At 53.1% G+C, this 62,097-nt stretch overlaps 6 protein-coding genes across 8 annotated transcripts; 3 read left to right on the plus strand and 3 right to left on the minus strand.

Moving 5' to 3' along the window:
- The first annotated feature begins 2,618 nt into the window (after positions 1-2,618).
- Positions 2,619-17,949, plus strand: ACOT11 (acyl-CoA thioesterase 11). 3 transcript variants are annotated; one of them, XM_054212938.1, is made up of 18 exons: positions 2,619-2,742; positions 6,725-6,800; positions 8,336-8,534; positions 9,405-9,474; positions 11,381-11,431; positions 12,638-12,698; positions 12,929-13,030; positions 13,575-13,710; positions 13,986-14,142; positions 14,492-14,611; positions 14,703-14,847; positions 15,784-15,839; positions 15,971-16,037; positions 16,118-16,201; positions 16,313-16,446; positions 16,758-16,889; positions 16,972-17,098; positions 17,203-17,949. In XM_054212938.1, exons 1-18 carry the CDS (start codon positions 2,720-2,722, stop codon positions 17,356-17,358), a joined length of 1,896 nt encoding a protein of 631 aa, XP_054068913.1. In that variant the 5' UTR covers positions 2,619-2,719; the 3' UTR covers positions 17,359-17,949. The 3 variants fall into 3 exon arrangements, with proteins under 3 accessions (XP_054068913.1, XP_054068914.1, XP_054068915.1); XM_054212939.1 differs by lacking the exon at positions 11,381-11,431 and having other exon boundaries at positions 17,203-17,948; XM_054212940.1 differs by lacking the exon at positions 6,725-6,800 and having other exon boundaries at positions 17,203-17,948.
- A 2,962-nt stretch (positions 17,950-20,911) lies between these two features.
- On the plus strand, positions 20,912-22,096 carry TMEM205 (transmembrane protein 205). The gene is made up of 3 exons (XM_054213051.1): positions 20,912-21,041; positions 21,142-21,305; positions 21,549-22,096. The coding sequence occupies exons 1-3, from the start codon at positions 20,912-20,914 to the stop codon at positions 21,846-21,848; spliced, it is 594 nt and encodes a 197-aa protein (XP_054069026.1). The 3' UTR covers positions 21,849-22,096.
- Positions 21,780-29,816, minus strand: TTC4 (tetratricopeptide repeat domain 4). Its single transcript, XM_054213050.1, has 10 exons — positions 29,727-29,816; positions 29,517-29,634; positions 29,220-29,381; positions 28,905-28,982; positions 27,978-28,102; positions 27,599-27,685; positions 26,519-26,733; positions 25,170-25,251; positions 23,994-24,076; positions 21,780-23,006 (listed from the first exon to the last, which is right to left on the minus strand). Exons 1-10 carry the CDS (start codon positions 29,796-29,798, stop codon positions 22,907-22,909), a joined length of 1,122 nt encoding a protein of 373 aa, XP_054069025.1. The 5' UTR covers positions 29,799-29,816; the 3' UTR covers positions 21,780-22,906.
- A 1,582-nt stretch (positions 29,817-31,398) lies between these two features.
- Positions 31,399-32,953, minus strand: PARS2 (prolyl-tRNA synthetase 2, mitochondrial). The gene has a single exon (XM_054212814.1). The coding sequence runs from the start codon at positions 32,819-32,821 to the stop codon at positions 31,400-31,402; it is 1,422 nt and encodes a 473-aa protein (XP_054068789.1). The 5' UTR covers positions 32,822-32,953; the 3' UTR covers position 31,399.
- Positions 32,954-37,345: 4,392 nt separating this feature from the next.
- LEXM (lymphocyte expansion molecule) lies at positions 37,346-42,050 on the plus strand. The gene is made up of 10 exons (XM_054211979.1): positions 37,346-37,384; positions 37,750-37,845; positions 37,952-38,068; positions 38,257-38,394; positions 38,479-38,619; positions 38,901-39,068; positions 39,257-39,385; positions 40,053-40,123; positions 40,625-40,849; positions 41,948-42,050. Exons 1-10 carry the CDS (start codon positions 37,346-37,348, stop codon positions 42,048-42,050), a joined length of 1,227 nt encoding a protein of 408 aa, XP_054067954.1.
- Positions 42,051-43,846: 1,796 nt separating this feature from the next.
- DHCR24 (24-dehydrocholesterol reductase) lies at positions 43,847-54,800 on the minus strand. The gene is made up of 9 exons (XM_054212813.1): positions 54,494-54,800; positions 53,143-53,298; positions 52,598-52,703; positions 52,201-52,319; positions 51,847-52,110; positions 50,486-50,629; positions 49,361-49,558; positions 48,430-48,608; positions 43,847-46,120 (listed from the first exon to the last, which is right to left on the minus strand). The coding sequence occupies exons 1-9, from the start codon at positions 54,722-54,724 to the stop codon at positions 45,967-45,969; spliced, it is 1,551 nt and encodes a 516-aa protein (XP_054068788.1). The 5' UTR covers positions 54,725-54,800; the 3' UTR covers positions 43,847-45,966.
- Between the last annotated feature and the right edge of the window lie 7,297 nt (positions 54,801-62,097).

Genomic DNA, 62,097 nt, shown 5'->3' on the forward strand with positions numbered 1-62,097 from the left:
GGGCGCCATGAGCGTGCCCTGCGCACGGCCCTCGTTATTCACTCCTAACGATTTTACAGTGCTTTAACGCCGATCCCCGAGAAATTTTAGCCGTCCCAAGGAGAATAGCTGCTTGTAACCGGCTGCTAATTGCGAGTAGGAATGTCAATTAATTCATTTAGCTAATTATCCACTCTCTGAGCATCACGCACCAAAGAACTGTAAAAGACGGGCATATGGCGATGGATCGGAGGGAAGAAGCCGGCGCCTGCGTGCGCTCGCTGGGTGGCCGGCACCGGGCGAAGGCATGCAGTTTGCGCGAGAGCTGGAGCGATACGGCTGCCATGAGCCGTAATTACAGCATTATGTTAATTGGGCCCGAAAAACATCACCCCTTCTCCTCGCAACTTTTGTTTGGAGGCTTGAGCGCGGGGTCAAGCAGCTAAAGTGTTTCTAATTGCGCTGCTCCCTCTGACGCAGAGCCGGGGAAGGAATCGTTTCCCCTGTGTGGAGAACAAACCTCTTGATCCTCATCGCTGCCGCCTGCAGAAACAAACAGTCCTAAGGAGGCAGGGAGAGATCCCTGACAAGATTCCCGGCTAAAGGTGGGGAGGACAGAGGATTCTTGTTGCCATCTGGCCACCCATGAGCCTTCCAGGGCACCTGGGCTGCTGTGAGCATGGAGAAAACCATTGTGGTGAAAATTAATCTCCTTTGATGCCCCCTCAAAAGGAAAATGTTCTGAAGGAAATGTTCTTTTCCAAAACGATCAGAGTTGGTCGCATCTGGGTGTGCGAAGTTACCGGTAAGGTGTGGAAGAGGTTGTGTGGGGCAGAGCGGACGCCCCCCCCGAGTCTCAGAATCACAGAATGGTCAGGGTTGGAAGGGACCTCTGGAGATCATCTAGTCCAACCCCCTGCCAGAGCAGGGTCACCCAGGGCAGGTGGCACAGGAACGCGTCCAGGCGGGTTCTGAATGTCTCCAGAGACGGAGACTCCACCACCTCTCTGGGCAGCCTGTGCCAGGGCTCTGCCACCCTCACAGGAAAGAAGTTCCTCCTCATGTTCAGGTGGAACTTCCTATGCTCAAGTTTGTGCCCGTTACCTCTTGTCCTGTCCCTGGGCACCACTGGAAAGAGCCTGGCCCCATCCTCCTGACACCCACCCTTTAAGTATTTATAAGCGTTGATAAGGTCCCCCCTCAGCCGTCTTTTTTCCAGACTGGAGACCCAAATCCCTCAGCCTTTCTTCATGAGAGGTGTTCCAGTCTCCTCATCATCTTGGTAGCCCTTTGCTGCACCGTCTCCAGCAGTTCCCCATCTTTCTTGAGCCAGGGAGCCCAGAACTGGACAAGAACTGGACAGAAAGCCGATGAAGAACTGCAGATTTTATTCCAGCAGCTGAGCAGTGAATGCAGGGTTGAAGTCCTTGGTCAAAGTCCTTCTTCCAGAGGGAATCTCCATCATGGTGCTGGGATCAATCACCCGGTGCCACGCTGCCTCCTCCATCCCCTGAAGGCTCCTAACCCTCGGTGGGCAAGCATCGCTCTGGACTGGGCCACCAGCTCCATCCCTGCCCGGCCCAGCCTTGGCAGAGGGACCACCAAGGGGTCCCTCCTGCACCCGGCTCGAGGGTTTGGATGAGCTTTTCCCACATCCAGCCAAAAATTAGGGTCGCTGAGGCCCCAGCGCTGCAAGGGGCAGCAGGTACTGCTGCTCCGTGCCCACCATAAGCATTTACTGGGTTCCAGTGCTTGGTTATGCTTATTTACCAAAAAACACAAGGCCTTATTTCCTGTTAAATTTGTTTAATTGTTTCACCGCTGGCTTTCCAACGGCAGCGCTTGTGCTGCCCGTGCTGGCGAGCAGCTTTGATCAAACGCGTGTACGTCGATTACCAAGGTTCACTTCCAAAAGCACGCAAATAAAATGCAAATAGAGCAACATCTCCCCCCCAGACCCAACAGGCTGCATCGTTAACGCGGTGACACGGCAATTTGCATTTTATTTCCTTGCTATAAAAAAAAAAAAAAAAAAAAAAAGAAAGGGTTTTATCACAAGCCCTGTTAGAGGGGCTTCAAAGGCAGCAGGGGCCAGGGGGTGGCCGTGGCGATTGGAATGGCTCCGGAGAAGTTTGCGGAGGCTTTCCCAGCCGGCAAGCCTGGCATCGGTGCCTGCAGCTCTGGGGGAAAAAACACATATTTTTAGGCAGGTTTAAGCGTGGGGGGGTGAGACCGTGGTGCTGACGCGGTGCCGTCGGTACCGAGGGGGCTGGGGGACCCGCTGGGCACCCCCCTGTCCCTCGCTGGGGTGACGGGAGGGAAGAAGGGGTGATGCTTGGGGCTGGGAAGGGGACCCAGGACGCTGTCGCCAGGGAGAAATGAACGGAAAACCACCGGATCCTGCCCCGTGGAGCCGTTGGCGGCGTGTCGGTGCCTCCCGCCGCCATCCCCGGCTCTGCTGCCGTCCCCGCACCTTGGCTCCTGCGGCGTAGCATCGGCCAAGGTGCAAACCTCCGGAGCGCCGGCCATTTTCCAGGCGAAGAGCAGATTTGCCAAGCGCTACCTTAAGAAAAAGTTGTGCGTGGCTATATTTAAGGAAGCGGGGGGGTGTGCGTTGGCCCCGTCCCAGGGCCCTGCGCCAGCCTCTGGCCTTGACGCCCGCGCTTGGTGCCGGCCGCGCGCGCGCAGGTGTCCGGACGTTTCTCCATCGAGCCAGCCGTCCCTTCGCTGCTGCCTGCAAATGCTCAGCTTCTTCTGGCTGAGGTGAGGGCCGGGGGGAGAGGCTGGGGACCATGGGGACAAGGCGGGGACACCCGGGGGCTGGGTGAGCCGGAGCCGGCATCCGGAGACTTCCATGCCCGGCAGTGGAGTGGTGGCTTGTCCTGGCTTGCATCGGCACCGTCAACACCAACCACCCCCCAGGTCTTTTTGGGTGTGCTGGGAGGGATGTTGGGGGGGGTTTGGCTTGAATCAGCCTTTTTTCACTTAAAGGGGGGGGCAGATATTTGGGAAGTGTGGGCACAGAGCTGCCGGGAATGCTAGTGTCGTGGGGAGGGCAGAAGGATGCGCCGGGGTTGGCTGGGGCAGCATGGGTGGCCGGATAGGGTGGGTGGCATGATGCTGTGGTCGTCTCCACTCTGGTGGTCTCCGCCCTGGTGGTCTCAACTGAGGTGGTCTCGGCCATGGTGACCACCACAGTTGAGACCACCAGGGTGGAGACCAGTGCACCACCATGGTGTGCACCCTGGTGGTCTTCACCCTGGTGGTCTCAGCTGTGGTGGTCACCATAATTGAGACCACCAGGGTGAAGACCACCAGTGTTTAGACCACTGCACCACCATGGTGTCCGCCCTGGTGGTCTTCACCCTGGTGGTCTCAACTGTGGTGGTCACCATGATTGAGACCACCAGGGTGGAGACCACTGTGATGTTCACCATGGTGGTCTTCACTGTGGTGGTCTCTGCTATGGTGGTCTCCAACTTGGTGGGCTTGACGATGGTGATCTCAACCATGGTGGTCTTAATGCTATGGCAGTCTCTTCCTGGGGGAAGCTGTGGGCGGCAGGGCGAAGGTGCTCGGGCTGGGCGATGCTGTTGTCCCCACGCTCCTGAAATTTGGCCCCAGCGGTGTTTGCAGCTGTTATGCGGTGACACTTGGCTTTGCTTTCCCCCTGGGCTGGAGGCAGCAGTGCCAGGGGACCTTTGTCTTCTGAAACACTCCCTGGGGAGACTTTGCCCCTGTGCCGGCAAACCGGCACCAGCCTTCCGGGAGCTGCGGGAAGCGGCTGGGCAGGGGCATGGATGGGGCTGGGGACTGCGGGCACGGCCAGAGCTGGGGATGCTTCACCCAGTGTTGAACCAAGTGTCAGAAAGGGACACGAGGGGGCTGGAAGGGACCCCACTGTGCTCACCCCGAGCAAAGGTTTCCCATGGGTGGTGGATGTAAAACCAGAAGCCCCTCGTGAAGGGGACTGTCCTCACAGCCCCCCGCTGTCTTTGGCCCTCGGTTTGCACTTTCCTGGCCCCATGCCTTGCTTTGCTCCATGAAATCCTAGAGAAAGTGTGACGTGTGGTCCCAAAAATACCACTCACAGGGCGCCCTGGCCTTTCTTCTCGGCTCCTCCTGGGTTCCCACTGAGACCCGTCGCAGGGAGCTGCCGCACGTCCTCGCCATCTCATGACCCGGCGATTCGGTCCCTCTCATCCCACGGGGCCACCATCCTGATGGCTCTCAAAGGAGCTGGCACCTTGCACCCGAGCGAGTGGCAGGGGTCTCGTCCCGGGGATGGAGCTGAGCCTGGCCGGGCACGTCCACCACTGCTCGCCGGTGGGGTCCCACCGGAGGGGACATCTGCCCTTATACCAAACCTGCACGTCCCATCCCCAGGAGCACTGGGGCTTTGCCGGTGCCGGCAGTGGGACTGGTGGGCCAGGTCTCGGGGGAAGGAGAGCCCTCGCTGCCCCGTCGAGATGGCGGAATTTCCCAAAGTAGGTCAGGTTAATTTTTTAACGCGTGCAGATTTGCTTGTTACCATGGATATTGCTCAATTATACACCAATAATCCCCCATGAGAACTTCATTCTCGCCGCTTTCCTCCCCCCGCCCCCCCCCACCATCTCCCCCTTTTTTCTTTAAATATTCCCAGGGAGGGATAAGGATGCCCCGAGGGGCTGGGATGGGGTTAGGAGACCAGAGCCAGGTGAGGGAGAACGGGGATTGGGGTTTTGGGGCTGGCTCGAGGCGTGAGGGTGCCCTGCTCGGCCCAGAGCCCCCCACGGCCCAGCACCCGGGACCCCCACCCTGGCTTCACCCTCATCCCTCCCTCCCATCCGCCGCTTGGGGGTGGCTAAAGCAAACATCCCACTTCCAGGGGGGAGCAACCGCTCTCCTGCATCCCTTCCCAGCAGCATCCCGGGGGCTGCGGGACCCCGGGGGGTTTTGCCACGGAGGCCGCCCGCGGGCTGATGGTTCCCTGGTGATTTTCCAAGAGGCCAGCACCCAGTTGGGCAGCAGAGACCATCCCCGGAGCTTCGGTGCTGTGGGACACCCCCCTGCCAGGGTATAGGACAGCAGTGGGGTGCCACAGAGTCCCTCTCCCCCATGTTTTTGGAGCCATCGGGGTGTCTCCCCCCTCTGTGCCGCTCCCCCGGTTTGCTCTGCAGGCTTCTTACGCCTTCAGCAGTGCAGGAAGCGAGCGTGGCAAGAAAAATATTCTGCTGGAAGGTTTTGGTTTTTTTTTTTTCTAATGCAAACTTTTTTTTTTTTTTTTTGGGGTAGAAGTGGGTCACTCGAGGGGTGACAGAGTAAGAGCATCATCGCCTGGGTACTGCATCCCGTTGCCATGGTGACCCGAGGGCTGCATCAGTCAACAGCTTTAAAAATGTGACAGTTGAGTGAGGCTGAAGACTTTAATGAGGACAGACACTTGCTCGCTTAGTTTCGATAACCGAATACTCTATAAATACCCACCGGCTGAATGGTTCCGGGTCTCTGGAGCATGTTTGCCATGTGTGGCCGGGGTTCTCCCCTTCCTGGGGCAGAGCCCTGCGCTCCGGGCAGGGAGCGTGGGCTGGGACCACCTTGGAAATAAGGGAGGGAAATGGATACAAACCAGGCAGCTCTTCTTTTTTTCCCCTCCTCCTGCTAACCCAAGCCAGGGGACAAGATGACACGATTGCAGAGCCAGGAGCAGGTTTGGGTTTCCGTGGCCCGAGCCGCGTGCCCTCAAGTGTTGGCAGCTGTGGCCATGGGGTGTGACGGGGCCACCGCCACCGCCTTGTGCCTGCGATATAGCAAACCTGGGGAGCAAGCCCAGCTTGCTAAAGAGGAGATTAACTCTTGTGTTGGGCCAAAATTGGTCAGTCCCACGCCTCAGGGAAGGAGCTGCCGCCTCCGGCAACCTGGCAGGGATCCGTGTGGGAGAGGGATGTTTGCCGGGACAGCTGAGGGCACGTCAAGGGCCCGTCGATGTTGTGTTTAAAAGCAAACTGTAAATATAAAGCCTTTTACACTTGTTTCTGCTGCAGCTCCCACGCTGCCTTTGCTTGCGATGCCACCACCGTGTCCGGCCGGGACCCGGCCGCAGTGCATGTGGCCAGGGAGCCCGCGGGGACCCAAGGGCACAGGACGCCCTTGGGGGATGCCAGGGCTTGGTGGCAGAGGGGCCGGTGCAGGGCACGGCGGTGTTGCCGGCGACGGGCGCTTCCCATTTGCTGCCCCCGGTACCACCCGCAGCCTGAGTCCTGCCCGCTGCCAAAAATATGCTCCCGGCTGTCTTGTGACCGCGGCGGGGTCACCGTGCCAGCCGGGGCAGCTTCAAGACACAGCCCGCTGTCACATGTAGCGACACGGAAAGTATTGACGGGGCGTCACCGGCCGAGGGATGGGCTGTGGCACCGCATCCTGGGCTCGCTCACGCACTCCAAAATAGCTGGGAGTTTTTCCATCACAGCAGGCGAGCACTGGACCTGACCCCCGAGGAATGGCAGGCGTGAGCCTCGCGTTCACCCTTCTCCGTTTCGGCTCCGGCAGCCACCCCGATAGGTGCTGGCGAGGGTCCAGTGGCGTGGGGAGGGACGTCAGCATGAGGTGTGAGGACAAGGTGTGACAACCCCCTTGTCAGACGGTGGCTCTGCGTCATCCGTCACACACGCTGCCTTGTCCCGGCGGGGGGACAGCCACGGGCATCCTCCACCCCCGGCTCTGCCCGTCCTGCTGTAACCGCAGCCACTCTTCTCCTTTCCAGGTGTCTCTTAAAAATGGTCAAGGAGAATATTGTAGTCCCTGAAGAGATCTTGAGCTTCTGTTGCAATGGCCTCCAGGTACCCCTCCCTGTGCCATACAACTAACCCTGGGGCTCCCCGTTGTGCCAGTGGCTACTAACCAGGGCTGTGCCGGGCAGAAGCCACCCCGTGCGGGGACCTGCTCCAGCTGCATCCACTCCCCACGCATTCCCCATCACCATCCCTGGCCTCTTGCCGGCTACTGAAGGGTCAGGGCTGTTCCCACAGGGTGCCAGCTTTTTCCCTAAAATTGAGAAACGGCGAGCATCGGGAAAACACCCGTCGGGAGCTCCGGCCGGGTTGGCTGCTCCCTTTGCAGCAGGCAGCTTTGGAAGCTCTTTGCATTTCTGGCTTGTGCCCCAGAGCCTGCCGGCTTCCCGAAATAGCTCCGTGGTACTCGTGTAGGCACCTCGGCACGCTGGGAAACGGCCCGGGAGGTTCGCAAAGGGGTTGGGAGCCCACCGGAGGGGCTCTGGTGGCTGGGGATCCATCTCGCCGTAGGAAGAGGGGGGGCCTTTGCCATAGGTTTGGTTTGCCACATTCACCGCCGTCTCTGCTAAGCCGACGTTTGTGCCGTTCCGGGGATGTCGTGTACCAGTAGCTATGGAAACAGAGGTTAGACCTGCTAGAGAAAAATGCTATTCTGAGAGGCGGTGAGCTCAGGGTAGTCGGGAAAGCTTCATTTTCGGCATAAACCCATCTTTAAAAGAAGCCGGGCAAACCAAAGGGCGAAGAAGCTGCTGCAGCCGGGCTCTCGCAACAAGTGCTGTGACCGGGAGCCGCGGTGGGAGCAGAAAGCGGAAGGAAGGGCTGTAACGAAGCCCAGACGGCTCCTCGTGTCTCCTCAATTACTCACCGGGCTAACCGAGTTCACCCCTTGTGTAACACGGCTCACTTGACGTCTAATCAGCTATTTTTCTTGCCGGCACAGCCGCAATACCAACCTCCCCCCCCTGCAGCCCATCTCCCTGCGGGGCAGGGAGCAGGCAGGAGCGGCTCTGTGCCCGGCAAACTGCGAATAAGGAACATATTTGACTGCGCAAACAACCCCAAACCGAGGATGCTTCACACACATCCCCCCCCCTCTGCTTATAACAGCCAGGAAAAACTGCTTTTAGTGTTTCCTTTGGCAAAGGGGGGTGCTGGTGGAAGGTGCGGAGCATCGCTGCCTGCCCAGCCCCGGGAGCAAGCCCCGGGAGCACAAAACCACCCTTGGCTCCTGCACCCTAAAAACGAAGCTGTCGGCAGACCAAAATTCCTTCCCAGAGAACTGATTGACTTTGGGAGGGGTTTTTGCACGGTTTTCGGGAGGAAGCAGCGGGGCTGGGTGATAAATGGCCTGGAAACCTGCGGTGATCACCCACGGAGCTCCTTTTACAGGGATTTTTATTTTTTTTCCTTCTGGCTGCGGGCATCACATCTTTGGGAAGGGCTGGGTGGGTTTTGGTGGCGGCTGGGGCTGTGAAGGGCTGGGGGGTCCTGCTGGGTCTGTGTGGGGAGGGGGCTGTGTGGGTCACCGTTTTCTTGGGGGTTTTTCCTCCCGTTTGGGTAAAATGGAGCTCTCATCCCCACAGGGCTCGACCTCTCCGCCACGTGCCCGGGATCCAGGGGAGCGGGAGGAGGCACCGGGGGCCATGGCGAGCCCTTCGCCTCCCCGCAACCCCACGGAGGTGCAGATGAGCCAGCTGGTGCTGCCCTGCCACACCAACCACCGCGGCGAGCTCAGCACCGGCCAGCTGCTCAAGTGGATCGACACTGCCGCCTGCCTCTCCGGTAAGCCGTCCTCTCCCACCGGAGCCATCATCCCGCTGCCCCGGGAGGGAAGCGACATGGTGGTGTCCCCATGAGCCGGCTCATCGGCGGCGTGCCCGGCCGTCCAGCGCCGTCCCTGGGAGCTGATGCCAGCTGGGGACCCGCGTCATGCCATTTTGCTGAGTAATTAGAGAGCAGGAGGAGAAGGGGAGGAGACGTGCGCGGCAGCATGCACGCTTGCTCGGGCACAGATCAAAATCAACGCCTGCTTCTTCCCAAACGCTGGCCTTTTCCATGCCTGCTGCGCTGGTCACCAGGTTGGTGATGTCCCCGGCATCCCGGCAGTGTCCGGAGAGATCTGCCGGACGGATGGGGCTGAGCTCCCTCCGCTCAGCAAGGAGCGATGGAGCTCGCTGAGCACGGGGAGTTTATGGCAGGAAAATGGGTACAATTTTCCAGTTTGAGGAGGTTCCCAGTGCAATTGTGCAGTCTGAGGTTCCCAGAGTCCCAAGGGAAAGCCGGAATGGCAAGACGGCTTTACAATATTTGCTGTGTACGGGGAGCCGGTATCAGCTGCCTCTGCATCCCCGCCGTGGCTGGAAGCGTGGAGGGAAGGCGAACAGCAGGGCAGCGTCCCCCCCAGCTACAACACACCCTCCAAACCCCTAAACGTCTGCAAACCCACACCGATACGGGGTGGAGAAACCCCAAACTCTGCTCTCGGCCCCTGCCAACGCGGCGGGCGGGCACGGGCAGGGAAAGGGACACCAGCCGGGGTGTCACCGTCATGGCCAGCCCGGGGGACAGGGGAGGGCGGAGGAGCGTGCGTGCCCCTGGCACGCTCGGCGGGTTGCCGCAGGTAGCTGATGCAGTTTGTTTCTCCTTTTCCAGCCGAGAGACATGCTGGCTGCCCGTGCGTCACGGCTTCCATGGATGATATCTATTTTGAGCACACCATTAGGTAAATACTCGGCTCTCCAGCGGGGCATGCGTGGGGATGGATGGGTTTTTCCCATCTGCCGGGTGCAACGTGGATGGTGGGGCTGGAGCCGGGACAGGGAGCAGCGTGTTTGGGAGGGGAGGAGATGCAGTGGCGATGCCAGGGATTGAGACTCCGGCTCCGTCGCGGGGCTGCGGACCAACTGTCTGCTCTGATTTATGCGCTGTCTGGTCGCCTGGGGAGCTCCTGCTGGGTTGGCTTCCCGGTATTTTCCCCGACCTCAGCTCCTCCCTGGCTTTGTTCAAGAAACAGCTCTGACTTTGTGCTCTGGAAAACTTAAATCTTGCAAATCCGTGCCTCTGTGGAGGCCATGTGGGTGGCTGGCGTGCGGTGGGGCTCACCCACCCACCCACCGGGTGCTGGGGACAGTGGGACCTCCTTGCACATCCCTTTGTGAGATGCACCAGGCTAAGCTTTCCCCGGCCAAAATCCCCTCCCCAGCTGGCCCTGGCCACCCCTGGGTGCTGCCCCCATGGAGGTGCCCAACCCCATGGACGCAGCCCCTGGGGACAAGGTTTCTTCTGACCTGGGGGACACCCACCCTCCCAGGGGTCCGTCCTCGTCCACCGCAGCTCCCGGTATTGAGACCATTCCCACCAGGCACAGGCCTTATGTGCCTATGGTGGTTCTCCTGCCCTGCCACCCCCGGTGAGCCCAGCTGCTGCCACCCGCTTTTACTCAGCTCTCGGAGACCCCCCCCGTGCAGGGGGACACCCATCTGCTCACCCACTGGGTACCATCTCAGGGGGCTTGGCGGCTGTTTGGCACAGGGTTTTGGTGCCCGTGTGCCAGCAGAGGGGTTTTTGGCGCCCCCCGTCCCCTGGGGACCTGCTGGCAGAAGGCTGGCCCTGCCCAACAAGCCGTGCCATATGGGATTCCTGTTGCCTGGCAGCCCACCACCGCGGAGGGGACACGTCTGCCCCAGGGACACATGTCTGCCGGCTGAGGACAGAGACCAGTGCGGGCACCCAGGCTGATGTGTTTGGTGCCAGGAAGCCCAACTTGCTCTTGGGTTTCACCATAGAATCATAGAATCCCCTAGGTTGGAAGGGACCTTTCCGATCATCTAGTCCAACCATCAACCTAACTCTGACAAAAACCGCCACTAATCTAAACTATAGTGATCGTCCGTCATCCCCAGGAAACGCTAAACTCCCACTTTCTCCCTCTCACATCGATGTCATGGTGCTGGCGGGACGGCAAGCCACCGGCAGAGGCTGGGGTCCCCATTGGGCGGCACCACCGGCATGGATGCCCTGCACCAAGCCGGCTCTGTGGGTGCTGTGCCTGGCGCCACGCGGCTCCAGCTCCCGGGAGAGCTTTGCCTTGGAAGCTTTTCCTCGTGGGTTTCAGGAGTGGGAGGATGGACCCGAGCCATGTTCCAGAGCTTTAAATCAAGCCCTGCAAAGCATTTGCCCCTCCTTGGGGGTGAGCTGGGCACCGCTCCAAGGGGTCAGGGAATTTGTGCTGCTCCCGGCTCAGCTCCCGCTTGCTGTGGTCCGGCTGAATGCTCTGTGCATGGGGCCTGGCGGGGTTTTTCCTCGGAGCTGTGGGAAGAGCTTAGGGTGGTGACTGCATGGGATGCTCGCCATCCCTCAGCCCTGCCGCGTGGAAGTGCAGCCTCCTGGGAGGGTTGCACGTGGGTTCATGTGGCTTTTATGGCACCGGCTTGTGCCGTTTGGTACGGAGAGAGAGGATAAAGCATTTTTTGGGATGTAATATAGACAGCCAGGGCTGCCAATGTGCCTGCCCTTGCACGCCCCTCGCTGCAAACCCACCTGGAGCATCCGTGCTCCAGCCTCGCCATCCTACCGCTTCCTTCATCTCTAACCCTCTCCCCCCATCTTGCTTTTTCTTTTCGCACCAGCCAGCCGTATATAAACCCTCCTGGGCAGCGGGACGGGAAGAGCGGTGTCTGGTACGGACGTTTGCAGCCCTAGAGCAGCCGGCCTAACGCAGCGCTGCCGTGAGTTGGGAGCATTAACCCCACTGACGCGGCACGGCCCGGGGGGTGCACGCTGGCTGCCCACGTAACCCCGCTAACGTTTCGGCATGCCGTGGTGGCACAGGATCTGTGCCAGAGGATGGCTGGAGGCACCGTCCCAGCCTCGCACCCTCCCTGCTCCAGCCAGAGCCAAGGTGCAGAGCGTGCGGAGTAGCCGAGATGATGATGGTTGTTTGAAGCCAGAAGTCGTGGGGGGGGCGAGGGGGGAGTTACGGTGCCGAAGCACACGCTGACTCTTCCTCGCTTCTGGTTTTGAGCCCTCTACGGTGCAAACCTGCAGTAGCAGTCCTGGGGTTTATTTTTCCACTGAGTTTCCTAGCATTGGTTTCCTTTAGGGGATGAGGAACATTCCTGATTTAATAATGCATTTGGTAAAGACTCTGTTTGCTGTCAGTGTCGCCAATAAGCTGCATTTGCTCATTTGGTCGGTACCAGTCTGGATCAGGTCAGGCTGCAGAGCTGAAGCTGTCTGCGTGTTTACTCTGAAGCCTACTGAAGGCGCAGAGGAGAGCTCCTGGACGCTGCGAGCAGCGGTTTGCTGCCAGCAGATGTTTCATGTGAGAGATGGTGCGAAATGCCACTGGCCGGATCCTGCCTCCTGCCGTCTCCCAGTATCCCAAGGCGTCTGTTGCTGGGAGGCACTGGAGAGGAAGAGGGATGGGAGCAGTCAAGATGCCTGAAGCTTTGGAGCTGCTGCCACCGCTGATGGAGGGCCCAGGGGGAGACCCCATGGGTGCCCCCGTTGTGCAGGACATCTCATGCGAGGCTGGAGGAACTGTTTGCTCTGGCAGGAGCGTGCATGCCTGCATGGCGGGGGGTGCAAAGCAAACATCGGGCACCTGCACCACCTCCCCCGCCCCGACCTGGGACCTGTTTGCATGCAGCTGCTCGGGGGTGACATCTCACCACCGGGCTGGACACCCGCGGGCTCCCACAAGTCGGGGGTATCTGTCCCCATGTCCTGCCGGCTGTCTTGGCATGTCCCCTCTGTCCCACCACCGCCGTGGGCGATGAGCCACCTGCGTGGGGAGATGCTCAGTGCCGGCACGCGTGCGGGATAACCACGGGCCGTTGTCCCCTGCTGATCCCGGTGCGCTTTCTCCTCTTTCTGTTTTTCAGTGTGGGGCAAGTTGTCAACATCAAAGCCAAAGTGAACCGAGCCTTTAACTCCAGCATGGAGGTTGGTCTGCCACCACCCCACCACCTTCACCCCAGCCCCTGTCCCCCTTGGCGCGTGCCCGTCCCCACCAGCCACGCGTGCCCGTTCACCGCCACCAAATGCAAAACACCCAAATCCCCCGGCAATTCCCAGCTTTGATCCCGTGTGTCGGCCCCCTCCTGCTGTCCTTGGAGGGACGCGGGTCCCCGGGGAGCGGAGCCGGCTCTCAGGGGTGCTCTGCCCTCTCCCAGGTGGGCATCCAGGTGAGCTACGAGGACCTGTGCAGCGGGAAGCACTGCAGCATCTGCAAGGCGTACGCCACCTTCGTGGCGCAGGGACCCTTCGGCAGCAAGGTGAGCGGCGGCCAGCGGCTGCGGGGGCTCAGTCGGCCCCCGCGCAGAGGCAGCCAGGGAATGTCCTCTCTGGGGAGAGCTGGGCTGGGATTTCCATCACGGCATGCGCCGTCGCTTCGTGGCTACCTGCACACGATGGGGTCTGTGCTCCCTTATCCCACGTGTGTGGGGTGCACGGTGGGATGCCGGGGCTTTCGGCTTGCTCTGGGCCCAGAGGGCAACCACCCGCTGCTGCTGCCGTCCCCTCCTCTGTGCCCGGGGAGGGCAGGGATGTCCCTCCCTGCCAGCACTGCAGGATCGCTCCTTTGCATCAGTGCCCATCCCTGCTCTGTGGCACCTCCCAGGGGATCCCTATCCAGCTGAAGGAGTCATTTGCCCTCTGGCCCCTCCGTGAGCAGCTGTAACACAACCCAGGGGGAGCGCGGCTGGCTCCGACACACGTATGGTGGGACACACGGTGCTATAGGAGCGCATGTCGGCGGCCGAAGGAGCCCTGCCTTCCCTGGCAGCAGGACTTCACCCTGCCCGTGTCCCCCCTTTGCAGGTGAAGCTGAAGCCGCTGACCCCGCAGACAGAGGAGGAGAAGATAGAGTACAGCATCGCCGCCGAGCGCCGCCGCATGCGGCTGGTCCACAAGGACACCCTCAAGGACCTCCTCACGCGCAGCCCCCGTGAGACTGGTACCGTGTCCCACAGCCGGGGCTTCCAGCCCCAAAATAGCCCCGACACCCACCGGTGACACCATCCTTCCTCAGCGGGATGCGTGGCGGGGGTTTAAGGGTAGTTTGGGGATGCCCTGGCCGTGGAGGGGGGGTGTCAGCCCCACCATCCAGCACCCCCAAACTGGGAAGGGGGGTTGATGCAGTGGGAGGGTGGACGTGAGGACAGGAGGTAAGGGGTCTGTGGGTCCCACTGGCCACCTGGCATGCTGAATCCCATGCTCCCCCCATGCCAGAGCTGGAGACGCGGGACGGCAGCGTGGCGGTGCCGGCAGAGAAGACACGGGTGGAGAGCGTGGAGCTGGTGCTGCCCCCACACGCCAACCATCAGGGCAACACCTTCGGTGGGCAGATCATGGCCTGGATGGAGAATGTGGCCACCATCGCAGCCAGGTGACCCGATGGGGATTTGGCAGGGGGAGATGGCGTGCCTGGAGGGGACACACAGCCAGGGCAGTGTCCAGCTGGGTTGGGTTGTAGGGACCCTCCAAAGGGACGGTCCCCAGCACATCACCCTTGGGTGATGCCGTACAGCGAGTCCCATGGGTGGATGGCGCTGGAGGACCCAAGGAAGGGTTCATACTCACCACACTCTACTTATTGTCCCTCTCATGGCTGGTTTTGGCAGTTGAAATCCAGGGGTGACATTTTTTGGGGTATCCTCGGCTCTGTCTGGGACAGGGAGGGTGTGTGGGGCTGCCAGGGTGCCGTGGCCAGGGGGGGTGACACCTGTCCCCCGCAGCCGACTGTGCCATGCCCACCCTACGCTGCGGGCCATCGAGATGTTCCACTTTCGGGGACCATCGCAAGTTGGGGACCGCCTGGTGCTCAAAGCCATCGTCAACAACGCCTTCAAAAACAGGTGGGTGCCAGTGGCCAGGGGTCCCCATCCTGCCCTTCCTGGTGGCTCTCCGCACCCTCACCCCTTCTTCTCTGCTCCCCGCCCCCGCCAGCATGGAGGTGGGGGTCTGCGCCGAGGCGTACGGCCAGGAGATGTCCATCAGCCGAAGGCACATCAACAGCGCCTTCATGACCTTCGTGGTGCTGGACCAGGAGGGCCGGCCCCGCACCCTGCCCATGGTGGCACCCGAGCCGGGGGTAAGCACGGGCAGGGCTGGCTTCTCCCCACCGCGGTGGCCCCCGGGAGTCCCCACTGAGCCCTGAAAGGCTCTCGGCTTCGTGGCAAAACAAATGCAGTTTGATGACGATGGAAATCAAATTGCTCGGTAGCAAGCGTGAACGAAATTGATTGCGCGGTATAGCTAACAATAAAATAAACCACTTGCCCGGGCAGAAGTGGAGACGCATTAGCCATGCAAGGCTTAACAGAATGTTGCCTGCAAGTTTGAGCTCATCTTTTCTATAATTTAGGGGAACGAACGCAAAGCTTTTAGGTTGTTTTTACCTTTCAAAGCACCCTGATCCATAATTTCCTCGGGTCCGAATATTTAAGACAAATCTGTCACGCGAGACAGATTTAAGAAAAACTTGTCTGGGGACACTTTATAGCATGAGCGAACGAAGGCATCACCTTCCCCATGGCTGATCCGTGCCCACCTACCTGATTTTTTTAATGCCTTAAAACTAGGACTCTTCTCCCACCCTTGGGAGAGCATCTCATGGCCGGAGCCAGGCTCCCTGAAACCGCTTCTCCGCCTGCCTTAAAGCACTGTGCTATTGCTCTCTTTGAAATAAGCTGCTTTTTTGGGGGGTTTTTGTTTCTCGAGAGGAGAGGTTTGCATGTGGCAGGGGACGCAGTTCGTGTTTCAGCGGCTGTTTGCAGCTCTGCAGCCGCAGCAAGGGTTTTTCCCTCATGCGCCGGTGCCCGTCGCGTGATCCCAGTGAGCGACGGCGATGCCGGAACGGCTCACGGTTAATCACTAACCACCGCTGCCAGCGCAGCCGGGCCGGCAGCCGGCGAGCGCAGGGGCTTTTCCACTGCTGAACGTTTTGCCCCCTCCCAAAAAGACATCTGGGGTTCCCCTCTCCCGCCTCATTTTCCTATTGACCTAATGTGCTTCCCCCATTTATCAGGAAGGAGAGAGGAGGTACAGAGAAGCCAGCGCTAGGAAAAAAATTCGGCTGGACCGGTAAGCAGGAAAAGCAAGTGGGATGCAGGGATGGAGGATGGAGGAGAGGGGGGGGCTCGGCACTGGCGCACAGGGACAGTCTGTGGGTGGTTTTGTGTCCCACCCTAAGGGAAATTGTTCCTTCCCTGCAGAAAATACGTCGTCTCCTGCAAACAGACGGAGGTGCCGCTCTCCGTGCCCTGGGACCAAAGCAACAAGGTAGGATGCTCCCAAGGTAGGGAGTTGCTGCCTCCTGTCCCCCCCCCCAGCCCGCCCCTGACGCGCTGCCCCTGCCCCAGGTTTATCTGAGCTACAACAACGTCTCGGCGCTGAAGACGCTGGTGGCCAAAGCGAACTGGGCGCTCGCCAGGGAAAAGGAAAAGGTACTAAACCCTGCCCCGTCCCCCCGCGCTGCTCCTCGCCCCCAAAGCGGGGGCAACCGGCGGGCTCGGCGGTGGCGAACGCGTCCCAGCCCCTGCCCTGTGCTCCCCGAGGTGCGGATGTACACGCTGGAGGAGGACAAGTTCCTCTCCTTCCGCATCGAGATGTCGGTCCACATTGCCGCCAGCCAAGCCTTCTCCCTGCTCTCCGACCTGCGGCGCCGGCACGAGTGGGACAGACACTACGCGTGAGTGCTGTGGGGCTTCCTGGGGGCACCCGGCCCCTGGCAAAACCCACATCCTTAAATTTTGTGGAGGAACATCCCTTTGGGCTGTCCTGGGAGCAAGTGAGTTGCCCTGGAGCCATGATCGCTCCTAGAGACCTTTCACTGTGCGTCCCTGTCCCGGCTTCGCCTGGGCTGATGATGGGTGCTGCACAAAACATCTATTTTGGGTCCATCAGAATATTTTGGGTGTGGCAGTGGGCTGTAAACGTGTAAGCCCCCCGATGTGAGGGCCACAGCGGGGTTTCCCTGACCGGTCCCCTCCCGCCTCGCAGGAGCGCTGAGCTTGTCCAGCAAGTAGACGACGACGACATGATCTACCACGTGGTGAGCCAGACCCTCAGCCACGAGAACAAGCCGCAGGACTTTGTCATCCTGGCGTCCCGACGGAAGCCCTGCAGCAAGGGGTAACCATCCCCATCCCCGACCACGACCCCCTGCTCCTTGCCGGCTGCTCTGCGCCGGCTCACCGGGCTCTCTCCTCCCCAGGGACCCCTACGTGGTGGCCTTTCGGTCGGTGACGCTGCCCACCCACCCAGCCAGCGCCGGCTTCACGCGGGGGGAGACGCTCTGCTCCGGTTTCTGCATTTGGCCGGAGTCGGAGGAGATGAGCAAGGTGGGATGCTGAGGACGTGCCGCGGGGCCGTGCCCACCCGCACCCCACTGCGGGGGCTCCCCCATCCCCACATGCCCCTACTCACCATCTCCCGTGCCTCGCAGGTGGCTTACTACAACCAGGCTACGCCGGGGTACCTCAACTACGTCACCACCAACGTGGCGGGACTGTCCTCCGACTTCTGCGCCACCTTCGAAGCCTGCGAGAAGTTCCTGCTGAAGAACAAGGAGGACCTGATCATGCGGCTGCAGGCCCTTTAGAGCCGCGGTACCCGCGCTGACCGACGGACGGACGGACGGACGGACGGACAGACAAGGGGCACCTTGGTGCTGGAAGGGGACATGGGATGGTGGCGCCCAGGCCCTGCCTCCCCAGGGGCTCCGGCCTGAGCGAGGTCCCGGGTGCTGGGGTGGAGGGACATCACTGCATCGCCTTGCCCTTTGCACTGACGCGTCATGTCTTTTCTTCTTCCTTTTCTTTTTTATTTAGAAATTTTATAAGCTGATGTACAGGACTTGGTTTTCTAGTTCACTTTGTGCTACTTGAACCTTTATACGATTCAAAGTCTTCCTAAAACAGATTTTTTTTTTTTTTTTACACACTTTCTTTATGGGGGAAACTGGTTCCCTTCGAGGCAGCAAAGGGGGAAGGGGGCAGTGATATGGGGAGGGTGCCGTATCCCTCCCTGGGGTGGGGGGGGGCCGGTGGAGCATCCCGCTCCCCCCATGGCCGCCGGCTGCTGCTCCTCTTCCCGGGCAGGGCTGGAAAACAGCCCCTGCTCCCGGCGGGCTGACATCCCACCCCACGGGGCTGTGGAAGGAGAGGCAATAAAAGCACATTGAAAAGAAAAAAACCATCTCTGTGTACTTTAGGTGAGTGTCTGCTCCGGGGCTTTGCTGTGCCTGGCTGGCAAGCGTGGGGTGGGGGTCCCTCGTCCCCGTCCCCCGGGTGCACCAACACCTTGAGCCGTAAACCCCAAACTGCCTCAGGGGCGCTGGAAAAGCAGGAAAAAAAAGACAAACTCAAAGTTTGTTTCCCTAATTCTGAGCGAGGCTGCCGAGGACGTGGGGAGAAGGTGGGAAACCCAGAGCCCCAAAGGCTCATACCCATCCCTAATTGCCCCGAGCACTAATGACCTGAGTGCCCCCAGGGGCGCTTCCCCCCAGCGCTGCTCTGATGGCAGCAGAGGATGGGGTTAGGACCATTGCAAAGACCTTGCTGCCATCCTGCTTCTCCAGGAAAGCCGCCGAAACGCAGCACGGGTGATGGTGGAAGCGCTGCGCATCAGTCACACCCCGGGGGACATCGGTCCTCGGCCACAGCCCGGCTGAGATCTCCCCCCCCCCCACCCCGCCCAAGGCTTTCCTGGCCCACGTGGCCAGAGGTTTTCTGGTAGCATGGAGGTTTCTGAAAGGCTTGCTGCCAGCCGGGAAGGGAGCGAGCCCTGGTAGCCCTCGGGCACGCAGAGCTGCGGGCACAGCATGTTTAATGCGCGGCAGCCGTGCCCTCGCCTTTGCTGGCAGAGCCCCCGCGCTCAGCCCCCAGCAGGGGCTTTTGCAGAGCCAGTCCATGGGCAAGCGACGGTGATGCCGTGCGCGGGGTAAGGCGAGACCTTGGGGCACCCGAAATGAGCACAAGGTCTTTTTCCAGGGTGTTTTCTCCCTCTCTGCAACACCCAGGCCCTAGACAGGCGCTTTTGCCACCCAAACTCCGCACCCGGTTTCTAAGCAGAAGGAGTCGCCGTCCCCTCTCCCGTGGGTGCCGGCTGGCGGCTCCCACCCCTGGAGCCAGCTGCGGCCACAAGCTCCTCATCCCTGCCCTATCTCCCATCATAAACATCTCCGTGCCAGGCCTGGCACGGGGCTGCCCCGACCTCCCCCTGCTGCGCTATCGCCATGAGATAAAGCCGTCTCAAGCTGCACATGGTACAAAACATTCAATTTTTACAGAGCCCTCTTATCTCCCGAAACTCGGGAGCAATCCTGCCTTTTTATCACCGGGATGCGAGCCATCCTTTCTACTTATCGTTAGAAATTGCTGCTGCTTGATTAAGTGGAGGGAATGATGTATTCGCCTGAACATTAAACTTTAACTGACCTCTCCTTCTCCTGAAGTATTGTGCTTTTTCCCGCGGCGAGGCCACGGTCAGCCCTCGTCCCCGCCTGGCTGGGTCCCTGGGGGTGCTGGGCGACGGAGCGGGAGCGATTTGGGAGCAACGGGAAATGGATGGGAGCACGACGGAGAGCTGCAATGGTGGGAAGCATCTTGTGGTTCATGTGCGGGGCCGGGGGGGGGTGGTGGTGGAATTGCAGCCCTGCGGCATCTTCTGCTGGAGGGAACGATAGGGGAGTGAGCGGTGGGCAGCAGGACCGGGCGGCTTGGAGCATCCCTGGAGCACCCATCTCCAACCGTCTCGTCCCACAGCCAGCTCCCGGGGGAGGAGGGACCCGCTGGTGGGTGCCTTGGAGCCTGTTGGGAGCAGCCTGCTCTTCCCAGCCTTTCCCAGATTTGCCCTCACCACCAAACGCATCACTCCAGGGCCAATTTAGCAATCAATTTTTCCTTTTTCCTTAAAAAAAAAAAAGAAATCGCTGCAGGGTGTTACCCCCTGCTCCGAACAACCCTCCCGGCTGCCGCTTCTTTGCATGGAAACACCCAGCTGCCTTGCTGCTGCTCTGGGATGCTGATTCCTGCACGGAGGCAAACGATTTGGAATGGCAGATCCAGAACCCTGGGAGCAGGAGGGCTCCGTGCCGGCTGCCCGTGGCGCCCACCACTGCCGTCCTGCACAGGGTGATGCGGGGAACAAAGCCCCACCAAAGGACTGCGGCCACCTTCCTTGGGCCTCTGCCATCGGGGAAGCCAGGGGATGGAGCAGGGAAGCATCCCAGAAATGCCAAGAGGCCTGTGGCAAAGAAAAGGCCGTGAAGATTTCTGGGGATTTACAAGCACTCCGGGTGGGATCCGAGTGCCTCCTCCAGTGGGTGATGCTACCATCATGAGAAGGTTTCAAGGACCTGATTTTATAGACGCCTAAATAAACACATTGGAATTGATATATAAAACCACGGTGTGTGTTTATCTGTTTTGCAGGGGGAGTGGGATGTAATTAGACGGCAGCGTCTCTCTCAAGGCTGTTCCCGCTCCAATTCATGCCCCGAGGCTGCTGGCCGGGGGGAGGAGGAGGAATAAAGCAGGCGGCAGAATTGATGGGCTGCTCCCAGCAGCTTTGTTTTAATTAATTTCCAAAGCGCTCCTTGTAGCGGAGCAGGCAGCTCCTTCAAAGCCTCCCTCTCCCCGCCGCTGGCCGTGCTCTCGTGTTTGTGCCAGCGTGGGGTCCGGGGCAGCGGGGTGACGCCGGGAGCCAGCCCGGCTTCTTCGAGCCCCCAGGCTTTTTTGTTAAAGAGTGCAAAAACTCATGCTGTTTTTAGACAGGGGGACTTTTCCCTGGCCAAGAGGCCTCTTTGATGGCCGCAGCGTGGGCAGGCGTATCTGTCAGGGCTTTTCCTTTTTATTGACTTTCTGCTCGTTCCTGCTGCCAGGGGTCAGCCGGGGCTTTGGCTGGACATTACCGAAAGTCCACCCGACAGGGCCCGTTACCAGGTGCTGACGCAGTGCCCAGCCCCCGAGATAGAAGGGGTCCGAGAACCGGGTTGGCAGCCCCGTCGAGTGGGTGGTGGCAGGGCTGGGAAGGGGCTGTGCCAGCTCCAAAGCTCTTCCCAAAGAAGCCAGCTTGTGAAGCTAAACTGCCTTTGCTGCACCCAGCAAGGTGACGGCAGTAACAGCAGCGAATTGGGGGGCGGTTCGGCTGACATGGAGGGACTCGTCCCCAGCCAGGACACCACGCCGATGGACACAGAGCCCTCCAACACCATCAAACTGCTGCACCTGGTTTTCCTCTCCACCTACTGGGGAATGCAGATCTGGGTGACCTTCGTGGCAGGTAGGTTGTGGCCCGTGCACGCCGCCGTGGCTCCCTGGCCGGGGGAAGGCCCAGGGGAGGTGGCTTTGCCCCAGGACCTACCCGCTCTCCCCCCTTGCAGGGTTCGTGATGGGCAGCCACCTCCCTCGCCACACTTACGGCTCCATCCAGCGCCAGCTCTTCCCCTACTACTTCCACATCGGCTCCACTTGTGCCTTCCTCAACCTGACTCTATTTGCCATGTACCACCCCAGCGAGCTGCTCAGCGATGAACAAACTACCCAGGTAGCCTCCCGCTTTAAAACATGAGCTGGCCCTAGCCCAAATTCCTCCCTCCGTGGGGTCCCGCTCCGCTCTGCTCCACTGAGGTTGGTTTGCAAACGATGATGATGTCCACACATGGCTCTGGTTAAAAGAAGCCGGTTAGCATCCAGCTTGCAGCGAGCCTTGTGCGTTAGAGGGGCTGGGGGAGGAATTTAATCTACCAGATGTGCGAGATGTTCACGGGCGGGCCTTGCTCCCCTGCAGATCATCGTCTTCTTCGTTTGCGTCGCTGCTTCTGTGCTGAACACGCAGTGGTTCGGGCCGGTCACCTCCGACATCGTGGCAGACATGCACCTCGTCGAGCGCAGCCACGGCCTCGGCCAGGAGGTCGGGCTGTCGACCAGCAAGTCCTGCAGGGAGCTGCGTGCCGCCAACCCCAGCTACAGGCAGCTGTCCCGGCAGTTCTCCCTCTACCACACTCTGTCCTCCCTCTGCAACCTCTGCTGCGTCGCCTGCAACGGCCTGAGCTTGTACTACTTGGCTGCCCGACTCTCTGCCCTGTGAGAGCCGGGGCTGGCTGGCCAGAACCAACGCTCTGGGAAAAGAGAGGCATCCTGCTGCCTTGTAAACTAACCCCCAGCTCTGGAGATTAAATTTCAGCATCCTCAGACGAAGATACTCTTAACTGTGTTTGCGCACGGTACAGAAATTTAGGAATAGTGAAATGGAAATGCTTTCTTTAGTGCCGTCTGAATACAGCCCTTGGAGTGCGAAAAATCCTGCGTGATCTGAGCAGGAGTGTTTACGGCTGACCCTGTGCACTAGGTGTGTCTAAGAAAAAAGAGATTTAGAATTACTTTTAATTAAATGCTGAAAGCTAACACAGAAGCGCAGAAGACCCTGCATGTTGGCTTTACCGGTTAGCGTAACGGATAAGGTTGTTACGTTTGGGTTTAGAATTACTGTTCGTCATTCTCTTGGAGTATTTAACGAGGTGAGAAGAATTATTGTCTCATTTATTAGGCAGAAGTCAGTCTTACTTAAAATAGACATGTTTATTTCCGGGTTCTATGGGGCCATCGGTAAGGTAGCAAAAGGGTCAGTAAAACACACCGCTCCCAGCGAAGAGCTCTGCTTTACCCTGGCCGGCGGCAGAGCCGAGCGGTGAAAAAGCAGCAGCCGTTTAATCCCAGGCAGGAATCTGACTGCATCCGTCCCGCTGCAGCAGGCAGGTACGGCCCCGGACCGCTGCTGCGAAACCCCAGCAACCCCAGCCCACCTCCACGGAAATCTCACAGGTGAGTAAGTACCTTCCCAGCTGCTGCTGCTGCTTCAACTGCAGCCAGCGTTTGGCGCTGCTTCAGGTTTATTTCGTAACTGCATGCAGCCTATCACCGAGGAGACCTTCTGCAAACCAGCTGGATTTCTTTTTAAACAAATAATCCCCTCTTGTAAACCCTTCATTCTCCCGTGCTGCTTTCCTGCAAGTTTCCCCGTGTGCCAAGATTATTCTTCCCCCTGAAGCGTGCAAGGTCTTTTAGTACAAGCAGAAGTTTGCAGCCTGTAGCTGGGATAACAAACAGCAGCCTCTTGCACAGGATTCCTCGTTTCGTTCTTGCTCGTTATAGTCGATGCACCTTCTTGCCAGAGAAGTACTTCTTTGAGAACGGAGAATGCTTTACAAATGCCAAAACTGTTGGAGTGCCAGCCTTTACAAAATACCTGCAAAGATTAAAACGAGTCCTTTGGCTTCCTTGTAGCTGGCCAAGCGTCATGCAAGGTGAGTGACTTCTGCCCAGCTCAATAAAGACTGACCTCCCCAAGGCCAATGACAAGCTTTTTGGTTGATCAGCAGAGCCTTTCGTAGCCGGGGCTACACACATTTAGGAGGAGGAGTGTTTTATGAATCAAATCCTCTCCCAACAGCTACTTCTAATTAAAACAGCTGTCATTCTCCCTCTGGAAGGAGGTTTCTTTTGCAACTGCCCTTACAGCCTGAAATCTGCGGGTTTACGCACGTTGCTGAGTTTTATGGAGGGACAGTTCAAGCACAGCCCGCAGCAGTGGACCTAGAGCTCCGCTCCCACGGTGACAGACCAAGTCCCCAGCGCCGGGCAGCAGGCCTTCTCCAGCCAGCTACAAGACGGTGCGAGTTAACAGCACGGGCTTTACAGTAACTTTTTGGCTTCACGAACAGCAAATTCTTCTCTCTAAATAACTGCACAACACTTTGAAGTCAGTTTCAGAGCGAAACTGTGCTGCGTGCTGTGCTGGGGGCCGCTCACGCAGCATCGTTAACAGTGAGAGCATTGTTAACCTTCAACATGCTCTCTTTACATGCTGCTGCTTTTTCCCTCTTTTTTTTAAAGTAGCACTGCGTAGATGGGATCTGAAACAGCCCTTTTGTGCTGCTGCTTGTGGTGTGTAGCCCGATTCCCCTTCCCAACTCCATCCAGTCCTGGAAAAAGTCATTAAGTTTTTTTGTTTTGGGAAAAAAAATGATGTAAGTCGCTAAAGCCAGGCACAAAATCCATGCAGTCCCACTGCTTTACACCTTCAAGAGTTAGGACTATTAAATCAGAGAAGAGTTACGACAATTAAAGTCCAAGAGTTAGGACTACGAAATCAGAGAGCAAACTGCATTTAAAGCCCGTCGCTCATACTTTTTGCCTTTGTGCTCTCTGTGGGCATGAACAGGTACGGCCTCACCTTTGGTGCTGCAGCACTTGCAGCAACGTGTGTTCCGGGTTCAGCTTGTACATTTCTGCTCTTTCTTCATCTTCAAAATAGAGCTGAAAAAATTTGGGAAAGTTATTAAACACTTAAGATACATGAGGTCAAACTACTTAAGCTGTTAAAAGTCCAGTAACAGCACACCATATATCGACTAGAAATTTACCAAACATCTGTAGCTGGAATCAGCTGTGTTGGACGCTAACTTCAGGAACATAGAAATTGTTTTGTGTAAATTCCAAGACTTCCCTGTATAAACTAGCTCAGCTTCTAATAGCAGTGGCAGCAGGAAGGCAAAATACACTGGCTGTTCCCGTGCTTTACAGAGAAGCAATCAAAATCTACGGGCTGCTTTTTAACAGGTGACACGCAGCAATGGTACAAGCTAAACTGAGTAGGTTTAAAGGTACTTGAATAAAACAGAGTAGATTTAAAAGATTCGAATCCAGCAACTGTGCCTTAGGCTGCACACGGAGCTACAATCCCAGTATTTAACCTGGTAAAGTACACAGGCACTGTCCTTTTGGACCTGTCTGCTCACTGCACGAAGGGCTGGCACACGTCACGCTGAAGTGGGAAATGAAAAATAAACACCTGTATCCTTCCATGTACAATTTCTGAAAAATTCTCCAAACCTGCCATAGCCGCAACCAACTCGCACCTCGGATGTGCTAAAGTCTTAATAGACATATACTGTCTTGATGGGATTAAGTGTTTAAACACCACCAGCTAGATCTGAAAATAACCCTTTTTTAAAATTCGTCAGATATTTCCTCATTTGTATTGAGCAACTTCACAACAATGCAGTTAAAAAACTGGCAGCCTACCAGCTCGATGGCCTAAATCTTAATTATCATTACAAAGATGAGAATCTAAGCAGTATCTATAAATGCCTTCTATCAAATACAACCTAAGTCGAAGAAAAAAGAACTTTCATTTTCATTAATGAATTCTGCGTCCGTGTCAGCACACCTGGAAAATGTTTGTGTTAATAAACGAACATAGCTCTCCAAATCCTTATTTCACATCCATGTTGGGTAAACAGGTAACGATGCCATTGCTTTCATACGCTCAAAGCTGCTCCATCTGACTCCAGGAAAACCAAATCACAACACGACAACCTTGAAATAGAAGGAAAGTCAAACCTCCCACCTCGATATTGCTGGGAAGGTATTTTCTTTCTAAATCCCAAGGAGGCAACTCAGCAAACATCACCATTAAATGATCAATAAACCTAAAAGCCAAAACACACTTGGTTAGCTTAGATGAAGCGTTCAGCTGCAATGATTTGTACAGTTGCATTTGATTGATGGTAAAAATACATTGGCAAATCAGACAATAGACTTGCAAGTAAGTATGGATCACTAACAGTTTCTTCCCGTCAAACTCTTTGCTTTCCCAATGAGACCAAGGCCCCGTTGTAACTCATGCTATTGGTTTCAAACTTGAGCAGTGCAACAGCAAATTATTTTTAACTTTTCGTTTTCCCACTGAAGAAGATGTCAAAATAAACACCCTGCATTTCATCTAAAATCGATTTTCCTTCTACCCGGTCCCACCAGCACCACGCTTCAGCAGATCAGAGAGCTCAGAATATGCTCGTGTGTCAGAGGCTTGCTTATTTTCATGCTTGCGGAGTGCTGGTGGCTAATTTGTTCTAAGAACCCATTTTCATTTCTTTTGGTCATGAAAAGGAGTAGTGAACACCATCGTATAAGAACCACAACTTTACTACTCTGTTTGCAGTGTAATTTTAAGTCCTAAACTTATTATTAGATCTGAGGAATAGGTACTTCCCCACAAAAAAAAAAAAGTTACAAATTCCAAGTTTGTTTAGCATTGCAAGATCAGAAACTGACGTTAATATCAAGAGAAGCGGAATTCCCACCTTGTCAGTCACTTGCTTATAGTCTGAAAGGTCTGCAGCACTTCAGTCAAGCCTGCTGTAAGCCCCCATGGAAACTATAGGGTCACTGGAGGTTATGAGAGGTCCCCTTTGGAAGCTTTGTATAATTTTTAAGTTTAATCCTCTTTCCGAGACCCCATATTTGGAGGGCTTGGGAACAGCACCTTAATGAACCTCTAAAATCCGTGCCTGAGGATGGGACACAGGTATAACTGGCCACTGGTCTAAGCGTTCACGGCAACCCCCTTTAATCACACTGGCCAAATATGACATGTTTGTCTGTGCTATAAATTCATGTAACGTCAAGATTTTGGCCCTCATATTTTAAAGAGGCATTTGTAAATCATAGTATAATTCTTAGAACCAGATGAGCTTTAAGGTCCCTTCCAACCCGAACCATTCGATGATTCTATGAGTTCAGCTTGGAAAGGACCTCAGGACGTCATCGAGAGCAGCCTCCGGCTCAAAAGCAGGGTCAGCTATGACATTAGAAATCCGGAGCTACTTCATGAGCATGGCAGTGCTTCACTCGCTGCCTGTGCTCACCTACTCAAACATCGCCTTTATGCAAGAACGCTGCTGACAGCGCATTTACCTGGAGTTCTCATGAAAAGCCGCAATGAAGTCTGTCTGCTCATGCTCAGGGTACAGAAAGAGGACAGGCCAGTTTAGGTTGCCATCAGCATCTAGGTGCACCTTTGCCCCTGTGGCATTGTCAGAGTGGAATCCATCTATGGATAACTCAGCCAGGCCGTCTGATATTTCCTCTTCTTCATTTGAAGGCTCAAGAACTAGCTTGATATTTCTTTCCTGGCGAGGAGGAAGGAAAAAACCAAACCCAACCAAAAACCAAACAGTTATGGTGGGAAGAATAAGAGCAAAAAATCAGCAGCCAGTAAAAAGACAAATTGTGTTATTCTTATTAATGAGTCAGCTCTTAAACATGCCGTCAAAAGCCTTCTTACAGTATCAGACTCAGGTGACCGGTCTTCCCAGCAGAATCCAGAACCTCAGCCAGACACCCAGACTCCTCATAAAACAGAGGAGGAGTGGTGGGAATCCAGAGAAGCCTGCACGCTGAGAGAAGAGCCTGAGAAAATGTGGGGCAAGGGAGGCATCTGAAATCCTATTCTTTGGGACCATAACTTCAGGGTGCAACGACACGCACCAGCTCCTGAGAACATCCACGCTTTCAGAGAACTGAAGAAAGCTCACTCTTTCTTTAGAAAGACAACTGCAGAAGAGGAGATCAGATTTTACGTAACAGCCCAAAAGATTTTAACATAGACCAAACAGCGCCAAGAACGGAAAGGATCCAGGACGGATTCTGTCCTCCACCCTACTGGATGGTTATCTTTTACCCTTCCACTGAAATAAAGCCCATCAGCAGCAAAGAAAGCAAGGTTAATCGGGCCAGTGTGATGCTACAGCTCAGCAGACAGAGCACTCTCTTGAACACTTGGTCTACCTCCTAACACTGAGTTTGTATTTTGCATTAGCTGTTACCTGAAATATGGAAATGTGGGAGCTGGGGCTTGAGGCACACAGATAAGGAGAACCATGGTTTTAGCTCGATTTTTTGGCTCTAGCCCACTAAAGCCTACATGTGAGAACAATCTCTTACAGACAGACAAGAGAGCTCTTTAAAGAAAACCAAACCCCGTCCCTGACCCACCTTTATTGCTGCAAGCAAAATTTCCTTTTGACACTGCTCTTTCTTCTCCATCACTTTTGCTTTCCTTGCATCCCGCTCCTCGGCTCGCTGCATGTAAGAAAAGGTTGCACCATGGTCACACACAGCAAACCAATGCCCATCGCTGCCCTACCCTGCCAACGGGTGGAGAAATCATCTCAGATCTCCAGAAGGGTCCCCTCCAGCTCTCTCCCCTACACATCTCAACAACACGCGCTACATGGAACCACCACTCGATTCTGTTTGGGAATATAATACACAGAATCTTGTACGGAGCACTCTTCAACCAAGGATCCCAAAGTGCTTCTTGACACAAAGTAGGCGACAAGCATTGTAGACGCTGGACTGCCTTAATATTTACCTTTAATTTGTGAGCTTTAGCTCTCATTTCCACAAGCTTTTTCTCTTTTGAATCTATTCGCAAGCCCTCCTCACACCATGCTATTGCTTCGGAGAAATTCTTTAGCTCCATGTGACAGAGAGCTCCTAGAAGGATTAAGATTTTAAGGTTATGGTATTGGAGTCAGAATACAATCACTACACAAAGTGGTGGTTATGAAGACAGCATTAGCCCTCATGCTTTCAAGAGGCGCACGCAGCAGCACACACTATTGTCTTGCGGAGTCATGTTCAATCGTAGACTGCCAGCAGGTCAGCTGAGAAGAAAACCTAAAATATTTCAGCAGTTCCCGTATCATTTGCTCATCTAGTCAGAGAAATCGGCAGAATGATGCTAGAAGTGTGTGTTACAAGCAACATTTTATTACTAAAATTTCTCTCATGAGGAAAAATAAAGCGGCCATTTCCATGGAGTGAGAAAGGCTCGGGGGGGGGGAACCCCCAAGCCCCAAAACTAGTGGAAAACAGCAAAAGTTATGCTGTGCTCTACAGAAACAGGTCCAAAGCCTCTTTGACAGATACAGAAGCTGAAGAGCAATGAGCAAAAAGGCAGTATTTTGACTAAAAAGCCAAAGCAAAAGGCAGAGCTCTGTTTTGGGGAGAAACAGCAATAACAAAACAAGAGAAGTGATCTGGTACAGTAACTGCTTTAATTTCCTGAAATGAATGCTGTCCTGAAACAAAGTATGAATGCACACTCAACAATAATTTTGGGTTTAGAAACACTGTTATTTAACACACAGAGACATGCAGTGAAACAAAGCGACATCCAAGAACAGTGTGTTCCTGGGTTTGTAACAATAACAGCACAATAAGTAAAACTAACATGTGCAAAGCTGTTTTGAAACGACCTTGCGCTCCGTGCAGTAACATGTGCTTTGACTCTTACCTCTTATGATTGCTTTGAGATGGGTGGGCTTTAGCTTTTTCGCTTGGATGGCATCATTGAGAGCAGAACGGTAGTTACCTATAAGCAAGAAACACCGCTCAAAACTTTTCATTTATGTTTAAAGTGCAACCAGATCCAAAGGTGACAAAACGGCTTATGTGGGGACTCTGTAACTCAGTTTCTACAATCACTGTGAGGCGAGTGGAGGAAGGAAGAGCACACTAAGAGCAAGGACCGAAAGGAGAGGAATCCCTCAGGCAGGTGAGCGCCCCGTTCCCAGCCCTGTCCGAGGAAGAAGGGGGCACGTCCCCTTACCCAGGTAGAACTGTGCGGCCCCCCGGTTTGTGTGCAGCACGGCGTTCAGCTCGGGGTCCTCGCAGTTCTTTTTCAGCGCCTCGCTGTAGGCGATGACAGCTCTCCTGTAGTCCTTCTCCCTGAAGTACTCGTTCCCTTCATTTTTGTACATCCTGGCCAGCTCTGCAGGGATGGAAGGGGGGCGGGGGGAAAGAACGGACAGGGCCTGAGTGGAGGGTGCCGCTCCCCAGCGCCCCAGAGGCGCCCCAAGCCCTCTCGCCGAGCCGGGCAGACCCCCTCCCAGCCCCGACTGCCCACCTGCGGGGCCCTGCTCCTCGTCGAAGAGGAGGGACTGCAGACAGGCCAGCTCGGGCTGCCGCGCCGCGTCGATCTCGGCCGGACACCGCTTCATGAACATGGGGATGGCCTCCAGCTCCTGCGGGCGGACACACACCGGCCCTCAGCTCAGCTCAGCTCAGCTCGGCCCGGCCCGGCCCCCCGCACCCCACCCGGGCCCCGCCGCCTCACCTCCTCCCAGCTGTCGGGATGGAGAGCGCCCCGGTACCGCGCCGCGCCGCCGCCAGGCCCGGCCTCCGCCATGCTGCCGCTCCGCGCCGCCCCGCGCCTTCCCATCGCCCGTCCCCCGCCTCAGGCCCGGCCCAGCGCCCTCGGGCCCGGCCCCGAGTCATCGGGCCCGGCCCCACGGCCCCAGCGTCCTCGGCCCTGAGCTCCCGGGCCCGGCCCCAGCGCTCTCAGCCCTGACCGCCCGGGCCCGGGCCCGGGCCCGTCCCCGAGTCCCGTCCCCGCGCCTCCGGGCCCCGTCCCCAAGCCCACCCCCAGCGCCCTCAACCCCGGCCCCAAGCCCTCAGCCCTGGTGTCCCCAGGGTCCTGTCCCCAAGCACACCCCCAGCGCCCTCAGCCCCGGCCGCAAGCCCTCAGCCCTGGCCCTGGTGTCCCCAGCGCCCTCGGCCCTGAGCCCCTGGGCCCATCCCCGAGCCCTCAGCCCCAGTGCCCCAAGCCCATCGCCAGCGCCCTCAGGGGCAGGTAAACCTAAAGGTGGCATCTCCCATGGGCATGGCAGCTGGAGCTGATCCTTGCTTGGGACAGGGAGAAGGCGACCCAGGTGACCTCCTCAGGTCCAGGAGCACGCGGGTCTGACACAAAGCCCTGCGTGACAGTGGCACCGCTGTTGGTCCTGGTCTCCAGATCTGAGAGGCAGGAGCTGCGGCACAGGGCGAGGGGAGTCTCCCCGCTCGAGGGAGGCTCAGGGGACCACGGCACCAGTCAGTGTCACTGGGATGGTGGCTGTTCCCCCCAGGAGCCCCGGCAAGGCGAGCCCCAGGCTGCAGTGGGCATGTACAGGCGGGATGTCACCAGCCAGTGGGACAGGGTTACTTACAGCCTAAAAACAACATGGCCCGGACATTTGCAGGTCCCCTGATTTCATGTTTCCTAGTTAATCTTTTCGGCAAAGATTTTCTACCACTCTGAGGCCGCATCCCCGAAACCACACTTGGGTGTCACCACCCAAGCCCGGCAGATCCAGGCGCCTCACCAGCTGGACTGACCTGCAGGACTGGGATGCGGATGCCCAACACCATTTTTCACCTTAATTCCTGCAGATTTGCAGTGCTATGGCATTTTCAAGGTGAACAGGGCTCTGGAGTTCACTATTTCACTTTAATTAAGATTAGCTTCCAGCTTCACGGAACCTGGGTGTCTCCACAGAGAAGACACAAACGGAGTAAAGGTGCCTTCCTTTCTCTCCCTCTTAAAATCCCCCATGCTCAGAACTCAGCATCTAAGAAGGGAGAGGGAAAGCCCTCCTGTCCCCCCTCCTGCTGCCTCAGCTGTTGTGTGGGCTCGACAGAGGCCATTGCCAGCCTGTTTGCCGTGGCCGGGCAGTGATGGCTGGCCCTGCCAGCGCTCCCACAGCCACGTGAGGTTACACACACTGGTAAAAGCAGCTCGTGGGGGCCTGTAGCCAGAGGAGAAACACCCCCGGTCCCACAGGGAAACAGGGTCTGACCCCAGCTCAACCCCAGCACCGTTGCAAGGCACCGAGGCCAGCTCTGACATGAGCTGGATTCGGCTCCGCTCACCCTGAGCCTTCACCGACAACCTGCACATCCTCGAAAAGGAACCGAGGCTCTTCAGATAAACTTAGTGCAGCAAAGATGAGAAATTCAGAGACAGGGAGTTTAAGGGACTTGCACTTTACTCATCAACTCAATGACACCTTCCTTGGTGAGGAACAAAACCTCGCCGGTGTTCTGATTCCAAACCTCAAAGACCGGGGGGTCCTCGCAAACCCTTTTCCCAGCTATGACCACGTAGGGATAACCCAGTTTGTTGGCGTCCTTTAGCCTTTTGCCGATGGTCAGCTGCGTCCTGTCGTCCAGCACCGAGTCACCGGCAAGGTGGGGCAGCGCTTCGGTGAGGTCATCGTACACCCGCTCCAGCAGCGCAGCTCCCTCCTCCTCCTCCTTGCTGCCCTTCTTGGGGGGAATGAAGCAGACCTGGTAGGGCGCAATGAGGCTCGGCCAACGGATGCTGTCCTCCTTAGACAGCACCTCGATGGAGGCTGCCAGGATGCGAGTGACGCCCAGGCCGTAGCAACCCATTTCTGCCAGCTGGGGTTTGTTCTCGGGGGAGAGGAAGACAGCATTGGAAACAGAGGAATACTTGGTCCCCAGATAAAACGTGTGCCCCACTTCGATCCCTCTGGTCTGGGTGAGTTTTTCCCTGCATGTGGGGCAAGATGTTTGTTCCCCGTTTAGCGTTTCCACGTTGGCTGCAAAATGTCCGTCAGGGCACAGCACCAGCCTGTCCTCACCGACATCTGCCGGGAGCTGGAACTCGTGGGACATGGTGCCTCCAATGCTGCCCGTGGCTGCCCGCACTTTGACGAAGGGAAGGCCCAGCCGGTCGAAGAGGCTGCGGTAGGCGTCACACACGAGGTCATAGGTCTGCCAAGCTGCCTCTTCAGAGGCATCAAAGGTGTACATATCCTTCATGTAAAACTCCCGCCCGCGCAGCAAGCCGAAGCGGGGCTTGGGCTCATCCCGAAACTTCCTGGTTACCTGGTAAAGGCGCAGCGGGAGCTGCTTGTAGGACAGGTTGCTGTGAGCGGCCACCAGCTCCGTCACCGCCTCCTCATGCGTGGGGCCCAAGCAATAGCGCTTGCCGTGCCGGTCCGCCAGCCGGAAGAGCTCCGGCCCCATCTGCTCCCAGCGGCCACTGGCACGCCACAGCTCCGCTGAGCTCAGGCTGGGCATGTTCAGCTTCTGCCCCCCCACGGCCTGCATCTCCTCGTCCATCACCTTGACAAGCTTCTCCATGGCGCGGACGGTGGGTGGCAGGTAGTAGTAGCAGCCGGGGCTGGCGGGGTGGATCAGCCCCCCTTGCAGCATCAGCTTCTGGCTCCGGCAGAGGGGCTCCCCAGGCCTGCCCTCCAACCCCGCCTCGCCGCCCACCTGCAGGTTGAGGGGCTGGAAGAGCTGTGAGAGCAGCAGCCGCCTGGCTCTGCCCGGGCCGCCATGCCGGGGCCCGCAGCTGCGCCATCTCCTCAGCAGGCCGGCGGTGCGGGCCGGGAGCCGCCATCTTCTGAGCAGGCCCGCCATGGCGGCGCCGCCCTCACACCTCCACGCGGACGTGGCCGCGAGCGCGCGCCAGCCCGCCCCGCGCGCCCCCCGCCGCCACAACCAATGGGGAACAGCCCCCTGTCACGTGTGAGGGGGAAACTCACCCGCAGCCGGCCAGAAGCCGGAAGTTGGCGGAGCGGAAGGAGGCAGCCAGGACTCTATGGTTGCGGCGGCGGGGCGGCGAGCGCCACCTGCCGGGCGGACAGGGCGGCCGCGGCGGGAGTCCGCCAACGCGCCGCCGGGCTGGGGCTGGGGACGTGGCGCGGGGCGGGCGGGGGGGCGAGACGGGACACCCCGAGCTCTGCCGCCGGCCCAGCACGGCAGCTGGAGGCTCGGAGGGAGCTCAGCAGGCAGCCAGCCACGGGCAGGGGATGGCGGCGGGTGGCCACCGGTGCCGGGGCGGCGGGGTGACAACGGGGCTCTTAGAGGGCTAATGCCACAGGGGAGGCCACGGAGGGGATCAGAGGCTGGAGCCCCTCTGCTGTGGAGACAGGCTGAGAGAGCTGGGGGTGATCAGCCTGGAAAAGAGAAGGCTCCGGGGAGACCTGAGAGCCCTTTCCAGGCCCTAAAGGGGCTGCAGGGAAGATGGGGAGGGACTTTTTACAAGGGCGCATAGTGATAGGACGAGGGGTGATGGCTTCAAACTGGAAGAGGGGAGATACAGATGAGATATCAGGAAGAAACTTTTCACTCTGAGGGTGGTGAGCCCCTGGCCCAGGTTGCCCAGAGAAGCTGTGGCTGCCCCATCCCTGGAGGCGTTCAAGGCCAGCTTGGACGGGGCTGTGAGCAGCCTGGGCTGGTGGGAGGTGTCCCTGCCCAGGGCAGGGGTAGGACTAGATGGTCTTTAGGGTCCCTTCTAACCCAGACCATTCTATGAGTCTATGATTTGTCTATTGCTTTTTTAATTAGAAAGATTATAGAAAACTGTGTCAGAGTGAACAGCTCGCGAGAGTGTCAGACACTCTGCAGAACCTGCTGCCACCCCCACGACTCAGAGGGACAGTGACCGCACCTTCGTCCTGCCCTTGGAAGAATCCACCTTCATCATCCCAAACAGCAGCCTCAACAGCTTCATCCTCCCCTGGGCGACCACGGCTTTGCGGAGCCGGATCACCTCTTCACCTCTGGCATGCCATTGTGGCAGACCACCCTTGGCAAACCTTGAGGACCCTTTCGAGGTTCTTTTTAGCACATGTGAGCTTTCTTCTGTCAGGCAGTGGGCCCTGTCCCATCTTGGCGCATTCCAGATTTTGTAGATACGTCTTCATGTGGATCTGGAGACTAGACAAAACTCATTGGCTTGTTTTAGTGCCCAGTTGGAGGATGGATGACTAAGTGATATGAGCGCAAACCACTAGCATCAGGTCAGCTGCTTGGCCATGCCAAGCTACACCAGAGAGCCAGGCCAGCTTCTCCAGCACAGGTGCCCCAGTCTCCAAAGCATGACCCCATGGTGTGCAGTACCAGGAAAGGTGGTGCAAGCCCCTGCGATGCTGCTCCTCCTTTTGACTTCAGCTGTAAATTTGGTTCCCGGTCATCATGGGGTCCTTGAAAGCAACTAACCCATCTGCGCCCCCTTCCAGGCTAGACATGGGGCAGCATGTCCTAGGGGGTTGGACTAGATGATCTCCAGAGGTCCCTTCGAACCCCTATCGTTCTATGATTCTCTGTCCAGACATTGAACCACTTGGCCATAGGAGTGTGCCTGAAGAAGGGATGAGAAATCAAAAGCCTTTTTTCTTATGTCATTTCAGCTTTCTCCAGTCAAACCTGGCAGACAGACACCACCTGGTGACCACCTCCATGCTGCACTTTTCAGCCTCCTGCCTCGAGCTCAAAGGAAGTTTAACATCTCTGAAGGGCAGCTGTAAGCTCATATCAAAGTGCTCCGCTAGAGGAGGAGATTTCAGTTCACTGAGCCTCATTTTATGAGGAGTTAAATAATCCTGTTTAAATATAAGGAAGTAAGAATGAATCCTTATTTTATTTAAAAATGGGATTTGAAGGAATCTTCGTGAATCTTCTCTAATGGGAAATACTCACTAATGTGCACTCCTGTTTACAGGGGGCTGGAAATGGGCAAAACCAAGGGATTAAAGGGCACATTTTTGTTCCTCCTGAGTGATTTAGGAGTATTTAAGTCATTAAATAGTCGAGCCAGTTCTGCGAGGTGACTCGGCATCTTGTAAAACGTTGCCCAGAGGGACCTGGGGAATTCCCTCAGCAGTTCAGCGCCAGGATTTCTGGGCTGCCAGGTAACAGCTTCTCTCCCAGACCAGCCTTCACCGGTTTTGCCAGGCAATTACTTCGCCCTACGTGTTTCTCACCGTAATTAAATGAGTGATGCAAAAGCTGCCTGGGAGAGGCGCCCTGGCTGTCTCGCAGGCTGGAGGAGCAGGACAGGTCCGCGATCTGCCCACCCTTTGGACACCAGCACGCTGTGCTGGCCCTGACAGGGATCTACCTGTGCCTACCAGTTGAACCACGGGTCCCACAGGACCTCCAGTGCCATATTGCGTATCCCTTTGGCCATCTCCTGCTTGCCCATGAAGTGGAAGATTTTTGCCAGGCGGTTCAGGACGGGAGGGTTGTCTTTCACCATTTCTATCGCCTGTTTGAGCCACAGAAGTGAAGCACGTTTCTGTCAGTGACATATTGCCTGCTGTGCTGATCAAAGGGACAAAAACATCTTGGATTGATTCACTGGGGCGGTGTTTTAACCGGGAGGGTTTAAGGCTGTACAAGAGACGCGCGGTCTGTGGGGAAAGCTGATATCTCTTATTAAATCAACAGACAGGACTGAATGCGGGGCTAAGCTCGGGGGTTATGCGCCTGAAAGCATGTCTGTGCTCCTTATTTTTTCCAGCTGTGCTGGGGGAACGTAATAAAGGTACTGCTGTCCCTGCAGCCTTCCACCGAGCTGCTCGCCTGCTGCTTTGCCAGGGGCTGATTTATGCCATTGGGGCCAAACACATGGCCTGGGAGGGGGGTGCTCTGTACGTGGGAGGATGGAGGGTCTCGGCTCCTGTCTGGGGCCTCCCCTCTTCACCCCAGGGGATTTCCAGGAGGAAAAGCACTGAGGATGAGGAGGAAGGTGAATGAAGGACCCAAATCAGTCCCTGGCACAGCAGTGCTGGGTACAGCACCTTGCCAAAGCAATTAAGGGGGTCAGTCTCGGAGAAGCCACAGTTCTGGTTAGCCATCGGGGTGGTGGAAAAATGTGTGGTTTTTTTCTTTCCAGCAGCATCCCCAGGCAGCACCAGGCCAGGGCCAGGGAAGAGAAGTCAGGGCAGATGGGAGGCCAAGTTATTCAGCAGCCGAACCTTTCTCCATCCTGTGCAGGATTTGCAGTTTGGGCTTGGGGGTCTCAGCACGGAGAGGCGGTGCATCCCGACCGACCCTGGACATGCTCTTACACGGCTTGTAGGGTCCGTAAGCCCCCAGCGCTGGCTCACACGCTGGGCTGACTAACTTTCCTGAGTACTTTCGTTCCCTCCAGTGAGGTTAATGTAACTGCACGACTGCAGGACAATGTTTTTATGCCCAGTGAGGCGGAAGGTACAGGGCTTGCCTTAGATTCACCCATCGGAAAGTTACTGGGGGATATAAAATTACCACACATCCCCTGTACTCTGGCAGCTACCCAAGGTGCAGGCGCTCCTGGGGTAACCGTCAAGTGCTTTCAAACAGCTCCTGCTGAGCAAACAACACTTTTGAAAATAAACACTGATAAAAATATAGTAATTAAATAAATCATAAGAATGCATATCATCATCTGGGGTTCCGGGCTACCTCGGATGTAGGTGCACACAGCATCCATCAGTGCTGGATGCGTTACACCACGAGTTACGTGTGTGTAGGGACCAGAGGTGGGTTTTACACAGACGAGTTTGGGGTCCCCCGCCTGCTGAAATAATCCATTTCTTCCAGCTCTGTAGCGAGCGTTGGAGGACATGATGACTTGTTGGAGCAGCTGGGCAACAAAACCCCACTTTCTGCACCAAACAGCAACCCAGCACCAGGGAACCAGCTTCCCCAGGCCCAGCTTGCTCTCCTCCAAATGCCATGGGCATGAAGGGGGCTGGCAAGCCTCCCCTGCGGAGACCGCAGGCAGGGGTCTCCTCACCCAGACCTGCCAGCGCTCACAGATGCAGCAAATATGGTGCCACAGAGGACACAAGCACTAAAAACAGTATTTTTTCTTCCCCAAAGTGGAACTGGCCGGTTGGGTAGTTGCTTTAAGAATGTATTTTTTAGCAGCTTAGAGAAAATTTGTCCCTATGAAGGCCTGGTAACTGGTTGGATCAAGTCCTGAATGTGTTGCTTTAACCAGGCTGGGAGCCTCCATTGCAACTAGGATCCTTGCCTCGACCCTGCTGTCTGCTGGCCCTGTGTGCTCCCAGGACATTCCCTGGGGAACTGGGATGCTGGGTGCCCTGGTGACAGCTGCCATGGCGAGGGCTGCCACCATCCCCACAGCCCTCAGGGACCAGAGCTGCCAGCATGGCGCTGCAGGTGCTCCCCAGGGACATGGGCAGCCAGGTGAGGCCACCGGCCGGGCTTGCCTGGGTACGTGGGGAGGGCTGATGTACTGATGTAGCTCTCCTCACCTCCCACATTGTCTGTGCCAGCTGGGAAGCAGCTTCTTGCACAGGGACGTTTTGCACATGACGGCTGGGAGAGCCCCACGGTGGAAGTGTGGGATGCGGGCTGCTCGCGCTGGAGCTTGCCGGCGCCTTCCCAGTGCTCAGCAAACACCGAGCATGAAGGAGTGGGACATGGAACAGCAGATCCCCATGTCCAGATCCCCTGATCACCCCCCTGTGCCCGGCTGTTGAGCCATGGCTGGCCAAGCATGGGCTCAGCCCCGGTGCTGCTGACAACAGTGCTCCGGCTCTGCATTGCAGGGAAAAGCATCAGCCTCTGGCTGGGCCAGAGCAGAGAAGGGCTGTCACCTGCCCCATTTCCAGTCCAAGGAGATAATGAAGAGGCGCAAACACCAGGTAAGAGCTGGATTTCCTCCACCCTCCGTGCACATTTGCTGGGGGCGAGCTGGGGCGGGCAGCGCTGCCCAGCCCCGTCCTCACCCTCCCCGCTCTCCTCCCGCAGCAGGAACGGCTGGGCCCGGGAACGTACAACATCAGGGACTTTCTGCAGGAGACACGGCCCTGCAGCCTCCGGGGGATCTGCGACACGAGGGAGCAGCGGTTCAGAGATGGCCGCCGGGTACGTCACCCCCCGACACGGGAGATGCTGGGGCGTGATGCCTGCCAGCTGTGGGACTCGGCTCTGGGCTGACGCCTCCAGAAAACAAGCCCTTTGCAAGGGTTAGCACTACTGTGGGCACCGTCTCCTCCTGCTGGGGACTGTCCCCCTTGCCGAGGTTGCCCACGGCCACCCCATCTCTCCCGCAGGACTGCTTCCCCGGCCCTGGCACCTACGGCCCCCGGGGGAACCCCTACGCCCACCTCGAGGAGCGGGACAAGCGCTCTGCCAGCAGGCGAGGGCTGATGGACAGCAGGACGGAGAGGTGTGCCCTGCCGGCAGCCCTGGTGAGTCCCTGCCCTGGGGACATGCTGGTGGGGTCTGTCCCCCGCTGAGGGCAGCCCCAGATGCCTTTCCCCCCATGTCTGCAGGGCAGCGGCCTGGGACCCGGCACCTACCACCTGCGGAGCAGCATCGACGAGGGGCTGCGGCGGGTGATGGGCTCCAGACACTGCCAGCCCTTCTCAGGAGACAGGTCAAAGCCTGCAGGTGGTGGTCATCACGCCTTGGAGGTGCGTTGCCCCGGGGTCCTGTACCTGGATGGTGTTTCTTAGCGAGCTGTGGCATTGCCAACACATTGCTGTAAGGATGGAGAGCTGCCTTACGCCAGCTTCTGTCCCACTTTGATTTTGCTCTTTGGCTTCCCTTGGATCTCAGAAAACAACACAGCTGGGGAGTGAGTGGGCTGGTGCCCATGAGCAGCATCAGGGCTGAGGTTTCATGGCACAGGGTGGAGGGGGTGGCCTGAGAGACCACCGGCAGCTGAGCCTCTCGCGCCGCTCCCTTGTCCCAGCAGAGGAAAGGCACTGAGCTGAGCACTGTCGCTGTCAAGGGATTCACGGACGAGCTGATGTTGAGGGAAAACAAGAAGAAAGGCTGCTTCAGCACCCTGCCAAGGAACCCAGGCTGCCCCACGGAGAGGATCTTCTGGGCCACGCTCAGCCAGTGCCCGAGGGAGGCGGTCAGTGGGAGCACAGACATCGGCACCGGCTGGTGTCATCGGCATCCCTGGTGGTGCAGTGGTTGCCCGGGGTGGGGATGCATGAGGTCCTGGGGGAATGAATGGATGGATGGATGGGTGGATGGCTCTCTGATGTTGTGCAGCTCTTTTTACAAGCTAACGGAAGCGTAAGGTTTCCTTCTGCACAGTGGGCGGTGGGGCCAGGCTCCTATAACCCAAAGCCCGTTGAGAAATCAGCATACTTCAGCCAACCTCCATTCTGGTCATCTGCCAAGAGATTCGACAGAAAGTCCTACCGCCTCTTTACTGGGAACGAGGTGAGTGAACGGACAGGGCAGTGAGAGGGATGCAGGAACAGTCAGGCTTTGAGCTTCTTCCATGACCATCCCCAATCTATTGCCAGCCCTGGGAGTGGATGAAACTTCTGAGATGAAGTAAGGGTGGGCACTCCTCACCAGCTTCGGCCAGGTGAGCGGTAGGGGTGTCCTCTGAGTGGAGCAGCACCCCAGCAGAAGTCCCACCTCAGGTGGCTGTCTGTGATAGAAGCCAGCTTGACCTCAGGAGCTGCTTTTCTCTCACCGTTGATTATCAAGGAAACGTGGGCCACTTGGCCAGATACGCATCCTTTAGAGCAGAGATGAGTCCCTGTCTAAGGGCTGCTGTTCTTGCCCAGAATGGGTTGCTAAAGAATAAACGGTGAATAAAGGCCCACAGTCAAGGGAAGGTGCCTCCTGCATAGAGCAGGATACTGAGCACCACCGCTGAGCACGCACTGCCCCAGGGCAGGTGAGCTCTGCTGGTGCTGAGCAGAGGGGCAGGAGCTCAGCCGAGACCACGCTGTCTCTGCCTGCATCCTCAGGCCTTTGCCGTTTTCAAGGGATGCTCGAACAACCCTTCCCATTAGTTTTGCTCTGCATCAGCTGCAAGGAAGCGGATGCACTTCATGGGTTTAAGTCCTTTTACGTGCTCCTTGTATCCTCCCAGAACGTCATATTTTGCTGCTTGAAAGCCAGTTTTTCCTCTAGTAGCATCAGCTCATTGCAGAGCCAGTACAGGTAGGAGCCCTTCCCTTAGTACCTGTTCCTGGAGCTGTATTCATCTTGGCAGCTTCCCCATGGAGAACCAGAACAAAGCCTAAAGAGCTCAAATCAGACAGGGAAAGCTTTAGTCTGAAATAGTCCACCGTGGCTAGGGATGAGGAGCAGGCTTCCACGTGGCTTCTCTCCTTTATCGAGCCGAGTGGGGAACAGGCAGCTTGAAAGAGGTCAAGGATGAAGACGTCTTCGTAATTGCTGGGGAACTCGACTGATTAGATTTCAGTGGGGAGGTTGTGACACGGCAGCCCTTCACTACAGCTCGCAGTAGGCGACTGGTAAGCGTGCTCGAGCCCGCAGAGCTGATCGACTTCTTCATGGACCACTGTGACGAGAAGAACTGCTCATGAAGGGGACTGGCCGGGATAACACCGATTAGTGTGTCTCCTCCTCCCTCCCCTGCAATATAGGCCCAGTTTGGTTAAGATATGCCACATATTGTTGTATTTTTCGCAACTGAAGGCCTGGCCACGTGAAGGCACTACCTGGTTTTGCCCCAGTTGCATCCCTGACACTGCCTCTGGATGGGGAAGCACATGAGACCTTCTCCTTCCAGAACCCTGTAGGCGTTGGCCGCTACGACATCACCATGCATGAAAAATACCCTCGGAAGATGAGATACCAGTCCCTGTACCAGTGTGACACGCAGCGGTACCTGAGCAACTTGAAGCGGGATGCCTACTTGCTGTAAGTCTGAAAAACAAGGGGCTGCAAGTGGTTTCGTGCTGGCCTGCAGGAAAATCATCTTGAGCAGCTCTGGGGAGGCTGAGGGCACGTTACTGACACTGCAACTGATGTGAGATGGGATGATTGTGTAGTTAAAGCACTGGATCGGGACTGAGAAACAGCGGCCAGTCCCACCGCAGGCTCCCTCTGGACAGGGAGGTTGGTGTGGCTGCACCTCTCCGCTCCCAGGAAAGCGAGGAGACCTTCGTGCTTCCCCACCGCGGAGGGGCAGTGGGAGGGTTAAAGAACTACTGTTTCTCAAGGCACTTCACAGATGCCAAGGTGGTGGCTCTATCTTGTGAAATGCAGTTTGCCTGCGGCGGAGGAGTAGGCAGATAGTTTCCATCAAGTTAGAGGCAGCAGCCTGGGAAGGAACTGGGAGGTGGATGGATAATTGGGCTGTCTGGACTCATTCCCAGTGCTGGCACTGGGCTGCTCAAGGGCCCCCAACAAAAATCACCTTCTCAGGCTGTGCCTTGGTTTACCCACCTGAGGAAGGCAGATAACAGGGCTCACTTTCACCGCAAAGGGCTTTAAAATCACTAGCATGAAAACCTTGTGAAGCAGTTAGGAACTATACTAATGAGAGGCCTCGGGACAGCCCTCCACACTCACCTTTGCTTATGGCCAAGATTAGCAAACTGCTGCGGTGGCACTACGGGCTGGCAGCGCTGCAAAGCTCTTGCTTGATCTCCAGAGAGTAGTTAGAAATTGCTCAATATAACTCGGCAGCTTTCAGCGAGGCAGCCAGAAGTTAGTTAGCTATCCTATGATGGAGAAAGCATAATGAAATCTAGCTTTCAATATTGCCCGGCTTTGTTAATTTTGCACTTCCAGTAGGAATAAAAAAGAAATCTGAACAGTGGGCAGGACTTGCAATTCAAACGCATCTCTCTGATCAAATAGCACTAGCTCCAAAATCACTTTTCAAGCTACAGCTGTGCTTTCTAGGGAGTACCCAGGCTTTTAAGGGCTCTGTTCATCCCCATGCTTGTTAGGACTAATGAGATTAATCCAGCGAATAATTTGAGCCCGCTGAATCACATCCTCTTTCCACAGCAAGCGGCTCAAGCCTGTAGCTAAAAACAACTGGAGCGATTTGATTTCTGCTCCACGTTGTCCGGATACCTCTGAAGACATCGCCGCTGTTTCCCAAACATAAGATAGTGCTGGGAAGCCCAAACCAATGAGTAAATGGCCGATGCACCAGCGGATGAGACGGGGTGGATGAAAATACAGTGTGCTGGCACACGAGTCAAGAGACAGAAAAATACTCGGGTCTTGTTCTGTGGTAATAAAAGACTCTTAGACAATCAGCAGTCTAACTTTTCTGTCAAGTAATTAATTATTTCCACCCTGGCCTCTATAAAAATGACACACTTGAGAAAAGGATGCCAGGTACCGTGTGTCCAAAGGGGGCTTTGTGAGCACACACAGCTCATTCCATATTAAACTCTTCCTTTCAAGCAACGCTACTTAAAGCTTTAAGTTGCACATACCTGTTATGGGCAAGGTGGTGTTACCACAGCTGAAGACCCCCAGGTCCACCAGTACAACTCAATGGAGAGCTGGGTCTGAGAAAGCAGTATTATGGCAAAGTAGTTAGTTAGACCTTTGGTAATTGCCTACCTGTCCCGTGCCGGTTTTATAGCAGCTGTGTGCAAGGCTCTTCATCGCAAGCTCGAACATACAGCTTCACTTGAATTAACAATGCAAATGTTTATGAGCAGCTGGAAGGAATCAGAGGGAATTTAATGACATCATTCCAGATTTCGTAGAATATTAAAACCTAGAGGTAACCGAGAAAGTGAAGTGACGAGAGAACCATGTCGGTGGTTACAAAGGACGGCCATAAAAACGTACTGTAAGTACACTGCTTCACTTAGAGCTAACCTTTGCGAAGTCTTGCACTAGTGTTTAGAGCAGACTGGAATAATTAAATCTAGGTGTAATTACATGTTAGTTGTGGCTGATTAAGTATGCTAATTAACCCGCAGTTATTCTTTGGTGGGGGAGATAATTGAACAGAGGTAAAACTGCAGTGATTTAAGGATATCCCGATGATTGTTCTGGAGAGGCGAGCAAAGTAGGAAGGAGTTGTCAGCAGGGAAATGCCGGAGCAGTGGTGTGGGTGAGCACAGGCTACAGAAACACTGCTGGGGTGACGAGAGGATTGTGAAATGCAGCGTAAGTCAGGGACAACACAGAATATGATTAAAGCAATGTAGGGCTTTGGCACCTGAACTGTGGTTTTGATGGGGCTGAGGCATTTGGCAGTCTGGATTTCAGCAGAAAGCCCAGGAGCTTCTCTCTGGGAAGAGAGCATTGGAAGAGGATGCCCCAGCTGTGACCAAGGGAGGGCAGGAATTCCTCTGACTGAGCCTACAGAGCTGCTGTGAAGGCATTTTTCAAGGAAAACAGAAGACGTGGATGTGAAACTCCTCAGGCTGAAGAAGACACTGAATCTTCGTCCTCACTTCTGTGGCTGATCATTCAAACCAGGGATTAATTTTATTAGTGTGAAGTGAGAAGGATGAAGTAGCTATCCACGTCAGCAGCTGTAGCACCTAAACCTAAAGTGAGGTTCTGTCCTCCTTAGCCAAAACCTCAGAGGGAAAGAATGATTAAAGTGGGGTGGGGCAGGAAAATCAGGATAATAGGCATCATGAGCCTGTGTGGGGCATAACTGGAGGGTTAAGGCTCAGCTATAAGGTGTTTGTTTTGTACGGGTGTGTCTTGGAGCAGAGATAAGGGTAGACTCACAGACTTCAAAGACATTCCTTCAAAGCTGTTTGCAGCACTGGGCTCCTCATCTCCTAACAGCCTCAAAATGCCTCTGGTCTCTTACCCAGACAGCAGCTTCTCTCAGTAATCGCTGACCACTTGTAACAATACAAGAAGCACAAGAAATAAACAGAAATGTTGAAAAGTAAGTTATCATTCATTAAAAGATGCCACTTTGAACAGTACGCTGGCTAGATCTTTATTTTAAACAGCGCATACAACCAAAAATGAAGAGCGACAGCAATTATGCATGTGCGTGTGTGTGACTGATACAGTTATAGTACCCAATCACGTCATACAAAGTTTGCCAATAAATTAAGGAGTGAAAAAACAAATACAGTGCATACCCAAAGATCATCAGTACATAAGTGAGAGAAACATGGTCTAAGTAAAAGTATTTGCATATCCTCTAGCTGTTTTAGCATCGCCCTTTAAAAGCTAACCAAAACCATTCTTGCTCTGTGCGGATTATCTCACGAGCACTGGGCTAAATCGTAGCTTTGCCCCAGAGATAAGGAAACGGCTCTTGTGCTGCTTCCCTTGGAGGGGCAGGAGGGCATGTGACACCCCGAGATTCAGTGTTTGCCCTCCCAGGTACACCAAAATGGTGTAGCAGAGACTCCTGGATCACTGACGCAGCTCTGCAGGCACTCTGCATTAGCTGTGTCTCCCCGTGTCAGGCTGCTCATGCTACCAGTCCCCTGTGTGGGATTTTTAAGGGGTACCTTATTTGCACACAATTTGCCCAGCAGGCATCACTGAGTAACAGCCCAAGGTTATTCTTGTCACTGCTTTATCATTGGTTTCATCTGGACCACAAACATCCATCTATCAATAAATAAAATCATTGGTTTAGCACTCATAAAAATTACAACGCCTCCCACTGGTAGCTGTTTAAAAAGTTCTTCATGTTACCCCCTACGCAAGCCTCAAGAAAATGACTTTCTTTTCCCTCAAGCTCAGTAAGGTTTACAAGTAATAGCTTTAAGTACTGCTTGGACAAGATGGGCTTGGTTTGGAATCATGTTTCTGGCTACAGGGTCAAAACATTGCCGCGCTTCTACACGTGACTGTATGAAGTGCGTGACTGTGCCATTTTCACCAGTGTGCAACAGAAGGGGAAAGTGAATAATATTTACTGCTGTGATTTCCTCTCCAGGTGACTGAAACAGTCCTTTTACGAAGCCTATCAATCTAATCCAGCTCAAATGAAAAGCAAAAATGTCACTCAAGTCAGAACCAAAGCCTGTGTGTACCAAGATTCACAACAAGAGTTCTTCTTATCCACAGCCACTTGCTTTAACAAACCTTGTATAAAGCAAGCCTTGATTTCCTACCGGCCAGGACAGAACAGTCTGAAATAACCCACATCTTCCTCCAACTCAGTATTTATAAGGCACTAAAATTAAGCAACAACTGAAACCCAAAAAAACCCCAAAAGACCCAACCAAAAAAAAATCCAAATAAATTGATGCACAGCGAGTAAAAACTGAAATTAAAGCTTGGCTATATGAAATAGCAGCAATTTTTTCAGTAGCCTACAAAGCCAGAACATTGATATTTTGGGGCAAAAACCAATGCACTCTCAAGCAATTAAAAAGTACGTAAAACCTACATCCACTTACACTTTGTAATCAAAATCAGTACAAATCTGATAGGCACAAGTAAAAAGCATTTTCTTCACACCTCAATGCTCTATTTTGAAACGGAAGCCACTGTTTGGGAGTTTAACTGCCCTGCTGAGATTATAGTACGGTGTAACCCAAGCAGTACGGTACCACACAACATCACGCAGCACTGTATAGCCGGAATATTATGGTACCATCGCTAAGCTGTTCAACAGGTTACCGACTGGAGGCAAATGTTTTAAACATCATGATTAATTTGACAATGCGTTCAAGCTTTGGCACCTATTTCTGAGTCCTCCTTACCATTTTCAAAAGTAACGTTAAATATAGCTACAGTATACAGCTGGTGTAACTCCAGTTTCTTCATCCTTTCCAATTAATTCTCTTATGCTTGGAAATAGGTGAATTCACCTATGTCACTACATTAGATACAAAGGCTAGCACTTCAGATTTCTTAAAAGCAATCACTTTGAGTTTGGAAAAATTGATTTTAAGACATACGAAGAAATACTAAACATAAATTTATAAAGCAGGAATTCATACCTTTAAACATCAACAAGAATGAGCTTATTTGGAGCAATAAAGCTTTTTTTTTTTTAAAGGATATACTAGACTAGCTATAGGTAAATTCATCTTTCCCTGATTGCTTGATTAGATCATTCAGGCTCAGTGCCTCGCAGCTTTGCAGATTTTGTCGTACACTTCTGGAAAGGCATCTTTGCAATTCATCTGCTCCCTCAGCTTGTGGTATAACGAACCATCAAACATATCCCAGAACTCCTCACGGGTCATATAGCAATCTGCATACAGCATCTGGAAACTGGAGAAAAAAACAAAAGAAAGAAAAAAAAGAAAAAGAGAGAGAGATTCAATACCAATTGTCCCACAAGATTTGAAACAGAATATAAAAAAAACCAATTTAGGGTAAGCTACGAATAGCAAATATTCAACAAAAAACCCATCAAAAATGCTTTTTATATACAAGCAAATATAAGTGCTCACATGAATTATGCTGGGACACTCAGCCAATTATGTTTTGTGGATTTAACATTACCATGATCTCTTTTCCAAGAGGAAATAACATGTAACAGTGAAAACAGCAGAATACTGCTACAGTCATTTTGTTGAAGGGGAAGATGAGCAAAGAAAGCAATTAAAGTAACCGTTGCTTTTAAAATTTGGTTGAGGACACTTCTTTAGCCGTCAATGTATCGATACTTTCATTAGTTTTGCTACTACAAAAAGAAAAGAAAAGAAGGACTAAAAGATGTGTATAAAATAGTGGTTCATGTTTATATATCCTAACCAAATCTTCTGAAAACTTGTATTCTAACAACCTGTTTTCACAGAAACACAGGTCTAGAGAGAGCTTCAATAGTTACCCCAAATCAAAAGTCTGTCCCCTTGCACCAAAAACCACACATGAGCTAAATACTCCCTGACAAATACTTTTCTAACTGCTTTTGAAAGCTTGGTTTCCTTTTTCTTCCGTTCAAAACCTTTTAATTCCAGCTTAAAATAAAAGGATGCATTTTTTCTGCATGCTTTCTTATGGTCCACGGAGGTAAAGCCACGGTGTCTCCTATTAGCCTGTGTTACAAAATGCATTCAAGGCAGATGGAGCAATATGTCCTTTGGCTTTTTAAGGTTTCTTTGAACGGGACATTGAGAATATAACTGGGAAGGCAAAAGCCTGCCAAATCAGACCAGGCCAAGTTGATGAATTTATAGTATAAATAAAGCATGGTGTAACACAGGTCCAAAGACAAATAAATGAACAAAAAATGAAATCATTATTTAGCTGTGGACTCTTCCTTACTTTTATACTGAAGTCTCTAAAATGCAGCTAGCTTCAGAGTACAGCAGTAAAACTGTTACATAAAAGCTCTATTGTTGTGTGTGATTACGAAACTGTAAGATTAAGCATTTATCCATTGTTCATTTCTCAGTGACAGGTAGAGAAGAGACAAAACTTTGTTAGTAAAGAGCTTTAATTTAAAAGCTTAATTTCAGGTTAATTAAAAAAAGCTTAAAATTAACTTTCAGTTGCTTTGTTCTCTGGCAGATCACTTACTGTAGCTAGAAGTCTTTTACACTCTCCAAATCATCTCAAAGCAGACTCACCATTGTTACTCAGCCACATGGGATATAATCAGTGTTAGACTGAGAAGTAGGTCAAAATAGAAATGGGGATAAATTATACTGATGGTGTAAAAATACCATGGAGTTGTTTTTTTTGTTCCTGAGAATCAAGCCCGTTACTGCTTCTCCACTGACACTCCAGCAAATTAGGCTGGCATGAGTCTGTGACAGATGGTGGGCACGCATCTCACGCCTACTGCGGTCCTATGTAATAAGAATCGGGGCAGGGAAAAGGAAGCTATGGAAGTACAAGTGGTGAGGGAGGAAAGACTCCCACCACCGCACAGGGACTGCAAGGGAGAGTCAAGGCTGGGCTCCCTGCACAAGGACACGCCAGCGCAAGGACGGGGCAGAGCTGCAGCGTGACGCTGCGAGGACGGCAGGGAGCAGAACGGTCCCAAGGGCAGGCAGGAAAACTGTCCAAACTTTAACAGCCTGTGGGATTCCTGGAGGGACTGCGGCCAGAAGAGCACTTGCTTTGCCCCTGCTCTGACACAAGCCCGCCTCAGCATGCAAGCTCAGTGGCTGCCTTCTTGAGGGCTGGGCTAGCCAGCCTTGCTGAGAGCGGTCACTGACCCAGGCTAACACCGCTTCTGGGCAGCAACTGGTTTATGCACTGTCAGTACAGAGCTGCTGAGATCTTTCTGTGCCTGGGTGCATGGATGTATTTTGTTGCAACAGAGACTCTGCTCCCAGAGCAGCCTGGAGCTGAAAGGATGCACAGGTGACCTAAAGCTACCCAGCTCCCAAATACACTGCAAGAACTACAGCCGGTGCGCTCGTTTGTTTGGTTTTGCAATCAAATAATGAAAGTAAAATCATATTTAAAAATCGTAACATCAAAATTCGTAATTAGTATTAGTTTTCAGTTATTGTGGTTGTTAAATTATGGCAATATTAAAGTGCTGTAGGATAGAATAACTGCGATCAAACCACACAGGTGTAAATTACATGGCATTATTACTACTCTAAGGAGTGGGACCTTACCCATGCACACTTCTTACAAACTTTTCCATTTGCCTCATTGAAGCCCTGGCTTCAAATTGTTTCCTTTTGGGCTCTCCATAAGCTCCTATATCCACGTAGAGTTCTGCTTCATCCCCCTTGGGGTGGACCATACCAGGATTATTGGGCAATATGAAAGGGCATAACCAAAGGGGGTACACCTGCAGAGGTAAGAAAACACTTTATCACTTACTTTTAACAAAACAATCCTTTAAGCTATCTCTAGTAAAGCTGACAAAACGAAGAGTTAAGAGGACTTCTTCCTGATTTAGAATTGAAACTTGCACAGCTCTTCCTTTCCAGTTCTCTTGCTGTGCTTCTTAGCTGCACTTTCTAATGACCGTAACACAAACAGATTGAGATGCTCAGAATATGTGCTGTGTCCTACTAGAATTACATCTCACCCTAAAATATTTGAAATGAAGAAAAAAAGTAAATACCCCTGATCCCAAAGCAACAACTGAATACACACTCTGAGTAAAAAGAGAACGAAGAGTTTTCTTTTCCAGGTCAGCCCAAGACTGAAATTGCCAAGTTTGTACTTCTTACACTAACTAAAAACAATTCAGAAATAAAAGCAACAAAGGGAAATAAATTCCCACAGTTTGGCTTCAGTGAGACTGCCAGTGATTTCAGATGAAAGAAAGACTAGTTCAAGTTTTACTAAGTGATGAAATCTTCTAGAAATGTTTGCCTTCTACTAAAATTTGAATCTCATGTTTTCATTCTTTTTTCAGAAAGCTGCGCTGATTTCTTGTGCTGCCTTGTAACATAGACTCGCAAAGCACAGTACTCCTCAGGATAAGATAACAAACTTTTACATAAGCAGATTATCACGCTTTAAGACCAACAGTCATGGCTGTTATTGCACACAGTCCAAGTTTCACCACATTTTAAAAACACATGTTCTTACATTAAGGTCAACATGGAAGGTTTGAATAGACTTCTCAAGGCTCTTCATTGGGACCAACATGTCCTGTACAACATGGTGTTGCTCGTACAGCTTTCGAATAGCTTCTCCTTGGGTGAGTTTTAACAAAGAGATTTTTGGAGGAACCATCCAGCCAAACAGGTAACGGAAAATGGGGTTATTGCCAAAAGGAATTATATCCTTTAAAGAGGAAAGAAAAAAGTTTGACTTAAGGATGTGTAAGTGAACCAAAAGACAATACTTCAGAATCCTCAGAGCAATATTAAGCCAGATTTTCAATAAATTTAACTGCTGATACTTTTGCTAAACTACTATAATGCAACTATGAACAAGTAAGAGAGGCCTGGAGTGAAGTTAGCTACACAGCCCTGCCCTGAGCCTCCTCCAGTTACAATGATTGATTTTCAGTCATATGAATCACAACATACTCAGCCACAAATACTTTAAGAGAATGAAGTTCAGAGAACAATAGACTATTATCTTAAAACAGCCAAGGAAGGAGCACCTAAGAAGCTAAACTTACAGAACCCTTGCAAGAATAAACACATACAAGATCAGATCTTAAAAGAATTTTTAAGCTGTAAAATTTTAAGTACTTCCTGCACAGCCAACTCCCATTTAACTTTTCCAGGAGCTGAAGGGATCCGGTATTTCAGAATGCCCAATAAAGTTTTGCGTAAATGCACATCACAACAAATACACTTACAAAATTCACATTACTATATAATTAGTTCAGGCAGGGCAAATTCTCAGCCATAATTTCACATTCATGTTTTTTCCACTGTCTGCCTTTGGAAATCACTTAGTAGCTATAAAAGCTTGACACTGAAATACGTACTTAAGGTCTAAATTCAGAAAAGCACTAAAATGGAAATTAGGAGGTTATGATGTAATGTCATAATATATGTAATATATAAAAAAAAGTGCTTATGGATTTGTTTTGCCCAAATGCAGGGCTTTTAGATTTGCCATAAATGTCACTGTTTTTTTCTGCCATGAAAGACAGAAGCGTTGCCATGAGGAAGAAGACACATTGTACCTATATTGGGAAAGAGTACACTGGGCATCTTCCTGTAGGTGTTATTTTAATTTTGGAACTGGTCTTACTTGGAGCTCCCAGAAGATACTGCGTGTATGTCTATGGTAATAATGTCTTGAGGGAATGTATTCTACTCCAGTCCTGTCAGCTTTCAAATACTTCTCTACATGCTTAAAGAACCACGGCTTGTAGTAGTTGCCAATTCTGTTTATCTACAAGAAAACACGCATTTATTAGCAAACACCAACACAGATAACAGTTACACCTTACCAGACAACATAAACTATGTCCCCAAATTCCTTCACTGTGAGGAATCAATGTTATACCCTCTGTGACACTTCGCATGAGACTGTCACAAGAGATCTAGGGAGCCTTCGTTTCTCCACATGCACGGCTCCTTCTTATGCTTTTTGCCACTAAGGTTTAATTTAAATAAGGTTTGCTAAGGCCTGCCTGTTACAAGCTAATTAAAAGACCATGAATGTGACAGAACTGGATTCCTAAAACATCGATCTCCCAACTCATCATTAATCCAAAGTCTCATTATGGCAGAGGAGAAAAATCCAGGGTGAGGGACACAGTGAACAATTAGCATGTCCCTCCCCGAAACGTCCCTGATGTGTTTTACCGATATTAACTGTATTAAAAGCTTGCTGGGAAAAGAGTTACTCTGAATAACTGACTGACTTACAGCCTGAGAGAGCTGGGGTTGTTCAGCCGAGAGAAGAGAAGGCTCCGGGGAGACCTTATTTCAGCCTTCCAGAACTTAAAGGGGGCTTATAAGAAAGATAGGGGCAAACATTTCAGCAGGGCAAGTTGTGATAGGACAAGGGGTAATGGCTTTAAATTAAGAGAGGGTAGATTTAGGCTAGATAGAAGGAAGAAATTTTCTACGCTGAGGGTGGTGAAACACTGGCACAGGTTGCCCAGAGAAGCGGTAGATGCCCCATCCATAGAAACATTCGAGGTCAGGTTGGCTGAGCTCTGAGCAACCTTGATCTAGTTGGAGATGTCCTTGCTCACTGCCGGGGGCTTGGACTGGATGGCCTTTAAAGGTCCCTTCCAACCCAAACTACTCTGTGATTCTGCAAACAACTGCAGTTTAAACCAGCATCGTTCTGTACATGAGAAAAGATACTTCTCTTCCTCCTTAGGTACTGCAATGAAAAGGCTGTAGAATAAATTATTTGCTAGAATAATTAAATCAGTGGCTAATTTCTTATCAACTGAAGAGATTTACAGTACAGACTGTTGTAGTAATAAAGACCTGTAATTTAAAATATTCTGATGGACAGATCTAACTTTTAATTCCATGTTAAAAGACTGTTCCAATCTTACAACAATTCTGTTTTTATATTGGCATATAGTACAGCTTCAGTTAAACTTTGGGGGTACTTTTTTTCATTATGAGTGATCTCCTGTTAGTTACCTTGCTTTGCTCTGCTTCATCAGTCAAGACTCCTGTCATGATGACTGCTTCTTCCAAAGAATACACAAGTCCTTCCACAAAACTATTCTCCTTTTTCTTAGATTCTTCAGTAAACTTTTCACAAATCTTCCGCAGTCCTCTCACAGGCTCATAATGTATTTTGACATATTTCTTGGCAGGAATCATTTTTATTTCTGCTGCAACCAGGAAACCCAGAGTACCACAAGACCAAGGCACTGCATAAAATAGGTCTGAATTTTCAGTCTGCAAAAAGTATGTCATACTAAATCACAAATCCATACCGGTAACTGTCAATGACATTGTAAATGATAGCAAAATAACATTTTGTCTTACTGGTGAACATCTCACAAGGCTTCCATCGGCAAGAACAAGTTCATAGGCCACGCAGGTATGTTGAAAAAGTCCATAGATATGGGATGAAGACTCAATGCCAGTTCCCATGATCAGGCCACCTTATGAAGAGAGCACACAACAAATGAAATGAAACACACTCCAAAATGAAGGCGGTTTACGAGAACAAAACCCCACTTCTAAGCTCTGGGCATGGCTCTTAAAGGAGTACTAAAAAAAAAAAAAAAAGGAAGTGCTTATAACATAAATACCACAACAGAACATAATGTTCAACAGAATATTTCAGGAACCTTTAAAACAATGCAAGATGTTACTGCGTAAGAAGCTAATGGAAACGCGGCAAAATCACTGAGTTTCTTCTCATCACAATGACTCTTACCTACTGTAAGATCATCGAGCTCTGGTACCACGGGAATAGTCCAGCCCATGGGATTCAGGTGTGCAGTCAACTGGCCCATGGTGACTAAAGGTTCCACACGAACAACCTGGAAAGCAAAAAAAAAACAGTTCCCCCCACCAAACATAAATTAAGTGTTCAGCGTTAACGATGACAAAACACTGCTAACTGGATTGTACTTCCATCTGTTATCAGAATTCAGAGACTTACTTTCCTAAGAGCACTACTAAAAATAGTTGAAACTGTTTAGTGATTCCTCCTCTGCCTCAACATCTTGTTGCTCAGTCCCCAAAACCATAAATCAATCTGGTCTTTTAGACTTCAGCACGTAAAAGCTAAGCAATTCCATATGCTGCTCTTTTGGATAGAATGATCCAAGCACACATTGTTAAACCTCATATTTGGTGGGTCTACTGCTACAAAAATCCTTTATTCTTTATGGAATCTTAATCCCCTCTTCAGCTACAAATAGAGTAAAAAAAGCCAGAAACTTCATTAGTACAAAAGCTTTTTGATGAATTTGTTACCTGTCTTTCACTGTCCACTTCCAGAACATCCATTAAGTTGATCATGATGTTCTTATGAATCTTCTTATACTTTCCAACACGAAGTGACACAGTCAGCCAGCCAGGCCGGCCGGTGCACATGTATCTTTTGCTGCCTTCGTTTTTCCATTCCCGAACCTGCAAGAGGTAACAACAGAACTGGCGCTGTAAGGCATACACGTGTAATCAATAATGAATACCTGGAACATTTTTTCCCTCACAGTGAAAAAACGTTCAGAAATATTGTTACCTGCAAGTAACAAAGCCTGTGTATTTCTATGTTGAGCAGTGATGCTTTGGAAGTCTCTCTGCAGACCTCTCAACTTCTAAATAAAATACCACCAGAGGGGTCCAGTTATGTACAGGAAGCAGCTTTTGGATTTTTTTGGAGCTGGGATTCAGAGAACTATCATGAAACTAACAAAGAGTTTTAAAAATCCACAGGAAAATCTATAAGGATTCACTGTCACAAATAATCTTAGCTCTGTGAAGGTTAATGAAGCAATGCCTCCTCCTCCTCCTACACACACACACAAAAAAGTGGTCTGAGCCTGCAAATGAACAGGCAAAGAGAGAAAAGTTGAGAAGGAAAATGTGTAAGCCATCCACATGATCCACGAATTTTGCAAAGCCACAGTGGTTAACATTTGGAGAACAAACATCAATTACAGTGTTTTCTTCAAAGCTCAACTGCTACTACAGCTGGTGATAAAAACCCCAAACCCTCAAAGAATAACTCTGTGCACTCTAATAACCATCTCTATCTGCAATGAACATGAGAGACAAGGAAGAGAACAGAAGTAGACGTGACAGAATTATCATAAATATTAGAGAGCACAGAAACACTACAGAAATCTGCATTTCTGTGCGTAAGAAAAGTTTCAGCTCCCCGTCAATCATCTCTTGGAACGAACAATGCCGAGAAGCTGGATGTAAGTGGTATGAAAACAGGTTATTAAGCCAGCCATTCCAATGTCCCACAAGTACGTGCCCAAGCCGTGTGAGCGACACACGGCGCATCCCCAGGGATGTCACACTGACAGCAGCCGAGCAGCCGCACCGGGACCTGGCAGCGGTCGACGCCGCAACTTTCAGAGGAGTTTCAGACGGGGAAATAAAAACCCCACAGGGGCAGAAAGACGCGCTGGCATTTATTCCTTTGCTTTTCGCCGCAACCGGATTCACGGCTGGATTTTGCCGCGGCTCCGGGAGAAGCGGAGGCAGGGCGGGGGGGTGGTGGCGGGGGGGTGGAGCTCGCCGCCAGGAGCGGGCCCGGGTTCAAGCCCTGCTCCCGGACCAGGGCGGGGGTGTGGGGGGTGCAGCCGGCCCTCACCTGAGCCTGGATGTGGCGGACGCGCTGGGCGTGCTGCCGCGGGGCGCTGTGGAGGCGCCAGACGGCCCAGGCGCGCAGCTGGTAGTAGACGTCGAAGAGAATGGAGAGCGGCAGGAGGAAGAGGCAGACGAAGACCCAGCGGTGGTGCACCAGCACGGCCTCCAGCCCCCGGTGCCGCACCCACAGCAGCAGCAGCAGCAGCCCGGCGCCCAGCGACCACACCGGCGACATGGCGCCCGCCGCCCGCACGCGCTCCCTCACGGCCGCCGGGACCCCGCCATGCCGCGCCTGCCACTCGCGCCCTCACCGCCCGGGCCCCGCCCCCTCCTCCCCGCGCGCCCGACCCCCATTGGTCGCCGCCGGGCTCCGCCGTGGGGAGAGGGGAAGGGAGCGGCCAATGAGGGCGCTCCGGGGAGATCGGACCAGGCGCTGAGGATGCCGATTGGCTGGACGCGGCGCGAGCCCCGCTCTCCCCTCACCGCCGCGGCCGCCGGCCCCCGCCCGGACCGCTGCGCACGCCGTGGGCTGCCCCCGCCCTCGCCCCGCCATGGGGCAGCGGAGGCCGGGGGAGCCCGGCCGGTGCTGGTAGGGGGCCGGGGCCAGGGTGAGACCCCCCCGGCCAGGGATGGGGATGGGGCCCGGGGCAGGGTGAGACCCCCGGCCAGGGATGGGGACGGGTCGTGAGGCGGGAGACAGGGGCTGAGGAGAGCGTGGGGCAGGGGACGGGGCCTGAGGCAGAGGACCTCTCCCCCCAGTCAGGGCTGAGGGGGGTTTGGGGCAGGGGACAGGGCCTGGGGGAGATGCCTACCCCCAGGTTAGAGCTGAGGGGGCTGTGGGGCAGGGGACAGGGCCTAAGGAGAGAACCCTCCCCAGTCAGGGCTGAGGGGGGCGTGGAGCTGGGGACAGGCCCTTGGCAGCTCTGTGGTGGAGGTGCTGTGGCGGACGGTGTCCTTCAGGCAAGGGGCTCACCCTGGTGCCTTTGAGTTGTGGGGCAGGAGCGAAACACCTCTGCGTGCCTCTCTTGGGCACCCTCATAGTGTGGTTTGAGGTACCAGGGAACCTGGCAGCGCAGGTGACTCCCACAGGAACTCAAAAGTGCCATGCAGTCCAATTTCTAGAAGGAAGAAGATGACCCTCTCCAAAATGCGGTGGAAGAGGTGGTAGAGAGGGATAACCCCCTTTCTAAAACCCTGCGGGAAAATTCCTTTCCTCCCACTCTCCATGATGGAACAGTGGGAGGGAAGATACATAAAGTCTGTGAGGAAGATAAGACTTTTTTTTTTAAACTAAAATCTGTAGTGTCCCTCAAGAGGTATGCTGTGTGAGAGGACAGTGGCAGAGGTGCCCTGCAGGCAGCAGCTGCCGAGGAGATGCTGACGCAGCACAATGCTGCCAGGGACCTTGGAGTGGCACAGTGAGACCCGCTGGGTTCAGAGAGGAACGTGGTGTCAAGGTGTTTGGTGAGGACACTGCGACGTTGACACAGCACACTAATATATCACATGGTGCCTCTTCATCTTTGTCAGCAGGGCAAATAGTCACCTTTGCCTTTAGCTGATACTAGGAGATACTCAGGAGCACCAGACTGGCAGGGATCACTGCATCGAAGTTCAGAGATCAGCTGTGTCAGGCAGCCACACCTTGTAATCTCCTTCAGACAACTCACAGGGTTTGTTTTGAACCCAGTTCATTTTTTGTCCCACTGGTTTTGTCAAAAGACTGGTCTGAAACTTCCCCGCTCTGATGTTTGAAAATGGTCTCCTGATCTCCAGCCTAAATTTATTCACGGCCAAATTATATTTGTTGCACTTGTGCCTACTCTGCCCACTAGCCCTTTTCTTTCTTAGTTCTGACTTGATGTTATCTGCTTTTGTGTACCAATTTGTCTGCTGACTGGAATTATGCATGGAAGTTTCCCATGCCCTAAAAGAGGTTACTTTAACCTCTCTGAAGGAGCTAAATAATTACTCATGATCTGAGTGTGATCAAGTGCAGGGTTTATTGGATAACAGCATCATTTATTCATAAGGGGATATTTATACCTTCAGAGTAAATACTGTTTTGAAATTGTTTTTATGAAGACCCATTAAAAGCGTTTGTAATGTTTTCCATGTTTTGCTCTTGTTTTTTGTCCTAGGCAGCAAGGAAGAGAGTAGGTGAGCTCAAAGATCGCAATGTGAAACTGTGCTTTAAAACAGAGGAGTGAATCACCATTAAGATTATGGTGAAATTGCCTGTGTACCTAGCAATGCCAAGCACAGAAAACACAGGAATCAAGGGGAAAAGGGAAGGGGAGACAGATGTTTTAAATGCTGACGTTTTTCAATTTTAGATGTTTTAGGTGTGAGCAAAACATCACCCAACAATCTATGTAGGCTTAGGAAAATATCGCCTGCAAATCTGGTTTGAAAAGCTAAGATTCCCTTGTTGCCTTTGTAAGACTAAAATCCCTGGTCTCTTCAATTAAATTATCATTTTAAGTGCGTTTAAGCTGTTAGTGCTTCTTAAAAAAGCAGTCCGCTTGCCTTCCTCTCCTCCCTCCCACTCCTGCCATCCCATCCGCCCACTCACGCTGTTCTGGGCACGCTGTGCGGTACAAATGCTTCTGCTGTCACTCAGTTAAACAGGTTGGGGAGCTGATCTGAGTGAAGAATTGGGCTGGTTTTTATCAGTGCTTTTCTGCCTGGCTCGGCTCTCTGGGGGAGTGCACCCCACAGGTGCTCACGTAGGTGGGGTGCAGGGAACAGAGCAGGGGCTTCTTGTTGACCGTGCTGGAGCTGCCCATCTCCTCAGTGAGACCTCACCACAGATCACCTTGCTCGTTAGCAAGCGGGATTTAGTAATCGTAGAATGGTTTGGGTTGCAAGGGACCTTAAAGATCACCCAGTTCCAACCCCCACCTCCATGGGCAGGGACACCTCCCACCAGCCCAGGTTGCTCCAAGCCCCGTCCAACCTGGCCTTGGGATGGGGCATCCACAGCTTCTCTGGGCAACCTGTTCCAGTGTCTCACCACCCTTAATAGTGAAAAATTTCTTCCTGATTTCTCATCTAAATCTACCCTCTTTCAGTTTAAAACCGTTACTCCTTGCTCGATCGCTACACTCCCTGAATAATAACTATGCAAAGGCTTTTGGACAACGAAAGAATGAAGAAGATGCAGCGGTTTGTCTAAGGAGACAGCTAAAAGGGACATGATAATAATATACAGAGCATTTGAGCTGTAGACAAAAGTAGGCTGAAGACTTCTGTCTCCGTAAGAAAGTGAGAAGAGGCATTCAGAGGAACCAAAGAAAGGCACTGAAAAGCATTAGAAAGCCCCTTTTTTCATGCAAGCTCCCATAGGCCTGGTACTGACTGCCACCGAGCTGCTGCTGAATGGTACCAGGGTGTCAAAAAGGACGGGCGTTTTAACAGTAATAGTTACAAAAACTAATCAAGAATTTTGGGAAGGCTGCAGGCCTTAATTCAATAAACAAACCAGCCCGTGGTCGCTATGGGTTAGGAGCACGTTTCCCTCAACCGTTGGGTTTCCTGCTCGTTTCTTTGGCACAGCGCCGGTTCTGCCGGAGATGGGACGTGCTTTCAGAGGGTTGGAGGGACGTGGTGTTCACACTGCTGTGTGAGAAGCTCCCTCTACTGAGAAAACCAAAGCATATTCGGTCGCCTGGAAGGAAAAGCCCATCGGGGGACGTAGGCTGGCGTGGGGTTTTCTGTGCGACACGGGGCAGGTTGACGCATGTCATTCTGGATATGGGCTGAACGAATCTTGAGAGCTTTCGTACACCCAGCAATCAAAGAAAAATGACAAATTTCATCTTGAGGGCTTTAAGGAAAAAAATACAGGGGACTATCATCATCAGCTGCTTTATAGACTGGTGATATCAGAAGACCTGCCAGAATATTCCAGAGGGATGACACATACTTAGGTGTCACCTCTGAAAGAAAAAAGTCGCTTTGTGGCACAGCAAGATGTAAAGCCAGCCTGGTCTGGGGAGAGCTCTGTGCCTTTCTGAGGCAAAGCAGAGCTGTAGCGGGGCAGGAGAAGCACGTAGCCCACCAAGGAGCATGAGGGAGGGCAGCCAAACACCGCTAAATCCTTTTGATTATGTAAACCTAAGTGGAAAATAGCTGGTGTGACGGTCTCACCTGTCTGAAGACTTAAAGACTTAGGAACCGGAGTGGCTCCAGATGACCTTTCTCCACCTGGATGCGCGTTTGCGAGGCCCAGGAAGCTTCAAAAAGACAGCAGAGACTTTCCTACTGGTGTTTGATTCATAAAATCTGCTCGCTGTACCTTAGAAAACCTTCTCTTTAGAGGGTGTATGGGAAGAATGTGGTTTACCTTATATTGCTCAATTGCCCGGCTTCCAGAGGGTGTTTTCTGAAAGGTATTTATCAATAGAACACCTGTCATTCAGGACCCGCTTCTCAGGTTTCACAAATATTTCATGTGAGGGAGTAGAGATGCATGCTGATGTGAGGAGGAGGAGGAGGGCAGAGGGTTCAGTACAACAGCTGGAGCTGTGGTGGCTGTTGGAAGATCAATCAAAAAGGGATGATGGGATTATAGCTACTTCAGAAACTGCCAGGTAGCTCTCCGGGAAAGCGAAACACCATCTCGGGGCTTAGACAAGGATCTTTAGGATGGTGACCTTGGTCTCTTCTCCCAAGTAACAGGTCATAGGACAAGAGGAAAAGGCCTCAAGTTGCACCGACGGAGGTTTAGATTAGGTATTAGGAAAAATTTTAACACCGAAAGGGTTATCAAGCATTGGAACAGGCTGCCCTGGGAAGTGGTGGAATTGTCATCCCTGGAGGTATTTAAAAGACAGGTAGATGTAGTGCTTAGCGATATTGTTTAGTGATGGTTTTTGTCAGTGTTAGGTTGATGGTTGGAGTAGATGATCTGTAAGGTCCCTTCCAACCTAAGCAATTCTATGATTCTATGATTCTACGATTCTGTGAGGCTATTTTAGGTGTAGGTGGACCTAATCTAATGTGGAAGGACTTGTTTAACATCTGTGATGGGGAAGGGTGTCCAGATGGCTGTAGCCCAGCCTGCTCAGCTCACCTAGGCCTCAGGATGACTTTGCTGGTTCTTCCTCGCCTTCCCCTTGTCCTCTCAAGGCTGCAGTCACCATGTTTTCACTGGGAATGGCTTCACCAAGAGAAGGTATAACTCTGGTGCTGGAAGGCAGGACATGGAACCAAGCAAGGATGCCTGGGCTGCACCCTATGTGCTGTGCCCTCCTGGCCATGTTGTGTGGCCCTGCTCCTCCAGCAATGAGTTGTTGGAGGTGGCTGGTGGGACCCCAGTCATCGTCTTGGGAGGAAGCAGATGTAGGGCGTGAAGTGAAATCTGGGATATTAACGACGGCAGAAAGGGGCCCTTCCTTCGGTGGCCGTGCACTGCGTCAGGAGGCAAGGTCAGCTGCCGGTCAGCACGTTCACAGGGCCACCCAAAAAAAAAACCAAAACCACCGCGCCGCAGAACGTGCGAGAGCTTTCATGTATTCTCTCTGACGTGTATCAAATCCAGCTTTACAACTGCCTCTGAAAAGACGCACTGTCTGGGATTTATAAAAAGAATCACTTGTCAAAACAGAGAGCCGGGCTGGGAAAGGAATTCAGCCCTCCCTTCATTGTCACTGGGGCCAGTGTCCTCAGCAGCAAAAATGAAACGGCTGTGGCAAGGTAGCTGGCATGATAGGAGACATGGGGAGGGACTCTTTATGAGGGAGTGGAGCGATAGGATGAGGCGTAATGGTTTTAAACTGAAAGAGGGGAAATTTAAATTAGATATTAGAAAGAAATACTTTCCTGTGAGGGTGGTGAGCCCCTGGCCCAGGTTGCCCAGAGAAGCTGTGGCTGCCCCAACCCTGAAGGGGTTCAAGGCCAGGTTGGACGGGGCTGTGAGCAGCCTGGTCTGGTGGGAGGTGTCCCTGCCCAGGGCAGGGGGGTGGAACTAGATGGTCTTTAAGGTCCCTTCCAACCCCAACCGTTCTATGATTCTATGACGAGCTGGTTGCTGAAGGACCTGGGGATCCAGCACTGAAACTACAAACTGAGGGAGGCCGTATTCCTTGTAGCTGAGCGGTGGTGGAGGAGAGTGAGCTCATAGGCAACCATCATTTGGCTTCATGGCCCCTCTGGGCACGAGGCTGGCTGGGAGTGAGGAGGGGCAGCAGTCGGAGAGGTGGCGGTGGTCCTCTGTCTCCTTCCATCGCTGAGATCCTGGAGACGCTGACTATGCTGAGAATCAGAAAGGAGCTGCAGCCGCTGAAAGGCAATAAATATATTATTTTGGACTCATGACATAAAGGGCACATGAACCAGTGGCCTCCAAGATGCCCAGGGTGAACTTTGTCGTGAAGGCAGTTGTGAACCACAGCCGGTGAAGAGCGACTCCAGGGTACCCTCTGCCATCACTTGTCTCCGGCTTCCTCTTGCCCAGAGTGGCAAATGCCGTGGGAACGTGCAGAAAGCATTTGGGGCTAGCATGACAGTGAAGGCGTGCCAACGTCACTGCAAGAAAACACTGGAAGTTTTTTTTCTGTACAGGCCACATTTTTCTCCCGTTTTCAGCTCCCAGCAAATCTGCGTGTGTGTTTAACCTCCGGGTACCACGTGTACTTGCGGGCCCTTTTCCTCCAAATAAAGCTAAGACTTTCTCTGCCTTGGCTGTCGCCATTCTCCTCCTGGTGCTGTCACTCTGTCACCTGTCTGCTTTCATTTATTTCAACGTTTTAAAAATTTCACGGGCCCACTCCCAGATGATGTAAACTGATAAAACTCCAGGCCATGCTCCAAAAACATCAGAGTTAACTGTAGGATCCAGCCCTTTGGGTTTACTTACCTATGCCAAAGAAAAATAGAAAAGCTGTAAGCAAAGCGAAAAAGGAAAAGAACGGCTGGAAAAAAATAAAAAAAAACAGTTAAAAATGTTGGTTATATAAGAGTCGTATAGCTTTTATCGTTGCCTAGCATATTCTTTTCATAAGTGAAGCAATCACAGCCAGATAAGTTAATAATTAAGGGTGACAAAAATATACCATTGTTCCAATAATAAGGAACCGCATTAGTCTTATCGGAGATAAACGGAGGCGTATTTAATACGGTGCTATGCTGATAGACTGCCGACGCCCCTTCTTCACCCGAAAACTCAGCACAAAATCAGGTCAAAAGCTGATTTTGAAAGCGGATATCTGTTAAGCCCTTTTACTTCTCTCCGAATTGCTCGCCTCCTTTCGACCGCAGATGTGCTTTTTTGGCAATCCACCTTGGGAAGCGACTCCCACGGGTATGGAGCTGAGCAGAAGGGAGCTGGAAGCTTTCAGAAGAAGATTCTGCTCCTTTCTGCGGGGAGCGACAGGACGGGCTCCGGCGCATGGAGCATCTCGTGGAGATACAGGACAATTTCAGATGGAGGACCGAGTAAATGGACTGGTCCTCACCCCTGCAAATAAGTGATGGGCGAAGGACTTCTGCACGGGAAGGTGATGAGGGTGCGATTTTTCAGTCTCTTAATACAAGAGATTCCTGTAAAATCCAGTTTGGCAGCCTCGAGTACAGGAATACCTCGTGAAATGAGACAGCAATTCC

This window comes from Rissa tridactyla, chromosome 8, assembly GCF_028500815.1.
Source record: "Rissa tridactyla isolate bRisTri1 chromosome 8, bRisTri1.patW.cur.20221130, whole genome shotgun sequence".
Classification (NCBI taxonomy): Eukaryota; Metazoa; Chordata; class Aves; order Charadriiformes; family Laridae; genus Rissa; species Rissa tridactyla.

Coding starts and splice junctions, on each gene's coding strand:
- DHCR24 (XM_054212813.1), bottom strand. CDS start 54,724: ATGTCGCCGGTGTGGTCGCTGGGCGCCGGGCTGCTGCTGCTGCTGCTG. Junction 50,630..51,846: donor ATGAAGCAGAGCAAAGCAAG/GTAACTAACAGG, acceptor GTTTTCTTGTAG/ATAAACAGAATTGGCAACTA. Junction 49,559..50,485: donor GTATCTTCTGGGAGCTCCAA/GTAAGACCAGTT, acceptor TCCTCTTTAAAG/GATATAATTCCTTTTGGCAA.
- PARS2 (XM_054212814.1), bottom strand. CDS start 32,821: ATGGCGGGCCTGCTCAGAAGATGGCGGCTCCCGGCCCGCACCGCCGGC.
- TTC4 (XM_054213050.1), bottom strand. CDS start 29,798: ATGGCGGAGGCCGGGCCTGGCGGCGGCGCGGCGCGGTACCGGGGCGCT. Junction 28,103..28,904: donor TCTCAAAGCAATCATAAGAG/GTAAGAGTCAAA, acceptor TAATCCTTCTAG/GAGCTCTCTGTCACATGGAG. Junction 25,252..26,518: donor GCTTTTCATGAGAACTCCAG/GTAAATGCGCTG, acceptor TTTGGCTTTTAG/GTTTATTGATCATTTAATGG.
- TMEM205 (XM_054213051.1), top strand. CDS start 20,912: ATGGAGGGACTCGTCCCCAGCCAGGACACCACGCCGATGGACACAGAG. Junction 21,042..21,141: donor CTGGGTGACCTTCGTGGCAG/GTAGGTTGTGGC, acceptor CCCCCCTTGCAG/GGTTCGTGATGGGCAGCCAC. Junction 21,306..21,548: donor GCGATGAACAAACTACCCAG/GTAGCCTCCCGC, acceptor GCTCCCCTGCAG/ATCATCGTCTTCTTCGTTTG.
- ACOT11 (XM_054212938.1), top strand. CDS start 2,720: ATGCTCAGCTTCTTCTGGCTGAG. Junction 13,711..13,985: donor GCGCAGCCCCCGTGAGACTG/GTACCGTGTCCC, acceptor CCCCCATGCCAG/AGCTGGAGACGCGGGACGGC. Junction 14,612..14,702: donor AACAACGCCTTCAAAAACAG/GTGGGTGCCAGT, acceptor CGCCCCCGCCAG/CATGGAGGTGGGGGTCTGCG.
- LEXM (XM_054211979.1), top strand. CDS start 37,346: ATGGCGCTGCAGGTGCTCCCCAGGGACATGGGCAGCCAG. Junction 37,385..37,749: donor CCAGGGACATGGGCAGCCAG/GTGAGGCCACCG, acceptor TCTGCATTGCAG/GGAAAAGCATCAGCCTCTGG. Junction 38,069..38,256: donor GGTTCAGAGATGGCCGCCGG/GTACGTCACCCC, acceptor TCTCTCCCGCAG/GACTGCTTCCCCGGCCCTGG.